Source organism: Salvelinus alpinus, chromosome 32 (assembly GCF_045679555.1).
Source record: "Salvelinus alpinus chromosome 32, SLU_Salpinus.1, whole genome shotgun sequence".
Taxonomy (NCBI): domain Eukaryota; kingdom Metazoa; phylum Chordata; class Actinopteri; order Salmoniformes; family Salmonidae; genus Salvelinus; species Salvelinus alpinus.
The window spans coordinates 30,043,275-30,115,363 of record NC_092117.1 but is presented as its reverse complement, the minus strand read 5'-3'; the positions used below and the strand labels follow the sequence as shown (position 1 = coordinate 30,115,363).

The following is a 72,089-nucleotide window of genomic DNA, read 5'->3' as shown; positions in this document are numbered from 1 at the left end:
ACTCAGTTACACCAGCTCTGTCAGGAGGAATGGGCCAAAATTCACCCAACTTATTGTGGGAAGCTTGTGGAAGGCAACCCGAAACACTTGACCCAAGTTAAACAATTCAAAGGCAATGCTACCAAATACTAATTGAGTGTAGGTAAACTTCTGACCCACTGGGAGTGTGATGAAAGACAAAAGCTGAAATAAATCATTCTCTCTACTATTATTCTGTCATTTCACTTTCTTAAAATAAATTGGTGGTCCTTTATAACCTAAGACAAGGGATTTTTACTTGGATTAAATGTCAGTAATTGTGAAAAACTGAGTTTAAATGTATTTGGCTAAGGTGCACGTAAACTTCCGCCTTCAACTGTACGTATCAGATGCTCAACATGCTTTGCTCACACCTACTGTGATGATCCGGGCCTAAACCACTCAATAATGACCCTAGGCACTATGGAACATAAAGCTTTAACTATCTCATCCTGGAATATACAAGGTCTGAGGTCATCTGGCTTTGGCCTAATGAGCAGGAACCTAGACTTCAAAGAAATTGGAAATATAGACATTGTCATCCTACAAGAAACATGGTATAAAGGAGACGGACCCACTGGTTGCCCTCTAAGCTACAGAGAGCTGGTAGTCACATCCACCAAACTACCAGGTGTCAAACAGGGAAGAGACTCAGGGGGTATGCTAATTTCGTATAGAGCAGACCTAACCCACTCCATCTGTCAAGAAACTAATAATGAAATGATCTCAACAGAGAAGAATGTCCTCGTGTGTGATACCTATATCCCCCCAATAGAATCCCTATGCTTTAACGATGACAGATTATCCATCCTAGAGGGGGAGATCAACAATTTCAGGTCTCAGGGATGTGTACTAGTCTGAAGCGGCCTAAATGCCAGAACTGGACAAGAACCTGACACCCTCAGAACACAGGGGGACAAACACCTACCTGGAGGTGACCGTATTCACTCCCCCATATGCCTCCCTAGACACAACTACGACAACATTACCAACAAAAATGCATCACAACTCCTGCAGGTCTGTCTAACGCTGGGTATGTACATAGTCAGTGGTTGGCTTCGAGGGGACTCCTATGGTAGGTACATCTATAGCTCATCTCTTAGCAGTAGTACTGTAGACCACTGACATCAACCCAGAGTCTCTTAGATTGTTCACAGTCAGTCCACTGAGAACCCTATCAGATCACAGCAAAATCACACTCCACTTGAACAGAGCTATGCTCAATCTTGAGGCATCAAAGCCAAAGGAACGGAATAATATTAAATGCTATAGATAGAAGGAACGTAGTGTGGAAATCTAACAAAAAACAATTAGTCAACAACAAATTCAATCCCTTCTAGACAATTTCCTGGACAAAATGTTTCACTGTAATAGTGAAGGTGTGAACTTGGCAGTAGAAAACCTAAACAGTATATTTGACCTTTCAGCTTCCCTATCAAATATAAAAATGTCAAGCAGACAACCTAAGAAAATTAACAACAATGACAAATGGTTTGATGAAGAATGCATAAACCTAAGACAGAAATTGAGATACCTATCCAACCAAAAACATAGAGACCCAGAAACCCTGAGCCTACGCCTTCGCTACGGTGAATCACTAAAACAATACAGACATACACTACGGAAAAAGAAGGAACAACACGTCAGAAATCAGCTCAATGTAATTGAAGAATCCATAGAATCTAACCAATTCTGGGAAAGTACTTCTTAAGATTTATTTTTGGTATCTGTACTTTTCAACATATATATCATTCAATTGGCGAGGGCACTGGAACAGTCTGCAGCACCCGGCATCACCCTACTAGACCAAGGAGGGCCTACAGCAGCACCTAGATCTTTTTCACGGATTCTGTCAGACCTGGGCTGTGATAGCAAATCTCATTTAGACAAAAAAGAATGGTCTTCCAAAAAAGGTCCAGTTGCCAGGACCAAAAAATACAAATTCAATCTAGACACCGTTGCCCTAGAGCACACAAACTATACATACCTCGGCCTAAACATCAGAGCCACAGGTAACTTCCAGAAAGCTGTGAATGATCTGAGAGACAAGGCAAGAAGAGCCTTCTATGCCATCAAAAGGAACATCACATTTTACATACCAATTTGGAGCTAGCTAAAAATACTTGAAACAGTTATAGAACCCATTGCCCTTTATGGTTGTGAGGTCTGGGGTCACCTCACCAACAAGAATTCACAAAATGGGACAACGCCAAATTGAGACTCTGCATGCAGAATTCTGCAAAAATATCCTCAGTGTACAATGTAAAACAACAAATAATGCATGCAGAGCAAAATTAGGCCGATACCCGCTAATGATCAAAATACAGAAAAGAACAACCACACAAAACGAAGCGATTCCCAAACCTTCCTAAACAAAGCCTACAGATACATTTTTTTCGAGAAGAGTCTCCTAAGCAAGCTAGTCCTGGAGCTCTGTTCACGAACACATAAGACCCCACAGAGCCCCAGGACAGCAACGAAATTAGACCCAACCAAATCATGAGAAAGCAAAAACATAATTACTTGACACATTGTTAAGAATTTACAAAAAAACTGAGCAAACTAGAATGCTATTTGGCCCTAGACAGAGAGTACACAGTGGCAGAATACCTGACCACTGTGACAGACCGAAAATTTTGGAAATCTTTAACTATGTATAGCCTTGCTATTGAGAAAAGCTGCCGGAAGCAGACCTGGCTCTCAAGAGAAGACAGGCTATGTGCACACTGTCCACAAAATGAGGTGTGAACTGAGCTGCACTTCCTAACCTCCTGCCAAATGTATGACATATTAGAGACACATATTTCCCTCAGATTACACAGACCAACAAAGAATTCGAAAACAAATCCAATTTTGATAAACTCCCATATCTATTGGTTAAAATACCACAGTGTGTAATCACAGCAGCAAGATTTGTGAACTGTTGCCACAAGAAAAACCTATACAACCTATTTTTACGTATATTTATTTTCCCTTTTGTATTTTAACTCTCTGCACATCATTGCAACACTATATATAGACACAATATGACATTGGAAATGTATTTTGGAACTTTTGCGAGTGTGATGTTCACTGTAAATGTTGTATTGTTATTTCACTTTGTTTACTATCACTTTGTTCACTTTGTTTACCACTTGCTTTGGCAATGTAAACATATGTTTCCCATGCCAAAATAAACCCAAAATGTAGTTTAATTGAGTTAGGAGAGAGAGAGAGAGAGAGAGAGAGAGAGAGAGAGAGAGAGAGAGAGAGAGAGAGAGAGAGAGAGAGAGAGAGAGAGAGAGAGAGAGAGAGAGAGAGAGAGATCACATCCCAAGATCCCCACAGACCAAGACCAGTTTATTCAGTTTGTACCTGCTGTGCTGTTTCTCTGGTGTGGGTCACTGTGCTGTATGTAATGTCCTGCTCAGGGTCATCAGACTGCAAAGAAATAAATAGCAAAGAGAAACAGGCCTTGTTTATTTACCACCTCAACCACAGTTTGTTTCAGATGTATGTTTAGTGAACTGACAATTTCCTGTTATCTGTCTTTTTAACAGCATTTTTCAACATATTTTGCACTATAAGAGATTGGGTTCCATTAGAATATGGGACCTTTTATGTCAACTCATTGATGATCAACTGAAGAGGTAACGAGTCAAATGGTAGATGATCCCAAATCAAGAAAATAAATATAAAATAATAAAATAAAATAAGTGTATCCTACCACTGAGTTGTTAGTTGTCTGGTCCTTGGCCTTATTGTCCTCTGGAATAAAGAGGGAGATATCAACTACTTCTGAGATTGTTATAGTACAATAATACCTGTGAATGGATTTCTTAAAGACAATTCCTCCAAATATTTTCTGTCATTCAAGATAAATCACAGGCAAGAAATATACTGTTGGTCACAATATTAATACATTTAGTATTTTCTAAACTATTCTCCTTTTTTATATTCACATAAAATGACTACTTACTATGTTTTCTACACATCTTCCATGTTACTAGGATACCAGCTGTCACCACCACCAACATGCCCAGAGAGATGAGTAGGACTTTCACAGACCTGATGGATTACATATAAGAACTTGAAATAATAATAAAATTAAAATAGATCATTATAAATTGATCATTTGTGAAAATGTAATACCATGTTGTATGCACTGTTGGGATAAATGGAACAATTATTTATCTATTCACATGTGTAGAATTTGAACATGCAAATGAAGAGATATGATTATTATTGAGATTATGACTATTTTTTAAGTGTGCAACTTGCACATGAGTGAGAATAAGACCAACATTGCTGCTACTTCTCACAAGGCAACCAAAGAGATGTTCCACCCAAGAGGAAGTGATAACAGTCTCTAGATGCATTTAGGGAGGGTGTTAGGTTATCATTAACTGTTGTAGTGTATGATGGAATTGTAATGTTTCTCTGTGTTCATATTATCTAACAATATGTGGGATAATACAGCTGAAGGAGTGATAATAACCTCTGGTGGACTTCCTCCATGTTCCCCTCAGCTCCTTGACTTGTGTTGTCAGTCTGAACAGACTCAGCAGTTGGAGAGGCAGAGGGTTGTTGAGGGGTTGGATCTTGGGTTGCTGTGAGGTTAAACAACAATAGCATCAATGAAGTTAATGGTAAACCAGATAGTCAGGTTGTATAGCAACATCACATTCATAGTTAATATTACAATCAGTTCCAGATGATACCAGTGGATAAAACAAAGTGAATCATATTGATCATAAAGTATGTGATTGATCTACTAACATGAGGACATCTTAGAGGTTCTCTGTGTTGCAGTTTGTTGACTGACAGTGATGTGAACAGGCATCTCTAGTTCTCCCACTCTACACCAATACCAGTCAGTGTTCTCCATCTTCAGTCCACTCATAGTCACTGTTAAGACTGTTCTGTTGTTGGCTTCACTAGTCCGCTTTAATGTCACTGATGTTCCATTTAAAGTCCCAGAATACCCACTCACACCATCACCACCCATCCTGCACCACTTCATATCTCCAGAGTTACTATAGTAACAATGAACAGTGACACTCCCTCCTTCTACTCCAGTCACTTCCTGTTGGTCCACATAGAGTTCTGGAGTACCTGAACACAGAGGTACAGACACCATAGAAAGAACTCAGCAGCAGACCTTTATATCTAGTAGGTTTATGACCTTTATTCTCCAAGTACATTTACACATTGTGTTACTTGGTGATATGGTGCTGCTTGTGGTAGACAACGTTGAAAGACACAATGCAGACAGTGGACTTTAAACAAAGTTTACACCAACATCTACATATAGAAAACATAAAATAGACATATACCTACATTCCTCAGGTCAACTTGAACAATAATGTTAATACCAGTTACCAGACAAGGAACTAGTTACAAGGAAATGAAACGAGATCACCAGTCATGTAGTTTGTGGAAGCTGGCATTTTCTGAGTGTCTCATCATTACTGAGAACTACCTATTCTACTTTACTGATTTGTAAGAGTTGCAGGGATCTTACCTGGAGTGACAGATAGGTAGAACCATTGTATCATGCTATCTATTCCTCCATTGATCTCCACAACACACCTGTAGGTATTAGAATCCTCTGGCTCAAGATCAGTCATTATCACAGTGAAGACTCTCTGGGCGATGTAATCAGAGATTGAGGCCCTATCAGTGCTCTTAGGATGGTCAGTGCGTACTACAGAGGAGCAACGATTCCAATCATACCCTTTACACCAGTATTTCACATGGTTTATGTAATACTGATCATAGCTACATGGGATGGTGATGGAGCCTCCTGCCTGCACAGACACATGCCTCCCTGTGGACATATCAACACAAAACACATTTAGGTTTGAATACAATAGAATCTGCTCTGCAGAAAACAAAACCCCATTGCTTATAAACTATAAAACAGCTTGTTAATGATTGAGATTTATTACAGTGTTTACGGTGAATTGACCCACTGGACTTCAGACCTTCATAGAAACATGTTTCACATACCTGCTGAGACTCTGTAGAAGATGAGGAAGAGGAGGAGGAAGGAGAGATGGTTATCCATGTGAGGGTTTGAGTCTGCCTGTATTATTAAATGTTACCTGAGCATAAATGTGTGTCAAGGAACAAGGCACCAGCCAGAATGACTCTACTTCCTAATGTTAACAGACTTCACTGTCTGTAACTCTCTTCCTGCTTCTGTTTGTGTGTACATTCCCCCCTCAGTGGCAGACATTAACTATTGCATAAAATGGACTAATTTAACCCCATAATCATAGTCACTAAAATATATTTCAGCTTTCTCTAATGGTTTTGGGAACAAGAGTCACTACTACCCTCTTACTTTCTACTGGAACATAGGTCACTAATGATTACAAAGATTTGGTAATTGGGCAACATGCACCATATTTCCATTGGCAAAATTCTATATTTCACTATATAAGAAACTATATGATAAATGTCCTGTATATGCTGAACATTGATAGATGTGAGGGGTCATGTGCTACAGAGATGTAGTGATGGGTACTAGACCAAGACCTCCACAGACTCTCACTTTAAACCAGGTTCAAGGTCCTCCGGGACCACAACTTAGTCTGATGTGGTTTTACGTTCAACAAGAACACTCTCTGTCTCTCTCCCCCTTCTATACAGGAAGTGAACCCTGGTCATGTACAGCTCATAACCACAGATGTCCTCCAGGGGAAAGTGCTAAATTTAGCTCAGGAAGCTGCATTAACTCTCAAACTCACAGAGCACAGAGCTCACATCATGTTTCATCATTTTTTTTTTTATTGCTTTCATGCTATTTTCACACATCTGTGTTAACATTTCACAACTTTTAGTACAAAACTTAAAACAAATGCTGTTTTAACAAAACTTTAAGCACATTTTCTATTGACTAAATACAACACACAAAATCACACAGTAACTTTTTCACCAAACCTAATCAGTTTCATCTAGAAATATCTTTCATATAAAGTAATTGCCTTTCACAATACAATGCACACAATACTTTTCATATTTTTATCTTCTAATTTGTTTAAATACATTTGACCATCACTTAACCTTCCTGTTGTGTTCGTTTCATGTTAATTAATTGTGTTCCCGGTCCAAAATGACTTCCCCATTATAGCTGATTATAAATCCATAATAATACATATATATCACCTAATGTTGTGTTAGATCTTTTTATCAGCTTAAGTTCTTGTGAACATTACACGTTTTGAACTTATATTTGCTATTTATGGCCTGTAGGCCTCATACAACTCGTTTTTGAGTAAAAAAAAAAGCATAATGTATGGATTATTTTGACTATAACAAATACTCAGATGAAACATATTGTGCTATTTATCACAGACTACTTTGTGTCAAAGTTTAACAAGGACTCTCTCCTCCTCAACAGTGTCACGATCAAAGATATGATCAAGAGCCTCACATACAGTATATAGTTTGGTCATTGTGCTGCCACAGAATGAATTGTGAGCAAGGCCTGTGTGTGCCTGCTCCTCGCACTTGCCCTGAAGTGCGTGTCACCAGTCCGGTGCCACCTGTGCCGGCTCCACGCACCAGGCTTCCGGCGACGGTCCCCAGTCCAGAGCTTCCGGCGACGGTCCCCAGTCCAGAGCTTCCGGCGACGGTCCCCAGTCCAGAGCTTCCGGCGACGGTCCCCAGTCCAGAGCTTCCGGCGACGGTCCCCAGTCCAGAGCTTCCGGCGACGGTCCCCAGTCCAGAGCTTCCGGCGACGGTCCCCAGTCCAGAGCTTCCGGCGACGGTCCCCAGTCCGGAACCTCCTGCGACGGTCCACAGTACGGAACCTCCTGGGACGTTCCACAGTCCGGAACCTCTTGCGACGGTCCCCAGTACGGAACCTCCTGTGACGGTCCACAGTCCGGAACCTCCTGCGACACAATTTCAGCGTGATATATCAATGTTTTAAATTAACAAAATTACTTCAGTTGGATTCTGTGAATTTGAAAAACTAATTCAATTTTTGGTTATAACTGGTCTCTCATTACTTACTAATGATGGTGTCAGTCTGTGTTGTGGTCAGTTGATTGACAGTGGAGATGATGATGGTGGAAGAGGGGGTAGGGGGGGTGGTGGAGGCAGTTGTGGTACTCTGTGTTGTGGTCAGTTGATTGACAGTGATGTCAACAGGCATCTGTAGGTCTCCTCTGGAACACCAGTACCAGCCAGTATCTCCCATATTCAATCCATTCAGAGTCACTGTTAAAATGTGTCTGTTGTTGTGATCAATGGTCTGCTGTGATGTCACTGATGTTCCATCTAAAATCCCTGAATATCTCCCCACCAAGGGGACATAGTAGATACCCATCTTACACCACAACCACTTTTTAACCACAGTGTTACTATGGTAACAGCGGACAGTGACACTCCCTCATTCTACTCCAGTCACTTCCTGTTGGTCCGCATAGAGTTCTGGTGTACCTGAACACAGAAGTACAGTCACAAATTCACCAAAGGAGAAGAAACGCATGTCATATCATAGGCAATGATGTACACTGAGTGTACAAAACATTAAGAACACCTGCTCTTTCTATGACATAGACTGACCAGGTGAATCCAGGTAAAAGATACAATCCTTTATTGATGTCACTTGTTAAATCCACTTCAATCAGTGTAGATGAAGAAGAGGAGACAGGTTAAAGAATACTTTTTAAGCCTTGAGACATTTGAGACATGGATTGTGTATGGGGAAGACAAAAGATTAGTGCTTTTGAACAGGGTATGGTAGTAGGTGCCAGGCGCACCGGTTTGAGTGTGTCAAGAACTGCAACTTAGTTTAGTTTTTCACAATCAAAAGTTTCCCGTGTGTATCAAGAAAGGTCCACTACCAAAAGTTTATCCAGCCAACTTGACACACTGTGGAAAACGTTAGAGTCAACATCAAATCAAATCAAATCAAATTTTTATTAGTCACATACACATGGTTAGCAGATGTTAATGCGAGTGTAGCGAAATGCTTGTGCTTCTAGTTCCGACAATGCAGTAATAACCAACAAGTAATCTAACCTAACAATTCCACAACTACTACCTTACACACACACACAAGTGTAAAGGGATAAAGAATATGTACATAAAGATATATGAATGAGTGGTGGTACAGAACGGCATGGCAGATGCAGTAGATGGTATAGAGTACGGTATATACATATGAGATGAGTACTGTAGGGTATGTAAACATAAAGTGGCATAGTTTAAAGTGGCTAGTGGTACATGTATTACATAAAGATGGCAAGATGCAGTAGATGATATAGAGTACAGTATATACATATGAGATGGGTAATGTAGGGTATGTAAACATTATATTAAGTGGCATTGTTTAAAGTGGCTAGTGGTACATTTTTACATAATTTCCATCAATTCCCATTTTTAAAGTGGCTGGAGTTGAGTCAGTATGTTGGCAGCGGCCGCTAAATGTTAGTGGTGGCTGTTTAACAGTCTGATGGCCTTGAGATAGAAGCTGTTTTTCAGTCTCTCGGTCCCTGCTTTGATGCACCTGTACTGACCTCGCCTTCTGGATGATAGCGGGGTGAACAGGCAGTGGCTTGGGTGGTTGTTGTCCTTGATGATCTTTATGGCCTTCCTGTGACATCGGGTGGTGTAGGTGTCCTGGAGGGCAGGTAGTTTGCCCCCGGTGATGCGTTCTGCAGACCTCACTACCCTCTGGAGAGCCTTACGGTTGTGGGCGGAGCAGTTGCCGTACCAGGCGGTGATACAGCCCGACAGGATGCTCTCGATTGTGCATCTGTAGAAGTTTGTGAGTGCTTTTGGTGACAAGCCGAATTTCTTCAGCCTCCTGAGGTTGAAGAGGCGCTGCTGCGCCTTCTTCACAACGCTGTCTGTGTGGGTGGACCAATTCAGTTTGTCCGTGATGTGTACACCGAGGAACTTAAAACTTTCCACCTTCTCCACTACTGACCCGTCGATGTGGATAGGGGGGTGCTCCCTCTGCTGTTTCCTGAAGTCCACAATCATCTCCTTTGTTTTGTTGACGTTGAGTGTGAGGTTATTTTCCTGACACCACACTCCGAGGGCCCTCACCTCCTCCCTGTAGGCCGTCTCGTCGTTGTTGGTAATCAAGCCTACCACTGTAGTGTCATCCGCAAACTTGATGATTGAGTTGGAGGCGTGCATGGCCACGCAGTCGTGGGTGAACAGGGAGTACAGGAGAGGGCTCAGAACGCACCCTTGTGGGGCCCCAGTGTTGAGGATCAGCGGGGTGGAGATGTTGTTACCTACCCTCACCACCTGGGGGCGGCCCGTCAGGAAGTCCAGGACCCAGTTGCACAGGGCGGGGTCGAGACCCAGGGTCTCGAGCTTGATGACGAGTTTGGAGGGTACTATGGTGTTGAATGCTGAGCTGTAATCGATGAACAGCATTCTCACATGGGTATTCCTCTTGTCCAGATGGGTTAGGGCAGTGTGCAGTGTGGTTGCGATTGCGTCGTCTGTGGACCTATTGGGTCGGTAAGCAAATTGGAGTGGGTCTAGGGTGTCCGGTAGGGTGGAGGTGATATGGTCCTTGACTAGTCTCTCAAAGCACTTCATGATGACGGAAGTGAGTGCTACGGGGCGGTAGTCGTTTAGCTCAGTTACCTTAGCTTTCTTGGGAACAGGAACAATGGTGGCCCTCTTGAAGCATGTGGGAACAGCAGACTGGGATAAGGATTGATTGAATATGTCCGTAAACACACCAGCCAGCTGGTCTGCGCATGCTCTGAGGACGCGGCTGGGAATGCCGTCTGGGCCTGCAGCCTTGCGAGGGTTAACACGTTTAAATGTTTTACTCACCTCGGCTGCAGTGAAGGAGAGCCCGCAGGTTTTGGTAGGGGGCCGTGTCAGTGGCACTGTATTGTCCTCAAAGCGAGCAAAAAAGTTGTTTAGCCTGTCTGGGAGCAAGACATCCTGGTCCGCGACGGGGCTGGTTTTCTTTTTGTAATCCGTGATTGACTGTAGACCCTGCCACATACCTCTTGTGTCTGAGCTGTTGAATTGCGACTCGATTTTGTCTCTGTACTGAGACTTAGCCTGTTTGATTGCCTTGCGGAGAGAATAGCTACACTGTTTGTATTCGGTCATGCTTCCGGTCACCTTGCCCTGGTTAAAAGCAGTGGTTCGCGCTTTCAGTTTCACGCGAATGCTGCCGTCAATCCACGGTTTCTGGTTTGGGAATGTTTTAATCGTTGCTGTGGGTACGACATCGTCAATGCACTTCCTAATGAACTCGCTCACCGAATCAGCATATTCGTCAATATTGTTGTTGGACGCGATGCGGAACATATTCCAATCCGCGTGATCGAAGCAGTCTTGAAGCGTGGATTCAGATTGGTCGGACCAGCGTTGAACAGACCTGAGCGCGGGAGCTTCTTGTTTGAGTTTCTGTTTGTAGGCTGGAATCAACAAAATGGAGTCGTGGTCAGCTTTTCCGAAAGGGGGGCGGGGGAGGGCCTTATATGCGTCGCGGAAATTAGTATAACAATGATCTAGGGTTTTTCCAGCCCTGGTAGCACAATCGATATGCTGATAGAATTTAGGGAGTTTTGTTTTTAGATTAGCCTTGTTAAAATCCCCAGCTACGATGAATGCAGCCTCAGGGTGTGTGGTTTCCAGTTTACAAAGAGTCAGATAAAGTTCGTTCAGGGCCATCGATGTGTCTGCTTGGGGGGGAATATATACGGCTGTGATTATGATTGAAGAGAATTCCCTTGGTAGATAATGCGGTCGACATTTGATTGTGAGGAGTTCTAGATCAGTTGAACAGAATGACTTGAGTTCCTGTGTGTTGTTATGATGATCACACCACTTCTCGTTAATCATAAGGCATACCCCCCGCCCCTCTTCTTACCGGAAAGATGTTTGTTTCTGTCGGCGCGATGCATGAAGAAACCAGCTGGCTGCACCGACTCCGTTAGCGTCCCTTGAGTTAGCCATGTTTCCGTGAAGCAGAGCACGTTGCAATCCCTGATGTCTCTCTGGAATGCTACCCGTGCTCGGATTTCATCAACCTTATTGTCAAGAGACTGGACATTGGCGAGTAGTATGCTAGGGAGTGGAGCGCGATGTGCCCGTCTCCGAAGCCTGACCACGAGACCGCCTCGTTTTCCCCTTTTTCGGCGTCGCACAGGGTCGCCGGCTGGGATCAGATCCATTGTATTGGGTGGAAGGCAAAACACTGGATCCGTTTCGGGAAAGTCATATTCCTGGTAGGAACGATGATGAGTTGACGTTAATCGTATATTCAGTAGTTCCTCCCGACTGTATGTAATGAAACCTAAGATTACCTGGGGTACCGATGTAAGAAATAACACATAAAAGAACAAAATACTGCATATTTTCCAAGGAACGCGAAGCGAGGCGGCCATCTCTTTTCGGCGCCGGAAGTTCCATGAGCCAGCATCTCTGTGGAATGCAACTCAACATTAGGAAGGTGTTCGTAATGTTTTGTACCCTCAGTGTATACAAACCCTAGATTGCTGAAGCTATGTATTGGCCAATGAGAGGCTTTGAAGCACCTGTCTGCCATATTGGTACTCCTCAGAAGGAGCGGTCTTCAACAGGAATGAATGGAATTCCACAGTATTTCTGTGTTACTGAGATGAAGAGTTTATCAGAGGAGGATGGTGGCAGGAGCTATAGAAGGTTGGTCTCATTGTAATGGCTGGAATGGAATAAATGGAATGGAGCCAAACATGTGGTTTCCATTTGTTTGATACTGTTCCATTTATAACATTGTCCTCCTATAGCTCCTTCCTCCAGCCTCCTTTGGTGTTTATATATAACAGGATATAGGAGGATAGCAGCAGTGCACTGAACCATGAGACTTTATGACTTCATAAAAACATTGTACGCTTATCTGAGAGTCTAGTGAAGATGAGGAGGAGGAGGGAGAGATGAGGAGCCATGTGTAGTTTGTGTTTCTGTGTGGTACAAACTGTACACAAATGTATGTGTCAAGGGCCGAGGCACCGACGACAATGACTCCTATACACATCACTGTCTGTACCCCTCTTTCTGCTTCTGTTTAAGTGAACATGCCCCTGATTGGCTGGTAACAATACATTCTGTGGATCAGTCAATACAATTGATAGGATTTTATTTATTCAAATAAATTAATTGAATTTTTTTTATTTATGTACTTTTTCCAAATTAAGTTAGACCAATATCTCCACAGACCAGACCAAAAATCTGATTCAAAGTAAACAAATGATTAGACCTACCACGATCCAGTGTATGTGATTTTAAGGTGGTTAGACAAAATCCAGATATGAAGCCTCTCTGTCTTAAAAGACTAAAAAGGAATAGAAAAATAAACAATAAACGTTGTCTGTGTCGAGGAAATAAACCCTGGTCATAGACACATCTCAAAACCACATTGTCCTGTAAGGTAGCTCATCAGCAGTAGCTCAGGAAGCTGCTGTACCACAAGACTACAGGTTTCAGGTTAACTCATTACATTACATGTTGATAAAAGACAGTTTAGCTAAACTGTAGGGTTGGATGGCCCTGCAGTACTAGAGCGGAGGCAGCGGCTGGAATGGAGTTACTATTGGTTTATTGGGGAGGCAGGGTAGCCTAGTGGTTAGAGCGTTGGACTAGTAACCAGAAGGTTGCAAGTTCGATTCCCTGAGCTAACAAGGTACAAATCTGTCGTTCTGCCCCTAAACATGGCAGTTCCTAGGCTGTCATTGAAAATAAGAATTTGTTCTTAACTTCTTATGGCTGCAGGCGCAGTATTGAGTAGCTTGGATGAAGGTGCACAGAGGTGCCCATATTAAACGGCCTGCTTTTCAGTCCCAGTTGCTAATATATCTATATTATTATTAATATTGGATAGAAAACACTCTGAAGTTTCTAAAACTGTTTGAATTATGTCTGTGAGTATAACAGAACTCATATGGCAGGCAAAAACCTGAGACGTTCCACTTCCTGTTTGAATTTTTTCTGAGGTGGCAGATTTTCAACCAAGCTCTTAATGAAATTACAGCGAGATATGGATGAGTTTTCACTTCCTACGGCTTCCACTAGATGTCAACAGTCAACAGAACTTTGTCTGATGACTCTAATGTGAAGGGGGGCCGAAGGAGACAGGAATGAGTAATCACTGCCACGAGCTGATCACGCATTCACCATGCGCCTTCACATGAGGAGGACGTCCGTTCCACCGCTCTTCTGAAGTCAATCTAAGTCTACGGTTATTCAAGACGTATGTTAACAAGATTCTAAAGATTGATTGAGTACATCGTTTGACATGTTTCTACTGACTGTTACGGAACCTTTGGACATTTCGTCACGTTATAGTGGAGGCGCTTTGTAACTTTGGAATTGTTTACCAAAGGCGCTAACCAAAGTAGCTAATTGGACATAAATAACGGACATTATCGAACAAATCAAGCATTTTTTGTGGACCTGGGATTCCTAGGACTGCATTCTGATAAAGTTCATCAAAGGTAAGGAAACATTTATCATGTATTTTCTGGTTTCTGTTGACCCCAACATGGCGGCTAATTTGGCTATTGTTCTAAGCTCCGTCTCAGATTATTGCATGATTTACTTTTTCCGTAAAGTGTTTTTGAAATCTGACACAGCGGTTGCATTAAGGAGAGGTATATCTATAATTCCATGTATATAACTTGTATTATCATCTACATTTATGATGAGTATTTCTGTTGAAACGATGTGGCTATGCAAAATCACTTGAGGTTTTTGGAACTAGTGAATGTAACGCGCCAATGTAAACTCTGATTTTTTGTTATAAATATGAACTTTATCAAACAAAACATGCATGTATTGTGTAACATGAAGTCCTATGAGTGTCATCTGATGAAGATAATCAAAGGTTAGTGATTAATTTTATCTCTATTTCTGCTTTTTCTGACCGCTATCATTCGCTGGAAAAATGGCTGTGCTTATTGTGGTTTGATGGTGACCTAACATAATCGTTTGTAGTGCTTTCGCTGAAAAGCATATTTGAAATCGGACACTTTGGTGGGATTAACAACAAGAATACCTTTGAAATGATATAAGACACATGTATGTTTGAGGAATTAAAAATTATGAGATTTCTGTTGTTTGAATTTGGCACCCTGCACTTTCTCTGGCTGCTGTCATATCGATCCCGGTAGCAGGATGCAGCCATAAGAAGTTTTAGCTGACTTGCCTAGTTAAATAAAGGTTAAAAAAAAATTGACAAAAAGTTAGTTTTAGACGATACCCATATGTCTTGGGCCCTAAACGCTACATGCTTCTGCATTAATGGTTCATTGCTGCATTCACGTGCTATCGAAGGTCTATGGTATTCCTAGTTCCGGAATTACAATGGTAACTGAGAAAAAGTTGCTACCCGAGTTGTGACGTTTCACCGCTGACCTTTGAACCTTTTCAACCAAAAGATGACAACAAATCCGTTTTTGACCAATACAGCCTCATCAGTATGTATAATGTAGCTAGTTTGACCATATTGTCAATGTTAAGTAAGCTAGCTAAACTCTTATTGGCTGAAGAATTGTTCCGAACAAATCAGCAAAAAGCACATGAATGAAACAAAGTCATATTTCCAACACCACAATTTTGGTCACATTAGATGTCGAGAGTCTATATACCAGTATTCCCCGTACGGGGGCTGGCAGCCCTAGCTCACTATTTGAGAGACAGAGATACTAACGAATAGCCACCAACAAACTTTATTCTAGAGCTGGCTGAATATGTTTTGACGTATAGCTATTTCAGGTTTGATGATGAATACTACCTCCAAACAAATGGAACGTCGATGGGCTTCACATTCGCTCTGAGATATGCTAACCTTTATGTGGGTCTTTTTGAAGAACGTTTTGTTAATAATGAAAACAAAAATCCATTTTTGAATAAAGTCCTGAAGTGGTATCGAGATATTGACAACATTTTTTGCATATGGGGAGGAACGGGAAAAGAGCTGTCAGACTTTATGACATTACTCAATGATATTGACCCCAATCTCAAATTCACTATTGAATGTGACACTAAACGTGTTCATTACCTCGATATGTGGATTGAGAAATCAAATGGAACCCTGTTTACCACTCTGTATAAAAAAGAAACGGACAGAAATAATATATTACAGGGGACAGTTTCCAACCTGAGCCATTAAAAAGAGGACTTCCAAGAAGCCAGTTTTTCGGACTGCGCCATATATGCCACTCCATAGAGGACGATCTGAAAAAGCAGCAGATATGCGCAATAGGTTTCTAAGAAGAGGCTATTCTCCACAATGTGTGGATGAAGCTCTTAATTTGGCTTTGGGGAAAACATGAGATTAACTGCTACAAAAGACCCACTAGAGCTAAAGAACACTCTGGAATGTTCACAACCACATATACTTTGAACTCGCGAAAAATGGTTGATGCTGTCAAGAAATGTTTTATCATCTGACCCAGCTTTGCCAGCTGAATTTAAGAATCCATCACTTATTGTGTACAGGGGAGGTCGCAATTTACGCGAGAAATTGGTCCATGCCAACTGCCAGCCACAAAAGAAAATGAGCCAGGTTCTTTTACGCCCTCTTCCGAATGGTAGCTATAAATGCAGAGGTTGCGCACCGTGCAACAATATGATGAAGTGTGAATATTTCTGCCACCACCATGTAGGAAAACGGTTCCAAATAAATGACATTATTACGTGCTCCACCACCCATGTTATCTACATTATTAAATGTCCATGTGGGCTGTGCTATGTAGGTAAAACCTCTCGTTCTTTCAAACAGAGAATCTGTGAACATAAAAATTCAATTAGGAGAAACGACAGGGATTATCGCAGTACATTTTAAAGACCTAAAACATGACATTTCTACCTTTATATTTTGTGGCAGAGAGAAAGTTAAGATATCAGACAGGGGAGGTGATATAAATAATACTCTGAGCAAACATTATTTCCTAAAGGTCTTATTGATGAAATACCTATGTATGTTATGTTGTAAATGTGAACATGAATTATGAAAATTTGCTTGGTAGGTCGATGTCCTCATTGTGGTTATACAGACGTGTTTAATACATTTCATGTACACACTTTATTAGAATATTTATTCAATGCATATTGTTATATTTGGTAGCACTTATTTGTTACCCCTAGACTCCAACCCCATTCGATGTGTGGAATGGATGTGGGTGCATAAGTGTGCTAATTTAAAAAAAACACAAAAGCTCTGACGAAGGCTGTGAGGCCAATACGTAAAGATTATTAAAGAGCAGTGATACTATCAAGGGCAGTGTTACCATGCACCTGCAAAAAAGATAGCTCAGATGTGCGAGTGCCTTTTGAATTTTCAAATTAGGAAATAGGAAGTTCTGACGAGCACGTAATTGCAGCATTTGATGGTTGTCACTGGCTTCCATAGCCACAAAGTTATAAAGCCCACCCATTTCTACAATTCATCTTCTTAAAATGTTATTTTACACCTAACTTTAACCCTAACCTAACCCCGCTGTTAACCTTATCTCTAACCTTAAATAAAATGTTGATTTTGTGGCTGTGGAATCTGACTCTGTGGCTATGGAAGCTAGTGGAATCTGCTTATCATGGTCTGCCCACGACTCCGGGTCCGGGACGAGATCTACCCCAGCCTTTATATTGCCATAGCCCCTCCTACGGAAACAATGCATTTCAATTAAAAAAACAATACATTCAAAATTACAAATAATATTCTAAATAACATAATAAAAGGTGCCATAAATTAATCAACGTAAATGTTGATGGATACCAACTTAGGGTACTTAAACAGTAACATATGATAAATGCCCCACTGTTAATAACTCCCCTCCCTCATACTTTAACAGATTTGGTTTGAACCGCGGGAACCCCTTTACATGTGTCCTTCAACTCTCCACTTGGGTTAATCATTTATTTTGGGCAGACAGAGACCAGGACATGTGAGTTTTCAATGGCGACCACAAACAGTTCTGATTTTGTATATAGGTTTATAACTTTTATGAAACAGCACAGTTGGAAAATATATGGCAAATATATCAACACTGAGATAGATGGGAGGTGTTGAGGGGAGCCGAAGGACTAAAAACAAACAAAATTCAACTAATGTAAAATATACTGTGTCAGTAAAATGTATATAGTATATAAAACCTGGATATAGAAGCCTAAGTGTTGTTGTCCATGTGTATATATATATACACAGTACTGTATATATTTACAAAATAATATATGGGGGATTGGAAATGATGCAGACTATTACCCCATACCTAAAAAAAAAAAAGTTAAATGATTCCCAATAAATATAACATGATTTGCAAAAAGAAAATGTTTGTGTAATTCCTACAAATAGTTGCTATAAATAGATGTAACAATTGCATTAAACAATCAATGTCCATTGTTTAATATACGGTGGGGAGAACAAGTATTTGATACACTGCCGATTTTGCAGGTTTTCCTACTTACAAAGCATGTAGAGGTCTGTAATTTTTATCATAAGTACACTTCAACTGTGAGGGACGGAATCTAAAACAAAATCCTGAAAATCACATTGTATGATTTTTAAGTAATTAATTTGCATTTTATTGCATGACATAACTACTTGATACATCAGAAAAGCAGAACTTAATATTTGGTACAGAAACCTTTGTTTGCAATTACAGAGATCATATGTTTCCTGTAGTTCTTGACCAGGTTTGCACACACTGCAGCAGGGATTTTGGCCCACTCCTCCATACAGACCTTCTCCAGAACCTTCAGGTTTCGGGGCTGTCGCTGGGCAATACGGACTTTCAGCTCCTTTCAGCTCCGTAAGAAGCATCTCAAGGTCCTGGACTGGCTAGGCCACTCCAGGACCTTGAGATGCTTCTTACGGAGCCACTCCTTAGTTGCCCTGGCTGTGTGTTTCGGGTCGTTGTCATGCTGGAAGACCCAGCCACGACCCATCTTCAATGCTCTTACTGAGGGAAGGAGGTTGTTGGCCAAGATCTCGCGATACATGGCCACATCCATCCTCCCCTCAATACGGTGCAGTCGCCCTGTCCCCTTTGCAGAAAAGCATCCCCAAAGAATGATGTTTCCACCTCCATGCTTCACGGTTGGGATGGTGTTCTTGGGGTTGTACTCATCCTTCTTCTTCCTCCAAACACGGCGAGTGTAGTTTAGACCAAAAATATAAATTTTTGTCTCATCAGACCACATGACCTTCTCCCATTCCTCCTCTGGATCAACCAGATGGTCATTGGCAAACTTCAGACGGGCCTGGACATGCGCTGGCTTGAGCAGGGGGACCTTGCGTGCGCTGCAGGATTTAAATCCATGACGGCGTAGTGTGTTGCTAATGGTTTTCTTTGAGACTGTGGTCCCAACTCTCTTCAGGTCATTGACCAGGTCCTGCCGTGCAGTTCTGGGCTGATCCCTCACATTCCTTATGATCATTGATGCCCCACGAGGTGAGATCTTGCATGGAGCCCCAGACCGAGGGTGATTGACCGTCATCTTGAACTTATTCCATTTTCTAATAATTGCGCCAAGAGTTGTTGCCTCCTAAGCAAGCTGCTTGCCTATTGTCCTGTAGCCCATCCCAGCCTTGTGCAGGTCTACAATTTTATTCCTGATGTCCTTACACAGCTCTCTGGTCTTGGCCATTGTGGAGAGGTTGGAGTCTGTTTGAGTGTGTGGACAGGTGTCTTTTATACAAGTAACGAGTTCAAACAGGTGCAGTTAATACAGGTAATGGTGGAGAACAGGAGGGCTTCTTAAAGAAAAACAGGTCTGTGAGAGCCAGAATTCTTACTGGTTGGTAGGTGATCAAAAACTTATGTCATGCAATAAAATGCAAATTAATTACTTAAAAATCATACAATGTGATTTTCTGGATTTTTGTTGAAGTTGAAGTGTACCTATGATAAAAATTACAGACCTTTACATGCTTTGTAAGTAGGAAAACCTGCAAAATCGGCAGTGTATCAAATACTTGTTCTCCCCACTGTATATAGTACATTTTATTATTGCAGTACAGTAGTTATTATAGAGAGTAGCTATTAATACTAAGATCTTAATACACGATTAGTGATTAGTTACAGGCATAGGACATTTAACTAGATGAGATCAATAAGATCATGATGTAAGAAACAAGACAGAAAGGTGGATGGAACAACTAATGACAGAAATGTGTTGATAATCAGAACAAACACAGCAGACTGTTTTCAGTAGTTTATTACACTAAAGGATAGAGGGGTCTTTCTGGGGTGGGTTAAGAGGTATGACAGAATCATATTGTAGGCAGATAGATGTAACACAGGAGAGGGGAGTGTTCTGTCCTTCCAGTGAAAGGACTCAACCAAGGTCTTCTCAGTCAGTCACTATTGTGCTGCTGCCCTCTGCTGGAGAGGAAGTGAAACATTCAGTCACATTCTCCATTGTGACGTTTCCACTAGATACAGATCTAGGATCAGTTTCCCCTCCTCCTACCCTATACTTAACCTTTGGTGGGGGAAAAAATGAAATCTGACCCAAGATCAGCATCTAAACCCAGGCACAGTCCACACTGTAATGTTATGGACACACTGATAACAGTTAGGTTAGCTGGTCACAATTTGATAACAACATTTTACATGCAGCAAAACAAATACACTGATAAAGATGTGTGTGGTTAAAGAGTGATGTTTACTACACATAGTAATGTGGTGTTGTCTGTATCTTTGTTGACAGATCAGCATCATCTGGTACAACAGACAGAGGAGACACCAACACTGACCTGTGTGGTCACCTGTAGAGCTAGTGAGCTGTAGACCACATTATCATCTGGTTCTGCTGACTACAGAGGAGGAACAGGGAGAGAGGTGAACAGGGACACTTCTGTCATGATGGAGAGTACACTATAAAACACAGTTCACAGTGAATTTAAAAGTGTAGACAGTTATAATTGTGATATGTAACAAAGGTGATATATTAGGCCTACAGCTATAATGGTGACATAACCATGACTATATCAACACTGAGGAAACAATTCCCTACTGTTGTTTCTGAAAACATAATACTAGCTGTGGATAATCAGTAGAACAGCTTTACCTTGGTCTGTCCTTTTAGTTGTCCCTTGTGCTGGGGGATAACAGTGCTGTATGTGACATCATCAGCTTCAAGAAATGGATCCTGCTGATAGAGACACAAATAACAAAAATGTATTGTTATATTGATATAGTGTACATTTACCTATTGCTTGTTCCAAGACAGAAAATGATACTGTAAATACAATTCTTTTCTAAACAGATGTACATTTGCTAAAGCTATGACGTTTTATGAGTAAAAGCCATAATGTTGTCTAAAAGTTGAGCTGCTTGTAGCCATATGCTGACATTCTCTTATGTCCTGAACTGATCAGGCATCACAGTGCTGTACATCACGATTTAGAGAGAGAGAGAAGCCCAGCTCACACTGCAGAGATGGAGGAGAAAGAGAGAGAGAGAGAGATCCCCAGCTCACACTGCAGAGATGCCAAAAATACTTTCACCCTGCCACCAAACAGCAGTTGATTGTAAGCATTTCACGAGACTGTGCCTCAAAAGCTAATGTCTACCTGGCCACTATTCAAACCTGGATTTGAACAGCGTTTATGACCAGGTCCACCTCTACAAAGCAGCAATCTAAACTTTTGCCAGGACCCTGAAGGACTTCACCCTCAACCGTACCCCCAGCAACTCACACAGGAGCAACAGAGCAACGGACACCCCGCCCAGACCAGCAAGACACCCTCCCAGACCTACAAGACCCCCTCCTGAAAGACCTGCACTTAGAGAATCCATGCCAAGATGACCTACACCCAGACCACAGCATCACCAGCCACACCCCAACCAGCTAAGACCACCCCAAGCAAAACCTGGCCACACCGTTTATAGGTAGCCCCCATTTCAGACCTATGCCCCTTCTGCCCACCCCATGCCCCCCACCCCTGCGGCTAGGACCTCAACATGACAGCAGAACATAAGCCCAGGCCGTCAGCAGAGCAACAGCCCAAACCACCACTATTACACCCGCCCAAGCAACATCCTGCGACCTAAGAGGTACAGTTGAAGTTGGAAGTTTACATACACTTAGGTTGGAGTCATTAAAAATCGTTTTTCTACCTCTCCACAAATTTCTTGTTAACAAACTATAGTTTTGGCAAGTCGGTTAGGACATCTACTTTGTGCATGACACAAGTCATTTTTCCAACAATTGTTTACAGAGAGATTATTTCACTTATAAATCACTCTATTACAATTCCAGTGGGTCAGAAGTTTACATACACTAAGTTGATTGTGCCTTTAAACAGCTTGGAAAATTCCAGAAAATGATGTGATGACTTTATAAGTTTCTGATAGGCTAATTGACATCATTTGAGTCAATTGGAGGTGTCCCTGTGGATGTATTTCAAGGCCTACCTTCAAACTCAGTGTCTCTTTGCTTGACATCATGGGAAAATCAAAAGAAATCAGCCAGACCTCAGAAAAAAATTGTGGACCTCCACAAGTCTGGTTCAACCTTGGGAGCAATTTCCAAATGCCTGAAGGTACCATGTTCATCTGTGCAAACAATAGTACGCATGTATAAACACCATGGGACCACGCATACCGCTCAGGAAGGAGACGCGTTCTGTCTCCTAGAGATGAACGTACTTGGTGCGAAAAGTTTAAATCAATCCCAGAACAACAGCAAAGGACTTTGTGAAGATGCTGGAGGAAACAGGTACACAAGTATCTATATCCACAGTAAAACAAGTCCTATATCGACATAACATGAAAGGCCCCTCAGCAATGTAGAAGCCACTGCTCCAAAACCGCCATAAAAAAACTACGGTTTGGAACTGCACATGGGGACAAAGATTGTACTTTTTGGAGAAATGTCCTCTGGTCTGATGAAACAAAAATAGAACTGTTTGGCCATAATGACCATCGTTATGTTTTGGAGGAAAAAGGGGGTAGCTTGCAAGCCGAAGAACACCATCCCAACCGTGAAGTACGGGGGTGGCAGCATCATGTTGTGGGGGTGATTTGCTGCAGGAGGGACTGGTGCACTTCAAACAATAGATGGCATCATGAGGAATGAAAATTATGTGGATATATTGAAGCAACATCTGAAGACGTCAGTCAGGAAGTTAAAGCTTGGTCTCAAATGGGTCTTCCAAATGGACAATGAGCCCAAGCATACTTCTAAAGTTGTGGCAAAATGGCTTAAGAACAACACAGTCAAGGTATTGGAGTGGCCATCACAAAGCCCTGACCTCAACCATATAGAACATTTATTTGTGGGCAGATCTGAAAAAGCGTGTGCGAGCAAGTAGGCCTACAAACCTGACTCAGTTACACCAGCTCTGTCAGGAGGAATGGGCCTGTAATGGTCGTCGTAGTCGTTCTCCTCCTCAGACGAGGAGGAGCATGGATCGGACCAACACGCAGCGAGGTATGTAGACATAATGAATTTAATAACAAGACGAAACACGAAGAACACTTGAACAATTTACAAAACAACAAACGACGTTAAACAGACCTGAACATGAGAACTACAAATTAACGAAGAACGCACGAACAGGAAAAAACGAATGAACGAACGAGACAGTACCGTGTGGTGCAACAAAACACAGACACAGCAACAATCACCCACAAACAAACAGTGAGAACAGCCTACCTTAATATGGTTCTCAATCAGAGGAAACGTCAAACACCTGCCTCTAATTGAGAACCATATCAGGCAACACCTTTAACCCAACATAGAAACACATAACATAGAATGCCCACCCCAACTCACGCCCTGACCAACTAAACACATACAAAAACAACAGAAAACAGGTCAGGAACGTGACAGGGCCAAAATTCACCCAACTTATTGTGGGAAGCTTGTGGAAGGCAACCCGAAACACTTGACCTAAGTTAAACAATTCAAAGGCAATGCAACCAAATACTAATTGAGTGTAGGTAAACTTCTGACCCACTGGGAATGTGATGAAAGACAAAAGCTGAAATGAATCATTCTCTCTACTATTATTCTGTCATTTCACTTTCTTAAAGTAAATTGGTGATCCTTTATAACCTAAGACAGGGAATTTTTACTTGGATTAAATGTCAGGAATTGTGAAAAACTGAGTTTAAATGTATTTGGCTAAGGTGCACGTAAACTTCCGACTTCAACTGTACGTATCAGATGCTCAACATGCTCTGCTCACACCTACTGTGATGATCCGGGCCTAAACCACTCAAAAATGACCCTAGGCACTATGGAACACAAAGCTTTAACTATCTCATCCTGGAATATACATAGGTCTGAGGTCATCTGGCTTTGGCCTAATGAGTAGGAACCCAGACTTCATCAAAGAACTTGGAAATATAGACATTGTCATCCTACAAGAAACATGGTATGAAGGAGACGGACCCACTGGTTGCCCTCTAAGCTACAGAGATCTGGTAGTCACATCCACCAAACTACCAGGTGTCAAACAGGGAAGAGACTCAGGGGGTATGCTAATTTGGTATAGAGCAGACCAAACCCACTATATTAGTCAAAACAGGAACATTTTACATTTGGCAAGAATCTAATAATGAAATGATCTCAACAGAGAAGAATGTCCTCATGTATGATACCTATATCAACTTCTCCATCCTAGAGGGGGAGATCAACAATTTCCAGTCTCAGGGACATGTACTAGTCTGTGGCGGCCTAAATGCCAGAACTCGACAAGAACCTGACACCCTCAGAACACAGGGGGACAAACACCTACCTGGAGGTGACCGCATTCCCTCCCCCATATGCCTCCCTAGACACAACTACGACAACATAACCAACAAAAATGCGTCACAACTCCTGCAGGTCTGTCGGACGCTGGGTATGTACATAGTCAGTGGTAGGCTTCGAGGGGACTCCTACGGTAGGTACATCTATAGCTCATCTCTTAGCAGTAGTACCGTAGACCACTGACCTCAACCCAGAGTCTCTTAGATTGTTCACAGTCAGTCCACTGAGAACCCTATCAGATCACAGCAAAACTTGAACAGAGCTATGCTCAATCTTGAGGCATCAAAGCCAAAGGAACGAAATAATATTAAGAAATGCTATAGATAGAAGGAACATAGTGTGGAAATCTAACAAAAAACAATTAGTCAACAACAAATTCAATCCCTTCTAGACAATTTCCTGGACAAAATGTTTCACTGTAATAGTGAAGGTGTGAACTTGGCAGTAGAAAACCTAAACAGTATATTTGACCTTTCATCTTCCCTATCAAATATAAAAATGTCAAGCAGACAACCTAAGAAAATTAACAACAATGACAAATGGTTTGATGAAGAATGCATAAACCTAAGAAAGAAATTGAGATACCTATCCAACCAAAAACAGAGACCCAGAAAACCTGAGCATACGCCTTCGCTACGGTGAATCACGGTGAATCACTAAAACAATACAGACATACACTGAGGAAAAAGAAGGAACAGCACGTCAGAAATCAGCTCAATGTAATTGAAGAATCCATAGAATCTAACCAATTCTGGGAAAATTGGGAAACTCTGAACAAACAACAACACGAAGAGTTATCTATCCAAAACTGAAATGTATGGATAAACCACAACGAACAAACAGCAAAAACATATACATGATCAAATACAAATCTTAGAATCCACTATCAAAGACTTCCAGAACCCACTGGATTCTCCAATTAAATTGAATGAACTACAGGACAAAATACAAACCCTCCAACCCAAAAAGACCTGTGGGGCTGATGGTATCCTAAAAGAAATAATAAAATATACAGACCACAAATTCCAATTGGCTATTCTTAAACTCTATAACATAATCCAGAGCTCTGGCACATTCCCCAATATTTGGAAACAAGGACCAGTGGTGTAAAGTACTCAAGTAAAAATACATTAAAGTACTTCTTAAGAATTTATTTTGGTATCTGTACTTTTCAACATATATATCATTCAATTGGCGGGGGCACTGAAACAGTCTGCAGCACCCGGCATCACCTTACTAGAATCTGAAGTCAAATGTCAACCGTTTCCTCTTGATCTGGTGCTTCTGTCCCTAACCAAGGAGAGTCTACAGCAGCACTTAGATCTTCTGCACAGATTCTGTCAGACCTGGGCCGTGATAGCAAATCTCATTTAGACAAAAAATAACGGTCTTCCAAAAAAGGTCCAGTTGCCAGGACCACGAATACCAATTCTATCAAGACACCGTTGCCCTAGATCACACAAAAAACTATACATACCTCGGCCTAAACATCACAGGTAACTTCCAGCACCACAGGTAACTTCCACAAAGCTGTGAACGATCTGAGAGACAAGGCAAGAAGAGCCTTCTATGCCATCAAAAGGAACATAAAATTTGACATACCAATTTGGATTCAGCTAAAAATACTTGAAACAGTTATAGAACCCATTGCCCTTTATGGTTGTGAGGTCTGGGGTCACCTCACCAACAAGAATTCACAAAATGGGACAACACCAAATTGAGACTCTGCATGCAGAATTCTGAAAAAATATCCCCACTGTACAATGTAAAACAACAAATAATGCATGCAGAGCAGAATTAGGCCGATACCCGCTAATTATCAAAATCCAGAAAAGAGCCGATAAATTCTACAACCACCTGAAAGGAAGTGATTCCCAAACCTTCCATGACAAAGCCATCCCTGACAGATAAATTAACTTGGAGAGTCCCCTCAGCAAGCTGGTCCCGGGGCTCTGTTCACAAACACATACAGACCCCACAGAGCCCCAGAACAGCAACACAATTAGACCCAACCAAATCATGAGAAAACAAAAGATAATTACTTGACACATTGGAAAGAATTTACAAAAAACTGAGCAAACTAGAATGCTATTTGGCCCTAAACAGAGAGTACAATGTGGCAGAATACCTGACCACTGTGACAGACCCAAAATTAAGGACATCTTTGACGATGTATAGCCTTGCTATTGAGAAAGGCCGCCGAAAGCAGACTTGGCTCTCAAGAGAAGACAGGCTATGTGCACACTGTCCACAAAATGAGGTAGAAACTGAGCTGCACTTCCTAACCTCCTGCCAAATGTTTGACCATATTAGAGACACATATTTCTCTCAGATTACACAGACCAAAAAAGAATTCGAAACAAATCCAATTTTGATAAACTCCCATATCTATTGGTTAAAATACCACAGTGTGTAATCACAGCAGCAAGATTTGTGACCTGTTGCCAAAGGAAAAACCTATACAACCTAAATGTATGTATATTTATTTTCCCTTTTGTACTTTAACTATTTGCACATCATTGCAACACTATGTATATAGACATAATATGACATTAGAAATGTCTTTATTATTTTGGAACTATTGTGAGTGTAATGTTTACAGTAAATGTTGTATTGTTTATTTCACTTTTGTTTACTATCTATTTCACTTGCTTTGGCAATGTAAACATATGTTTCCCATGCCAAAAAAGCCCTTAAATTTAATCGAGAGAGAGAGAGAGAACCCCAGCTCACTGCAGAGATGGAGTGATTGGTTCTAGTCCAAGATCTCCACAGACCAAAACCAGGTTTATTCAGTTTGTACCTGCTGTGCTGTTTCTCTGGTGTGGGTCACTGTGCTGTTTGTAATGTCCTCCTCATGGTCAACAAATAAATAGCAAAGAGGAACATGACTTGTCACTTTACCACCTAAACCACAGTTTGTTTCCACTGATATGATGCAGTCAGATGTATATTTAGTGAACGGACAATTTCCTGTTCTCTGTCTTTTTAACAGCGTTTTTCAACATATTTTGCACTGTAAAAGCTTGGGTTCAGATAGAATATGGGACCTTTTATGTCAACTCATTGATGATCAACTGAAGAGGTAACGCTAGAGTCAAATGGTAGATGATCCCAAATCAAGAACAGAAAAGCAGATGGTTGAAAAGAATAGAATAAAATAAGTGTATCCTACCACTGAGTTGTTAGTTGTCTGGTCCTTGGCCTTATTGTCCTCTGGAATAAAGAGGGAGATGTCAAATACTTCTGAGTTTGTTAAAGTACAATAATACCTCTGAATGGATTTCTTAAAGACAATTCCTCCAAATACTTTCTGTCATTCAAGATGAATCACAGGCAAGAAATATACTGTTGGTCACATTATTAATACATTTAGTATGTTCTAAACTATTCTCCTTTTTTATATTCACATAAAATGACTACTTACTATGTTTTCTCCACATCTTCCATGTTACTAGGATACCAGCTGTCAGCACCACCAACAAGCCCAGAGAGATGAGTAGGACTTTCACAGACCTGATGGATTACATATAAAATATTAAATTAAAAATACAGTTAAAATAGATCATTATTAATTGATCATTTGCTGTATGCACTTGTTGTGATGAATGGAACATGTATTTATCTATTCACATGTGTGGAAGTTGACCATGCAAATGAAGAGATATGATTATTTTTGAGATTATGACTATTTTTTAAGTGTGCAACTTGTTCTTGCAAATGAGTGAGAATAAGACCAACATTGCTGCTACTTCTCACAACCACAGAGATGTTGTACCCAAGAGGAAGTGAAAACAGTCTCTATATGCATTTAGGGAGGGTGTTTTGTCATCTTTAACTGTTGTAGTGTATGATGGAATTGTAATGTTTCTCTGTGTTCATATTATCTAACAATATGTGGGATAATACAGCTGAAGGAGTGATAATAACCTCTGGTGAACATCCTCCATGTTCCCCTCAGCTCCTTGACTTGTGTTGTCAGTCTGAACAGGCTCAGCAGTTGGAGAGGCAGAGGGTTGTTGAGGGGTTGGATCTTGGGTTGCTGTGAGGTAAAACAACAATAGCATCAATGAAGTTAATGGTAAAGCAGATAGTCAGGTTGTATAGCAACATCACATTCATAGTTAATATTACAGTCAGTTCCAGATGATACCAGTGGATAAAACAAAGTGAATCATATTGATCATAAAGTATGTGATTGATCTACTAACATGAGGACATCTTAGAGGTTCTCTGTGTTGCAGTTTGTTGACTGACAGTGATGTGAACAGGCATCTCTAGTTCTCCCACTCTACACCAATACCAGTCAGTGTTCTTCATCTTCAGTCCACTCATAGTCACTGTTAAGACTGTTCTGTTGTTGGCTTCACTAGTCCGCTTTAATGTCACTGATGTTCCATGTAAAGTCCCAGAATACCACATCACACAATCACCACTCATCCTGCACCACTTCATATCTCCAGAGTTACTATAGTAACAATGGACAGTGACACTCCCTCCTTCTACTCCAGTCACTTCCTGTTGTTCCACATAGAGTTCTGAAGTACCTGAACACAGAGGTAAGAAACAAGAATTCAGAGAAGAAGAAAGTGCTTTTACAACAGGCTCCTTCCAAATTCCTTCAAGCTGCAGTCTGTGATTGATACATCTATTTTTGGTCTTTTAAATTCATAATAATTATATATTGCCATTGATTCTTGAAGAATGTAACTTTCCTCACAAGCTTAGTTCTGTCACTCCATCATGACCCAAAATAAACTCAGCAAAAAAAGAAATGTCCTCTCACTGTTGTTAGGATCTTATTTTTCAGAGTAAATAACTCAAGGACACTAGAGAAGCTTTAACCAAGTTTCATTCTTTCCCAAAGGTTCTGTACAGCTGTAATCAGACAACTCAACAGTTCTTCAATCCAGATATATATATCCCACTTAAGACACTCCTCCTTCTCTCCAATCCTTACATCTTATAGTTTAACAGGAAAATAGTAACAAGATACCAAACCCTTATTACTCCCTTCAGGGAGTTTGTCCTGACCTTCTGACCTCAACCTAATCCACAGATGTCCATCTGTCTTTCCTGTATCAACACGGTGCTCTCCTCTTGTCCCCCAACACATTCCACAGCTATCTGTCTTTCTACAGAGACCCAGTCTATTTCACTCCTTAATATTCTATGCTTCTTCTCTATCATTTATTTAATATCTCAATGTTCAAAATGTCGAATCCAACACTGTCAACTGTGTTTATTTTCAGCAAACTTGCCGGTGATGTCTGGTGAGGACCTGTCTTACAACAGGCCTACAAGCCCTCAGTCCAGCCTCTCTCAGCCTATTGCGGACAGTCTAAGCACTGATGGAGGGATTGTGAGCTCCTGGTGTAACTCGGGCAGTTGTTGTTGCCATCCTGTACCTGTCCTTGCAGGTGTGATGTTCGGATGTACCGATCCTGTGCAGGTGTTGTTACACATGGTCTGCCACTGTGAGGACAATCATCTGTCCGTCCTGTCTCCCTGTAGCGCTGTCTTAGGCATCTCACAGTACGGGCATTGCAATTTATTGCCCTGGCCACATCTGCAGTCCTTATGCCTCCTTGCAGCATGCCTAAGGCACGTTCACTCAGATGAGCAGGGACCCAGGGCACCTTTCTTTTGGTGTTTTTCAGAGTCAGTAGAAAGGCCTCTTTAGTGTCCTAAGTTTTCATAACTGTGACCTTAATTGCCTACCGTCTGTAAGCTGTTAGTGTCTTAATGACCGTTCCACAGGTGCATGTTCATTAATTGCTTTTGGTTCATTGAACAAGCATGGGAAACGGTGTTTAAACCCTTTACATTGAATATCTGTGAAGTTATTTGAATTTTAACTAATTATCTTTGAAAGACGGGGTCCTGAAAAAGGGACGTTTCTTTTTTGGCTGAGTTTATAATCTTGTTTTACCTACATGTACAGTATAGCTCTGTCTATGAATTTCAGAGTGGTTACATATTTCTCATTTCATTTGTTGTAAATGGCTATGTATAATTGGGTCATTATTTAGTATTTGACATTGCAGGTTTACTGGACACTCCATAGGACATTGCTGAGCACTATTCATTCTACATTACTAGATACGAGCAGTGAAGGGGTCTTACCTGGAGTGACAGATAGGTAGAACCATTGTATCCTGATATCTGGTCCTCTATTGATCTCCACAACACACCTGTAATTCCCATAGTCCCATGACGTCAGGTCAGTCATGGTCACAGTGAAGACTCTCTGGGTGATGTCATCAGAGATTGAGGTCTTACCACTGCTCTTAGGATGGTCAGTACGTATTACATAATAACATACAGCCCAACCTAATCCTTTACACCAGTATTTCACATGGTTGATGTGATTCAGATCATAGCGACATGGGAAGGTGATGGAGCCTCCTGTCTGCACAGACACATACCCCACTGTGGACACATCAACACAAAACACATTTAAATTAGAGTTAACATTTAATAGAATCTTTATAGAGGGATTATTAAAAATCACATTGCTCCAACACTTTTAAACAGCTTGTTCATGATTGAGATTGATTATACAGTGTTTAAAGTGAATTGACTCAGGTGACTTTGCCCTTAATTCATAGAAATGTAACCCTTACCTGCTGAGAGCCTGTAGAAGATGAGAAGGAGGAGGGAGCGATGAAGAGCCATTTAAAGTTTAGAGTGCCTGTTATGTGAAATGGTACCTGAGCACAAATGTGTGTCAAGGACCAAGGCACCAGCGAGAATTACTACTTCCTAATGTTCACAGACCTCACTTTAACTCTCTTCCTGCTTCTGTTTGTGTGTACATGCCCCCCTCAGTGGCAGAGATCAACTATTGCATTATATAGACTAGTTTAACCCCAAAATCATAGCCACTACAATGTATTTCTGCTTTGTCTAAGGGCCCTTTGGGACCAATAGTCACTACTATCCTGTTACTCTCTACTGGAACATAGTCCACTAATGATTATAAATATTACATAATTGGGTGACATGCACCACATTCCCATTGGCAAAAATCAATATTTTGGTATTTAACAGACAGTTCCTTCAGAAATTATTCAGACCCCTTGACTTCTCCCTTGACTTCCATATTTTGTTACAGCCTTATTGTAAAATTGATTGTATATTAAAAAAAAAAATCTGCACCAATCTACACACAATACCCAATAATGAAAAAGCAGAAAAAGATTTGTAGGAATGTTTGCAAATGTATTACAAATAAAAACTGAAAAATCCCATTTACATAAGTATTCAGACCCTTTACTCAGTACTTTGTTGAAGCACATTTTGTCAGCGATTACAGCATTGAGTCTTCTTGGGAATGACGCTACAAACATGGCACACCTGTATTTGGTGATTTTCTCCCATTCTTCTCTGCAGATCCTCTAAAGCTCTTTCAGGTTGGATGGAGAGCGTTGCTGCACAGCTTTTTTTTCTCTCCAGAGATGTTCGATCGGGTTCAAGTCCAGGCTCTGGATGGGCCACGCAAGGACATTCAGAGACTTGTCTTTAAGCCACTCCTGTGTTGTCTTGCCTGTGTGCTTAGATTCATTGTCCTGTTGGAAGGTGAACCTTTGCCCCAGTCTGAGGTCCTGAGCGCTCTGGAGCAGGTTTTCATCAAGGATCTCTCTGTACTTTTTTCCGTTCATCTTTGCCTCGATCCTGACTAGTCTCCCAGTCTCTGCCGCTGAAAAACACCCCATTAGCATGATGCTACCACCACCATGCTTCACCGTAGGGATGGTGCCATGTTTCCTCCAGACGTGACGCTGGGCATTCTGGAAGTTTCTCCCATCTCCACAGAGGAACTCAAGAGCTCTGTCAGAGTGACCATCAGGTTCTTGGTCACCTCTCTGACCAAGGCCCTTCTCCCCCTATTGCTGAGTTTGGACGGGCGGCCAGCTATAGGAAGAGCCTTGGTGGTTCTAAACTTCTTACATGTAAGAATGATGGAGGCCACTCTGTTCTTGGGGACCTTCAATGCTGCAGACATTTTTTGGTACCCTTCCCCAGATCTGTGCCTCGACACAATCCTGTCTCGTTGCTCTATGGACAATTCCTTCGACCTCATGGCTTGGCTCTGACATGCACTGTCAACTGTGGGACCTAATATAGACAGGTGTGAGCCTTTCAAAATCATGTCCAATCAATTGAATTGACCAGTGGACAACTAAGGTGGACTCTAAACCAGTTGTAGAAACATCTTACTGATGATCAATGGAAAGGATGCACAGGATGCACCTGGGTTCAATGTTGAGTCTCATAACAAAGGGTCTGAAAACTTATGTAATTAATTTTTTTTTTTTTTTTTTTTATACATTTACTAATGTTTTCACTTCGTCATTATGGGGTATTGTGTGTAGATTGCTGAGAATTGTTTTTTTATTTAATCCATTTTAGAATCAGGCTGTAACATAACAAAATGTGGAACAAGTCAAGGGATCTGAATACTTTCCAAAGGTACTATATATCATAAATGTACATGCTAGAAGTTGATAGATTTGAGGAGTTGTGTACTACAGAGATGTAGTGATGGGTACTAGACCAAGAACTCCACAGATTCTCACTTTAAACCAGGTTCAAGGTTCAGGGTCCTCTGGACGACAACCCAGTCTGATGTGGTTTTACGCTCAACAAGAACTCTCTCTGTCTCTCCCCTTTCTATACAGGAAATGAACCCTGGTCATGTACAGCTCATAACCACAGATGTCCTCCAAGGGAAAGTGTTAAATTTAGCTCAGGAAGCTGCATTATCTCTCAAACTCACAGAGCTGTTACGAATCCCGCCGAGGATGGTGCCTCTTCCCGTTCGGGCGGCGCTCGACGGTCGTCGTCTCCAGCCTACTAGCTGCCACCGATCCCCTTTTCTGTTTTCATTTAGTTTTGTCTATTGGTTGCACCTGTTTTGTGTTTAGGGTTAGTGAGTTATTTAAACCAAGTTGGCCCGCCGACTTTTGTGCGGGCTTGTTATTCTGTTTGTGGTGTTTGTTATTGTGTGGATTTTGTCCTAGTTAATTGTGGACTGGATTTTGACGCGCCCTTTTGTTGTGTGGCGTAGCCATCTCATTTATATTCTGTTTGGAATATTAAAGTATATCCACTTGCTCGAAGCTACCCTGCTCTCTGCGCCTGACTCCTTCATTCACCATTGGAATCGTAACAGAAGCACGCACCTACCATGGAGTCAGCAGAAGCAGCGACCACCCCTCTTCCATCGATGGAGGAGCGTGTTCTCCATCACACCGCCGTTCTCCATAGGATTGGTTCGGCGATGGACATGATGATGGAGGGGATGGAGCGATGGGAGAGGAGTGGTTTCCCGACGTCTACCCCAGCTCCTTCACAGACGTCGCAACCTACTCCTTCCACGTCAGCGTCTGGTTCCGGCGCGTTGCGTCTCGCGCTCCCGAGGGAGTACGACGGCGCGGTGGCTGGGTGCCAGGGGTTTTTGCTCCAGTTGGAGCTCTACTTGGCTACCGTTCATCCGACTCCCTCGGGAGAGGAGAGTGTTAGCCTCCTCATCTCCTGTCTGACGGGTAGAGCCCTGGAATGGGCCAACGCGGTCTGGAACGGCCCAGACTCGGTTCGGGACCACTACCCAGAGTTCACCCGCCGCTTTCGGGCCGTATTTGACCACCCTCAGGAGGGCCGTGCGGTGGGTGAGCGACTGTTCCACCTCAGACAGGAGACGAGGAGTGCGCAGGACTTCGCGTTGGAGTTCCGGACCTTGGCTGCTGGTGCGGGGTGGAATTACAGGGCCCTGATGGACCATTACAGATGTAGCCTTCGGGAGGACGTCCGTCGGGAGCTAGCTTGTCGGGACACTACACTCTCCCTCGATGAGCTCATTGACATGTCAATACGACTGGACAACCTGCTAGCTGCCCGCGGGCGTTCAGAGGGGGTCCTGTCAGTTCCACCTCCCAGCCCTCCCGCTCCAACTCCGATGGAGTTGGGAGGAGCTGCATCTAGGGGGACCGGAGGAGGTGGCTCCTCTTGCACCTACTGTGGCCGGAGAGGACACACTTCGGACCGGTGCTGGAGGAGTCCATCTGGGAGTCGAGATGGCAGGCGGAATACTTCTCGGCCACCCCAGGTGAGTAGGCACAAGACTCACCCAGAGCTCCCTGTTGGTCACATGTTTTTGGTTATTTTTTTCCCTGCGTTTTTCCCCTCTCTCCAGCATAAGGCGCTAGTCGACTCAGGCGCAGCTGGGAGTTTTATGGATCGCGGACTCGCCCGTAAGTTGGGTATTCCGCTGGTGCAGATAGACCCACCTTTCCCCGTGCACTCCTTAGATAGCCGACCGTTAGGGTCAGGGCTGATCAGGGAGGCCACGATTCCGCTGGACATGGTAACGCAGGGGGATCATAGGGAGCAGATCAGTTTCTACCTTATTGATTCACCTGGGTTTCCAGTGGTGTTGGGGGTTCCCTGGCTAGCCATTCCCAATCCCCTCATTTCCTGGAGACAGGGAGCTCTTCAGGGGTGGTCAGAGGAGTGTTCAGGTAGGTGTGTGGGAGTTTCCATCGGTGCCACGTCGGTGGAGAGTCCAGACCAGGTTTCCACTGTGCGCATTCCCCCAGAATATGCCAATTTGGCTATCGCTTTTAGTAAGAAGAAAGCGACTAAATTACCACCTCATCGACGGTGGGATTGCGTGATAAACCTCCAGGAGAACGCTGCACTTCCCAGGAGTCACGTGTCCCCATTGTCACAGGAGGAGACGTTGGCTATGGAGACATATGTCACGGAAGCTCTGAGACAAGGGTTCATTCGACCCTCCATGTCACCCGCCTCCTCGAGTTTCTTTTTTGTGAGAAAAAAGGAGGGAGGACTGCGTCCGTGCATTGATTATCGAGGTCTCAATTCAATCACAGTGGGATTTAGTTATCCGCTACCTCTCATCGCTACGGCGGTGGAATCATTCCACGGAGCGCGTTTTTTCACAAAACTGGACCTCAGGAGCGCGTATAATCTGGTCTATTCTGCCACACGCGCCGCACATGTCTCCCTGGTGCGCAGGGTCCTTGGGCAACTGCTGGAGCATGACCTATACGCCAAGGCTGAGAAATGTGTGTTCTCCAAACAAGCCGTTTCCTTCCTGGGTTATCGCATTTCCACCTCGGGGGTGGTGATGGAGTTTGACGGCGTTAACGCCGTGCGTAATTGGCCGACTCCGACCACGGTAAAGGAGGTGCAGCGGTTTTTAGGGTTTGCCAATTACTACCGGAGGTTTATCCGGGGTTTAGGCCAAGTGGCGGCGCCCATTACCTCACTGCTGAAGGGGGGGCCGGTGCGTCTACGGTGGTCGGCCGAGGCAGATGGAGCCTTCAACCAGTTGAAGGCACGGTTTACTGAGGCTCCCGTGTTGGCGCATCCGGACCCTTCATTAGCGTTCATAGTGGAGGTGGATGCGTCCGAGGCTGGTGTTGGAGCCGTGCTATCACAGCGCTCGGGCACGCCACCGAAGCTCCGTCCCTGTGCTTTCTTTTCTAAGAAGCTGGGTCCGGCGGAGCGGAACTATGATGTGGGGGACCGGGAGTTACTAGCTATGGTAAAAGCCCTGAAGGTGTGGAGACTCTGGCTTGAGGGGGCTAAATACCCTTTCCTCATCTGGACTGACCACCGCAATCTGGAGTATATCCGAGCGGCGAAGAGACTGAATCCGCGTCAGGCTAGGTGGGCCATGTTCTTTACACGCTTTAGATTTACGATCTCTTATAGACCAGGTTCCCTCAACACTAGGGCCGACGCGCTGTCCCGTCTCTATGACACCGAGGACCGGCCCATCGATCCGACTGCAGTGTCCATGTCCTTGATGGTGGGGATGTTGTACAGGATGCTGAAAACATTGCTGTGCTCTTCAAGATGCGTAAAGCGCTCGTTGACGGACTGGATAGCAGAATCAAGAATCTGATTAACTTCTTAGCGCTTGGGGTCAGAATATACAGTATATATTACTTTTAAATAACGTGCCCAACGTAAACGGATATTTTCTCTTGCCCAGATCGTAGAATATGCATATAATTTACAGATTAGGATAGAAAACACTCCAAAGTTTCCAAAACTGTCAAGATATTGTCTGTGAGTATAACAATAGTTATTCTGCAAACGAAAACCTGAGAAAATGTAACCCGGAAGTGAGATATAAAAAAAACGGTTTTTCTTGGCCCGTCTAACCTCCATTTAAAGGGGTATCAACCAGATTACTTTTCCAATGGCTTCCTCAGACTGTGACCAGGCTTTAGACATAGTTTCAGGCTTTTATTTTGAAAAATTAACATGTTTTTTCAAAACTAGTCAAGTGTCCTCCGAATATTTCCTGCGCGCGTGGGAGGAGCTCACCATTTTTCGTTTGTCTCTTATTGAATAGGGTATGCTCCGACGGAAATATTATCGATTATGTTTGTTAAAGACAACCTGAGGATTGATTATAAAAAACATTTGACATGTTTCTACGACCATTACGGATACTTTTTGGAATTTGACGAACGGAACACGGCTTTGATTTTCTGAGCATAATGCGCAACACAAATGGCATATTTATCAGACAAAAAGAAAATGTGTTGTGTAACTGGGAGTCTCGTGAGTGGAAACGTCCGAAGATTATCTAAGGTAAGCGATTAAATTTATTGCTTTTCTGACTTTCGTGACCATGCTAATTTGGGGCTAGCTGTTGTAGCATTGAAAGCTACACTCACAAAAGCTTGGATTTGTTTCGCTGTAAAATATATTTTCAAAATCTGACACGATAGGTGGATTAACAACAAGATAAGCTGTGTTTTGGTATATTTCACTTGTGATTGCATGATTATAAATATTTTTTGTAATATTTATGCATTTGGCGCCCTGCAATTCTAGTGGTTGTTTAGGAAAGTGATCCCGTAACAGGGATGCGTAGCGCAGAGAAGTTAAAGAAATGTACTTTGAATTTCTGCTGAGGGTCAGTCACAGGCTCATCGTATCCCTGATAGCCAAACAGACTCATTTTCTTCCTGGGACGGACCGTGGGCTGCACTGGGAAACAGGGCTCAAACCCCATCTCTTCTGCCAACTCTTTTGCGCTTACTAATGCGCCAACAAAAGCTGCATCGGAGTGGTAGTCTTAGAGGAGTAGCCTGGTTTGAGTTCAATTGAGCCACTGCTAGAAAAGGTTAAAACTCACCACCGCAAACTTCATGATTCCATCAAAGATACCCAGCATTTCCACAAACTTCAGAAAGTTCCCATTATTTGGCTCGTTCAGCCTACCTAACGCAATGTTCTGGGTGGCCATTACGCGTATCAGGGCTATGAGCCTCTGCAGCACCTGCTGCCACTGGAGAGTCTCTCGGTCAATAGCCCGTTGGGCTTGGGCATCGAAACTATCTAGGTGGTCATGTGACTTCTCATTCGAGCTGAGGAGGTGGCACAGATTCTTCCAGTCCCTGGTTCCATCTTTGACCAGTGCAGATTTGCACTCGTGTGAAAAAAGTTTGCATCAAAAAACAGAAGGCTGCATCGTTGTGATTGGAATAGACAAGCCATGGTCTCTCCACTCTCTGCCCCTCTTGCCCCTCATCTCTTGGGAAATTCCCCTCCTTATCCTGATGTGGCCCAGCCTGCACTAACATCCCGTAAAGATCCATTCATATATTTTGGCCACTCACCGGGATCTTTCATGTTTTTTGTCTGGGAGTCGGATTTAGCAGCAGCACAGCCACTGTCATCAGGACGGGGAGCGACGGACTGAGTCCGGGTCCAGGATAGTAGGGTCTTCGCCGGCATTGTTTGGAGGTGTGGCTAGCCCTGGTGCAACCACCTGTTCTTTTCCAGCCAGAGAGCTGTCATCATTGGTGGAAGTGCATGGCTCGGACTCCTCTGGTTTACCCTCTTCGCTGCAATAATTTACGAACGGGGGCTCGTTGTTCTCTGCCAATTAATGGCCTGTCCTCGGAGGCTTGTCATTCTCCACACCGGCTGATGGACATTGCTGCACACTGATACATTTCAGCATGAATTTCTTTGGTTTAGAGATTTTGCCTCTTTTCACATTCTTGTTAATATATATATTCACTTCCTGATAGTTTTGTCTTTTAGACATGGTAGCAAATTGATTCATATCTCCATAGTTTACTTTTAGCTAAAATTATATCCACTAGTAGTAGCTAGCTAATGTTAACAGGCTAGGTTAGGTTACTGCCTTAATCACTAATCGTGTTCGTCACACACAAATATAAAAAACAATACAATCATTTAATTGGCAGATTCATTTTTATTAATGTTTCACAATTGGATAATCCCATATAAACACACACATCACCATAGCTAGCAAGCATAGTGGCAGTGAATTTCGGGAGAAGCGGGAACGAGGTGATGGCGGGAACTGCAGCAACGCCATGAGCTGGTGGCTGGGGTGCTGCTGGCAGTGCAGTAGCCGATCAGGGGCACCGGAGGGCGGCAGCCAAATGTCATAATGCCACCCCAAATTCAATTCAAGTCTTGCCTAATGGCCCTGAACACATACTTGTGAAAATAGTACCAAAGCGATAAAAAAAACGAACATAGCATTTTTATATTCCATTAAATCTGGAGAAGGTGAAGACAGAATATTATTCCAAGGCTCTGATTCAACAAGGAGAGGATTTGTTAAAGAAAACCAGACAACCAAATATCAACTATGAAACAAAAAGTACTGTTTAGAAAACGTTGGTCATTGTGACACCAGGATTCATAAATTAAACTAATAACAAAACCGCCAAACGTATAGGTGTGTGTGTGTGTGTGTGTATGTATGTCTGTGTGTGTGTGTGTGTGTGTGCGTGTGTACGTGCGTGCGTGCGTGCGTGCGTGCGAGCGTGCGTTTTATCCCCCCAAAAGCAGAAAACATTTACAAATCTGTAAAAAAAGATATAGGACAGACACTTCTAAACATCGTTATTCAATGTGTTTCCAATTTGGTCATCTAATTTACTGTAACAAATCCTCTCCTTGTTGGTCTTACTAATAGCAGTAAGGCCAAATTCAATGTTTTATCAAATAATTGAATTATACTTTTTTTATACTTGCCATTTCTAAATCAAATAGCAAAATTATCCTTGGTATGATCCTATGATCATATAATAATTACATATGTTAGCTTAGTAGAAACCAAGACCCAGAACTAAAAAATGTTTTTTTCTTTTTTTTATAAATAAAAATGATAATAATAATAATAATAATAATAAAATAAAAGAAACCAAGACTCGGGACCTCCTGATTAAACTTTTGTAAAATACATAAGAATAAAATCATTTTGAGACTCCGCAAACTGCAATCAGATAGACATGTATGAAGGGTGATACAGAAGAGCAAGTGATTTAATCAGTTTAGATACAAAATTAATTACATTGCTTATTAAGTGCTAATCATCATTGTGTACACTTACCCCTGGGACCGTGGTGTGTTGTTGACTGGGGCCTGAGAGGTGGAAGAGGAGACAGTAGGATCTCCAGTCCGAACATCAAAGCTGTCTTGGATGGTTGGTATCTTCGTTGCTATATCAGATTATGTTTTTCACATACTAGCATCTACGTGAGGAATTAAAGCATGGACTAAATACATATTATCAGGCTGATACTATTGTAAGAAAATTACTGAATTTAGATGTGAAGTAACTATGCATATTAAATAGTTTATCGGGACCCAACCAGACTTAACTAAAGGGTTCTCTGTGTTGCAGTTGGTTGACTGACAGTGATGTGAACAGGCATCTCTAGTTCTCCCACTCTACACCAATACCAGTCAGTGTTTTCCATCATCAGTCTACTCATAGTCACTGTTAAAGGGGCAGTGCAGTCAAAAACGTGATAAACCAGTTTTTCTATGATCGTTGCACACTATGAAGTTGAAATAACACTAATGCACTTTTGATAAATAAATCTGGAATTTCAGCCTGTTCAAGTGAGATTGGGTTGTTGGAGCACAGCATGAACTCTGCTCTTATTATTCTGACCAATGACCAGTCATATTTTATTTGCAGATGTATCCTCCTACTTTGACTGGGTAAGGGGTGGCAGGGTAGCCTAGTGATTAGAGTGTTGGACTAGTAACCGTAAGGTTGCAAGTTCAAATCCCAAGGTAAAAATCTGTTGTTCTGTTCCTAGGCTGTCATTGAAGATAAGAATTTGTTTGTAATTGACTTGCCTAGTAAAATAACATTAAACATAAAAATAAACTGTGGAGTCTGATCCCTTGTAGCAATCAGGGCTGTGTTTATAAATAGATTTATATTTCTATCAACACACACACTTGATCAGACTGAGGAGTTCAATACTAAAAGGAGAATCAGGGAAAGAAATTATAAAACATATGTTGGAAGGTATTTTCATGAAATAAACAGTAATTTATTATACAGATGGTCATAATTTAACATTTGTATTATAAATATTGCATAAGGGCTTTAAGATTTGTCTTTTGGCAGCATCAGTGGTCTGCTTAAAGTCATTGATCTTACATTTACATTTAAGTCATTTAGCAGACGCTCTTATCCAGAGCGACTTACAAATTGGAAAGTTCATACATATTCATCCTGGTCCCCCGGTGGGGAAGGAACCCACAACCCTGGCGTTGCAAGCGCCATGCTCTACCAACTGAGCCACACGGGACCATGTAGCTTAGATCTTCAATCTAAGCTACAGAAATACTCAGACATGAGCCACTACCACCCAGCCTGCACCACCTCATACCACCAGGGTTAGTGTAGTAACAGTCTTCTTTTGATTTACATGTGGTTGAGTTGTCAACTAACGTCAATTCAACATGAAGTTAACAAATAAACATCCTAATGGTCACAGACCTCACTGTCTTTAACTCTCTTTCTGATCAAGTTTCAAATCAAATCAAGTTTATTTTATATAGCCCTTCGTACATCAGCTAATATCTCGAAGTGCTGTACAGAAACCCAGCCTAAAACCCCAAACAGCAAGCAATGCAGGTGTAGAAGCATGGTGGCTAGGAAAAACTCCCTAGAAAGGCCAAAACCTAGGAAGAAACCTAGAGAGGAACCAGGCTATGAGGGGTGGCCAGTCCTCTTCTGGCTGTGCTGGGTGGAGATTATAATAGAACTATGCCAAGATGTTCAAAATGTTCATAAGTGACAAGCATGGTCAAATAATAATCATGAATAATTTTCAGTTGGCTTTTCATAGCCGATCATCAAGAGTTGAAAATAGCAGGTCCGGGACAGGTGGCGGTTCCATAACCGCAGGCAGAACAGCTGAAACTGGAATAGCAGCAAGGCCAGGTGGACTGGGGACAGCAAGGAGCCATCACGCCCGGCAGCCCCGACGCACGGTCCCAGGGCTCAGGTCCTCCGAGAGAGAGAAAGAGAGAGAGAAGGAGAGAATTAGAGAGAGCCAAGATTTTCAAAATGTTCATAAATGACAAGCATGGTCAAATAATAATCAGGAATAAATGTCAGTTGGCTTTTCATAGCCGATCATTAAGAATTGAAAACAGCAGGTCTGGGACAGGTAGGGGTTCCATAACCGCAGGCAGAACAGTTGAAACTGGAATAGCAGCAGGGCCAGGCGGACTGGGGACAGCAAGGAGTCATCATGCCCGGTAGTCCTGACGTATGGTCCTAGGGCTCCGGTCCTCCGAGAGAGAGAAAGAAAGAGAGAAGGAGTGAATTAGAGAGAGCCAAGATTTTCAAAATGTTCATAAATGACAAGCATGGTCAAATAATAATCAGGAATAAAAGTCAGTTGGCTTTTCATAGCCGATCATTAAGAGTTGAACAGGTAGGGGTTCCATAACAGCAGGCAGAACAGTTGAAACTGGAACAGCAGCAAGGCCAGGTGGACTGGGGACAGCAAGGAGTCATCATGCCCGGTTTGCCGTGACGTATGGTCCTAGGGCTCAGGTTCTCCGAGAGAGAGAAAGAAAGAGAGAACGAGAGAATTAGAGAGAGCATACTTAAATTCACACAGGACACTGGATAAGATAGGAGAAGTACTCCAGGTATAACCAACTGACCCTAGCCCCCCGACACATAAACTACTGCAGCATAAATACTGGAGGCTGAGACAGGAGGGGTCAGGAGACACTGTGGCCCCATCCGATGATACCCCCGGACAGGGCCAAACAGGAAGGATATAACCCCACCCACTCTGCCAAAGCACAGCCCCCACACCACTAGAGGGATATCTTCAACCACCAACTTACAATCCTGAGACAAGGCCGAGTATAGCCCACAAAGATCTCCACCACAGCACAAACCAAGGGGGGGCGCCAACCCAGACAGGAAGATCACGTCAGTAACTCAACCCACTCAAGTGACGCACCCCTCCTAGGGACGGCATGAAAGAGCACCAGTAAGCCAGTGACTCAGCCCCTGTAATAGGGTTAGGGGCAGAGAATCCCAGTGGAGAGAGGGGAACCGGCCAGGCAGAGACAGCAAGGGCGGTTCGTTGCTCCAGAGCCTTTCCGTTCACCTTCACACTCCTGGGCCAGACTACACTCAATCATATGACCTACTGAAGAGATAAGACTTCAGTAAAGACTTAAAGGTTGAGACCGAGTCTGCGTCTCTCACATGGGTAGGCAGACTATTCCATAAAAATGGAGATCTATAGGAGAAAGCCCTGCCTCCCGCTGTTTGCTTAGAAATTCTAGGGACAATTAGGAGGCCTGCGTCTTGTGACCGTAGCGTACGTGTAGGTATGTACGGCAGGACCAACTCGGAAAGATAGGTAGGAGCAAGCCCATGTAACGCTTTATAGGTTAACAGTAAAACCTTGAAATCAGCCCTTGCCTTAACAGGAAGCCAGTGTAGGGAGGCTAGCACTGGAGTAATATGATCAAATTTCTTGGTTCTAGTCAGGATTCTAGCAGCCGTATTTAGCACTAACTGAAGTTTATTTAGTGCTTTATCCGGGTAGCCGGAAAGTAGAGCATTGCAGTAGTCTAACCTAGAAGTAACAAATGCATGGATAAATTTTTCTGCATCATTTTTGGACAGAAAATTTCTGATTTTTGCAATGTTACGTAGATGGAAAAAAGCTGTCCTTGAAACAGTCTTGATATGTTCGTCAAAAGAGAGATCAGGGTCAAGAGTAACGCCGAGGTCCTTCACAGTTTTATTTGAGACGACATTACAACCATCAAGATTAATTGTCAGATTTAACAGAAGATCTCTTTGTTTTTTGGGACCTAGAACAAGCATCTCTGTTTTGTCAGAGTTTAAAAGTAGAAAGTTTGCAGCCATCCACTTCCTTATGTCTGAAACACAGGCTTCTAGCGAGGGCAATTTTGAGGCTTCACCATGTTTCATTGAAATGTACAGCTGTGTGTCATCCGCATAGCAGTGAAAGTTAACATTATGTTTTCGAATAACATCCCCAAGAGGTAAAATATATAGTGAAAACAATAGTGGTCCTAAAACGGAACCTTGAGGAACACCGAAATGTACAGTTGATTTGTCAGAGGACAAACCATTCACAGAGACAAACTGATATCTTTCCGACAGGTAAGATCTAAACCAGGCCAGAACTTGTCCGTGTAGACCAATTTGGGTTTCCAGTCTCTCCAAAAGAATGTGGTGATCGATGGTGTCAAAGGCAGCACTAAGGTCTAGTAGCACGAGGACAGATGCAGAGCCTCGGTCTGACGCCATTAAAAGGTCATTTACCACCTTCACAAGTGCAGTCTCAGTGCTATGATGGGGTCTAAAACCAGACTGAAGCATTTCGTATACATTGTTGTTTTTTTTTGAGAGGAATGGAAGATTCGATATAGGCCGATAGTTTTTTATATTTTCCGGGTCAAGGTTTGGCTTTTTCAAGAGAGGCTTTATTACTGCCACTTTTAGTGAGTTTGGTACACATCCGGTGGATAGAGAGCCGTTTATTATGTTCAACATATGAGGGCCAAGCACAGGAAGCAGCTCTTTCAGTAGTTTAGTAGGAATAGGATCCAGTATGCAGCTAGAAGGTTTAGAGGCCATGATTATTTTCATCATTGTGTCAAGAGATATAGTACTAAAACACTTGAGTGTCTCCCTTGATCCTAGGTCCTGGCAGAGTTGTGCAGACTCAGGACAATTGAGCTTTGGAGGAATACGCAGATTTAAAGAGGAGTCCATAATTTGCTTTCTAATGATCATGATCTTTTCCTCAAAGAAGTTCATGAATTTATTACTGCTGAAGTGAAAGCCATCCTCTCTTGGGGAATGCTGCTTTTTAGTTAGCTTTGCAACAGTATCCCTCTTTCTTATTTTAAAGAAACTAGAGATTGTTTTCTATCCAATAGTAATAATAATATGCATATTGTACGAGAACGAATTGAGTACGAGGCAGTTTAATTTGGGAACGATAAATGTCCAAGTTGAAACAGCACCCCCTATAGTGACAAGAGGTTATTAATACCCAAAAACCTCCGTTTTGTTCGCGCGTTTTCTTCAGTAATCTACAGGCTCAAACGCAGTCAAAACAGGAAGACAAAAAAATCATAATTGTATCCGTAAAGTTCATAGAAACATGTCAAACGATGTTTATATTCAAACCTTGACCGACAACTTCCGGTTCTCTAAATCGTGCGACTTGTAGCTGCGATTGTCTTCTGTTGTGCGGCCATTATGGATGAAAACTATCTCCGTCTCAAAGTTTGTTTGATACATGTGACCAGATCATCGTAATGTATGTTTTTTCAATATAGTTTAATCAGATTATTTGAATTTTTTCGGGAGTTTTGTGGTGTTCCGTTGTCTGATTTTATTTACGTTTGAGAGATCCGTGCCACTCGACCAGTACCTGTGCTAAATGGAGTGGGAAAGGAACAATTCTGAACGGAATCAACAACTCATCTTGACAAAGGACACTTTGATCAACATTCTGATGAAAGATCAGCCATAGTAAGACCCAATTTACGATGTTATATCATATCTGTTGTGCATGTGAACTGGCCGTGGGCGCCTAGCCGAATCTGCCTGGTATAGCTATGCTAATTTAGCGCTACATTTTGTTTTCGTTATAAAACATTTAATAAATCTGAAATATTGTTTGGATTCACCAGATGTTGGGCTTTCAATATCTGTACGCTGTGTATTTTTCTGAAATGTTTTAAAATGAGTAATTCGTTATATGACGTTGGTCTCTGTAATTGTTCTGGCTGGGTCAGCACTATTTCAGATTGCAGCTGCAATGTAGAACTGTGATTTATACCTGAACAATGCACATTTTTCCCAAAAAAAACTATGCTATACCATAAATATGTTATCAGACTGTCATCTTATGAAGTTGTTTCTTGGTTAGTGGCTATATATATTTTTATTTAGTCGAATTAGTGATAGCTACTGACGCAGGAAAAAACTATTGGGAGTAAAAAAATCGTGTCCTTTGCTAACGTGGTTAGCTAATAGATTTACATATTGTGTCTTCCCTGTAAAACATTTAAAAAATCTGAAATGGTGGCTTTATTCACAAGACCTGTATCTTTCATCTGGTGTCTTGGACTTGTGATTTAATGATATTTAGATGCTACAAGTTACTTGTGACGCTATGCTAGCTATGCTACTCAGTGGGGGGGGGGGGGGGGGGGGGGGGGGTGCTACCGGATCAGGGTTGGTGACTCGTGAGAAGTTAAACTCACAGACACTATTTTAACAGTTTTGGAAACTTGAGAGTGTTTTCTATCCAAATCTACCCGTTATATGCATATCATATCTTCTGGGCCCGAGAAACAGGACGTTTAATTTGGGCATGCATTTCATCCAAAATTCCAAATGCTGCCCCCTACCCTAGAGAAGTTAACGATCTTAGAGACAAGGCAAGAAGGGCTTTCTATGCCATCAAAAGAATTAGACATTAGACATACAAATAATAAAATTAGAAATACCAACTAGGATCTAGCTAAAAGTACTTGAATCAGTTATAGAACCCATTGCCCTTCATGGTTGTAAATTATGGGGTCTGCTCACCAACCAATAATTCACACAATGGGACTAACATCAGATTGAGACTGCATGCAGAATTCTGCAAAAATATCTTCTGTGTACAACGTAAAACACCAAATAATGCATGCTGAGCAGAATTAGGCCGATACCTGCTAATTATCAAAATCCAGAAAAGAGACGTTAAATTCTACAACTACCTAAACGGAAGTGATTCCCAAACCTTCCATAACAAAGCCATCATCGAAATAAATCTTTGACTATGTACAGACTCAGTGAGCAAAGCCTTGCTATTGAGAAATGCAGCTAAAGGCAGACCTGCCTCTCAAGACAAGACGGGCTATGTGCATACTGCCCACAAAATGAGATGGAAACTGAGCTGCATTTCCTTTCCAAATGTATGACAATATTAGAGACACATATTTCACTCAGGTTACACAGATCCACAAAGGATTTATTTTGTTTGTTTTGTTTGATAAGCTGCCATATCTACTGGGTGAAATACCAGTGTGCCATCACAGAGGCAACATTTGTGACCTGTTGCCACAAGAAAAGCTCAACTTGTGAAGAACAAACACCATTGTAAATACAACCCATAATTTATGTCTATTTATTTTCCATTTTGTACCTTAACTATTTGCACATCGTTACAACACTGTATATAGCCACCACATGACATCTGAAATGTCTTTATTCTTTTGGAACTTCTGTTAATGTAACATTTACTGTTAATTTACATTGTTTATTTCACTTTTGTTTATTATCTACTTCATTTACTTTGGCAATGCTAACATATGTTTCCCATGCCAATAAAGCGCTTGAATTGAATTGAGAGAGAGAGAGAACCCCAGCTCACACTTCAGAGGTGGAGGAGAAAGAGAGAGATAGAGAGAGAAAGAGAGAGAGGGAACCCCAGCTCGCTGCAGAGATGGAGTGATTGGTACTCGTCCAAGATCTCCACAGACCAAAACCAAGTTTATTCAGTTTGTACCTGCTGTGCTGTTTTTCTGGTGTGGGTCATGTAGGAGTAAATGAGACACATAGATAACACATAGACGTATAGGACAGCTGAACATTAAAAACAGACCACACGAAGAGAAGGCGACACATAGGCGCCTAGGACAACTGGACACACTAATGATAGAGGAGACACATAGTCTGCTGATCCTAATAAGGGCACACATACCAGAGAACACACTGAGACACTGAGCTAAATACAGGGCCAAGACATAGGCCTATAGGATAGATGGACATATATTATTTTTAGGACAAGCAAGGGTCTTGCCACCATTATAATCTAACTGAAAGCAGATATGGGCGTTATTGGGCGTGAACAAGCAGGAAGCCTGAACTAAAAGATAATGGTGGCAGGAGAATTAGGGGAATAATGGTTATTTGCATATGGGTTGGACCCATATGCTATATGTGGATAAATACAGGAGCCGGGGCTCTGGAAAGCGGTGTGTGTTCCGCGGACCATTCCAGGCTTGCTATGCTCTGTATTAAAAGCCTATTTGATTTCACAAGTTCTTGTAAGCGTTATATTTGAACCGATTTTCCACGACATAACTTGGCGAGCTTAGCCAGGAGGGACGGGGACTGCGGAATGGCGTTCAGGGCTGGAGATAGTTTCTTTGGACAATCTTGCAAACAATATGGCCACAACTATAAAAAGGTAAGCCTGTTCTTACATAGTTGAAATGTTTGTATGGATTGCTTCAGAGATCCTGTCTCAGCGAGAGGGGCGCCACGTAAGTCTCTCTTTCAAATTTCCTAAAAAGAAACCAGTAAATACTAAAGAACTTTTGAATTCAATGAATTTGCATTTATGTGTAATTTGGGGAATTGTATTAAATATAAATGTATGCACATGTATAGAGACTGAGTGAATAGGCGCTGTGAACTTTGCTTGTGTTAGGTGTTTAGCGGGGCATGCGCTCGTTCTGATCAAACCGTTCGAATGTGTAGCTTAAATGATGCGGTTGTTTGCGCCATCTGGCTGAGATGGCTGGCTATAATGTGGGACAGCCCATACGGTCAAAACAGATAATGTAGGTAGAAAATCCTGTGATACCTCTTCAATAAAATTAGTAGAAGGAATGCTTGGACAGGTTACTTATGAATAACGGCTCTAAAAATAATAGAGAACTGCATAAATAAGTAGTTAAATAAATATTCATGGCTACCGCTCCAAAAAGGGAGGACTGAACGGGTGAATATTTAGGACGCAGAAGAACGTTGGCCCGATTGTGCGGCGTTCAACTGCAAAAAGCAGCTTATACAGTTAAAACGTAAATAAGTAGTTAAATAAATATTCATGGCTACCGCTCCAAAAAGGGAGGACTGAACGGGTGAATATTTAGGACGCAGGAAGAACGTTGGCCCGATTGTGCGGCGTTCAACTGCAAAAGCAGCTTATACGGTTAAAACGTAAATAAGTAGTTAAATAAATATTCATGGCTACCGCTCCAAAAAGGGAGGACTGAACGGGTGAATATTTAGGACGCAGGAAGAACGTTGGCCCGATTGTGCGGCGTTCAACTGCAAAAGCAGCTTATACGGTTAAAACGTAAATAAGTAGTTAAATAAATATTCATGGCTACCGCTCCAAAAAGGGAGGACTGAACGGGTGAATATTTAGGACGCAGGAAGAACGCTGGCCTGATTGTGCTGCGTTCAAATGCAAAAGAAATCCTGCGGATAAGGAACGCTCCGTCTAGGTAACGGGGGTTTGTAATTCAGTAGGTCACGCCACAATACTACTCTAATAATAGAAGAAAAGAACAGTATTGGGGGGTGAATAGGATATGAAGACAAGCTGATCCGATTAGACAGTAGTCTCGTCATATCGTAGAAATCCTATCAGTCTAGGCTTATGTTGAGGAAGTGGATTAAGTCAATAAAGAAAGACTGTAAGTTGTTTTTAGGTAAAAACAAAGGGATTGAATGAACGAATGAAAAATAACCGAATGAATGAGAATACTGTAAGAAAATGAGTGTATCTGTGTAAAGATAGAACATTAGGAATAAGGAAGGACAGGTTGTGTGTGTTTAGGCAGAGCGTCCAGAAGAGGGAGCGCGCAGCCTTCCTGTGACAGAGTATAGAGTTGAGGAAGGGTGCCTCAAACTACTGTTAGGCAGAGGGAACGAAATTAAGGAACATCGAAGTAAAATAAGTTATAATCAAGGATAAAAACACTGACGTGATAAAGTAGTAAGCGACCATAGTAAAATTACTAAAAAGGTGTCAAAATAAATAATAAATAAAAATAATTAAAGAGGCGTTAACCGAATAGTATAATACGAATAGAACAGTGTGTAACAAAACAGAAAGTAGAATCGATGATAAATTGAAATTGTACTATAAAGTTAAAAACGAATCTAGGTTAGTTAAGATAAATAGTGATAAATAGTGAAATCCAGGACACATTAAGAATTCACGAACGGTGTAACAAAGTAAGAGGAAGAAACAGCAAGAGAGCAGCCGATCTGTACCCACAGAGACTGCGGTCTAAAAATAGCCTGAATGACAGAGACCAGAATAAGGGAGGCACAGTCGCATGGGACCAAAATGTGAAGCTCGATTTGCAGGCGTTCTGATGTCAACATTCTATCATCAGAAAATACATTACGATGAAGTACAAATGTGGTTCCTCTAGTCCTCGCAGACGTGCGGGTGATTAGCAGAACTATTGACAATATCTAAGAACCAATAAGAAAATAGCTCTCTGTTTTGGATATGGGTATATCGGGTATGGGGAAAATTAGTGTAAGGTGACACTAGAACTTAGTGCAATAGCAGGAAATGCCGCTATACAAGAGTTTGTATCCTTGTCAAAATAACAAACAACTAATCGGTTTGAGGTTAGTGAGAATGGAACTTTTACTTGGCGGTGTATAGTCTCTGAGAGAACAATGAGTGTTTCATAGAGATTACAGTTTATATGTGGTCAAGAAGAAGTATTAGATCACGTTTGACTTGACATCTAGTAGAGTACAGATGGAATTTTAATTGTTAGACATTCTATACCGTCATTCTCTGAAAACTGTTAAGACGCTTATAGAATAAAAACTATTTGCTGATTAAAAGGTAACATTGTGAATATTAACGATATGTATACTTTCTTTTCCAGAAAAAAAAGGGTTTAATCTTCTCTGGTCAAAATGTCATTGGAGACTGCATTACTGTGGAAAGCAGTTAGTTAAAGTCAGCCGCTTTAAAAATAAAAATATCTGGATAAGGCTAAAAGAAAAAAATGGAGTTCTGGATAAGTGAGTCCAGTCCCTTTGTGTTATTGGCCTATGGTTCACTAGTAAGTACACCATGTACCGGGAATTAATATGCATTAGTAGATTTATTGGAAGGGTTTTTTCCAATTCAGTTTCAAATTGGGTATGCAGAAGGATGGAAATGTTTTTTGAAAAATGTATTTAAGTTGTTCCTAAAGAAAGGGGAGTGGAAACATATTAATGGTGTCAAAATGCCCTGAATCCTAAGAATTTCCTGTGAAAGACTGATCACCTTCACTAGAAATTGTTGGAACAGGTGGGATTTAATTATAAAATGATTAAAAGACACCAGACTCTATTCAAAATGTATAATTACTTTGAAAATCTATTATGTCCCTGGGAAAATTATGAAGAGTTGTACCCTTAAATTGAATAAGTTATTCAAATAGTTTTTTTTTTAAATTTTATTTTGATATAACATGGGTTCATAGGTAAAATTATCAGTTCCCTGGGGTTATGGTCTTTGGGTAAATACACAAATGTGCTTTGTTCATTCTGCATATAAAAAGTGATGAAAGTTACTCCAAAGGGTTTATTGGAGTGTGGGTCTCTGTGAGGGTTATGTTGATAAATACATCATCTGTAATTCGTCTGAGAGATCACCAGTAGAATAAGAGAGTTATCATGGAAGGTGACGTCAGAATGCTTTAAGGCATGGGAGAGAATATCACCACAAGTGGGTGTGGAGCTCAAACCCACCCTAACCGACTGAATAGTGAGGGACAACTGTGTCTGATGACCTGTGAGCTGTATCTAAAAATAGACATGCTGAAATGATATGGGCCAGGGAGAATAATGACTTAAAGGAATTGGGGTACTGACCTTTTATTACCAGGCCACTCATGAGAGAAAAACTGAGAAAAAAGGGCTATTGGGAAAATAGATAATACTGGTAATAAAAGTGTTTAGTATAAATGTTAATTATTAAAGGGATGATGTGTATTGAATAAATAAGGTCAAATTTGAGTTAAAGTAAACACTAAGGACTGTTATCCTGAATATTGGGTTGGAAAAAGTATTTAAAAAAGAACTGTTTAGTTATTTGGATATAGAACTGTTTAAAGTTAATAGGCCTAGGGAAGCTCTGGAAACTAATCCTGAGACAAGGTGGTTGACAAAGCTTACAGAATATTAGATTAAAGGTTTTTTGTTTCTTTTGTTTTATGTCATTGGAATTGTAATGATAAAATGTAATAATATAATTGAATAAAAAGGTAGTCTGTTGTGCGATGATACCCAAGGATGAAGAAGAAAGAGACCAACAATAACATTGGCATAGACTGAAACGGATGGACGTTTTCCCCAGGTTTAACTACATTACAAATAGTGGTAAATATTGCAAATGTGCAATTATTATAATTTTTCTCTTTTTCTCGTTTGGTCAATTTATTTTTGTTTTGAGGAACATAAGGTTGTGAATATGTTCCTAAGGAGGGAATGATATAAAATTGATTAAAATTGATTTGAGAATGTTTTAAGTATGTATCAAACAATGTTAGAAAAACTGTGACTACATTGGGGATATGAAGGGGCTCATAAATTAAGGTAATGGTAGTGAAGGGGTGTTATTTCTAGAAACTATGTATAAAAATAGAGATAATTCACAGAAAAGGAAAGACAGCTGGCTGTGTAAAATATAGGGACAATTCTAAAGTAAATAGAACAATTCACATACCTAAATTATGGTAAAAATAATAAGTGGTGGCATTTTGAACACTAGAGCAAACGTTTAAGAAACTTATGACTTAGTTTTGTTAGGATTGGATATTCTTCCAACTGGAAGACACTTGACTGATTACATGTTATTTTACAGCAGTTGCTGTAGGGACCATCATTTGACTATCATTATGAATATTTCTGTGGCAGGAGGCCAGGTATTGAGGCAGAATGTTTACATAAGGCTGTTATTTAAAAATTAAGATTTAGTGATCTTGCTATAAGAAGAAAGTCTGTTGTCAGGAAATAACCCATGTGTTAGTGTGTATGTCCTCAGGAAAAAAACAGCCAGAAATGGAAGGGCTTGGGCTGCATTCTGGAGACTGAGTGTACATCAAGATACACCAGGCTGGTGGTATACTTCTTACAACACTGCAGTGGTAAAGATCTTCATGTCTCTCTTTGGTGGGTGCATAAGTCTCACGAGAAGTGAGGTCCAGCTGAATAATGGGTGAGCTTGAAAACACCATGACAGAGGACGTAGAATCAGAGAGAGAGAGAGAGAGAGAGACTAGATTCCACTATAGACATACTGGGTTGAGTTTGGGGGCTACTTGTTTCATTTTTTAATGCATCATGTGAAAAAGAATAGATGATAGGATATTATACTCTAAACAAACATGTTAAAGGAATTGATGTGAAAGCATATACAGTGTTGAATACGTCAAGAAGAGATAATGTTGATTAAGGTTATGCACATGATTATCAGTTGAAATGGAGCAGATGGGAAACTAAGTAAAAAATGACATGATTTGGGAACACCTCTCAGAACCTGGGGCCAAAAGGGGAAGACTGGGTGGAAGCATGAGGAAGCTTTTTAGGGCTTTTATTTTTGTGGAGTCCAGCAGAACAGTATCCTGGAGGCATAGAGTCAGGTGAAGAGAAAGTGGGAATTGTCATGGTCTCAGATTTCAGTTTTCATGAATATATTTATGCATAACACATAACATTGTCAATGCTGTTATGTTTTGTCTGTTGTTTTCCAAGTCTTATGTTTAGGAAACCAGAAGGAGAGGGGTTCGCCAGCTTCAGCTGGAATGTCAGTTTGTTGTGTGATGAGTGATGGAAGTAAGAGGATGTATGGTGCAATCATAGAACAGAGGCCATAAGTCTCTATGTCTGAATGCCTCACAGAAAGAAGGCAGAAACCTGAACCAGGACGAGAGGTTCCGCGTCTGATGATCCAAGGGGACCAGAAGGACCTCTCCCAGTGATACCAGGAGATCTAGTCCACGTTCGAGTGTTCCGGAGGAAGTGGGATCAACCGAGGAGAGAAGGACCCTATGAGGTGGCCAAAGCAACAAGAACGGCCGTCCAAGTGAAAGGAAGCCAGACGTGGTACCATCTGAACCACTGCACCTGAATCCCAACAGAGAGAAGGACACAACCATATAGAGATGAGGACACAGAGGATGCTGATTCACCAGGAGGGAGCCCGGAGGGAGCCGGAGCAGCGGCAACGATTGAGACGCCAGGGAGGAGCCAAGAAAACAGCAAATCAAGTGAAAGCCAAAATGTGACAGGTGCACCGACTAATGCACCCAGAAGAGGAGGAGAGGCCTCACAAGGAACAGAATGAGAACATCTCTTCCCTAAAAATTGAAACCCTTCCAGATGGAAGCTAAGTCCTGCCTGAGGAGGGAGCCTCAGGTGAAGAAAGTGGAGGAAAAGTCCCGCATGCTGAAGAAAATGGGGATTTCCCCACAATTGACTTTTCAACTCTTGAATGGTCTCCTTTACAGACAATTGAAGTTAGAACAACAAAAGAATAATGACATTGACATAACAGAAGTAACAGTGAATGCTAGTATAGAAACAACAGACTCATGCACAATCAAGACGTATGGTGGAAGCAGGAAGAGAAGAAAGGAATCAGCCGAACAATCCAAAAAGACTGACAAGGTTAGAATCTCTGTTCCACCTCAACTTATAACAGAAGCAGGAGAACTGAAGTCTATCTCAATCATAAGGATCAAACCCTTACCGGAGATGGCACTCTGTGGATGGACACATCACCAAACAAAGGGACAAGTCGTTTGGGATCCGAAAAGATGTGACCTGACATTAATCAAAGAAAAAGACGAGAGGGTGCTCATCATGAATCAGATTGAACCAGTTGAAGGTGAAGAATTAATAGTTGAAATAACAAAAACAACAGTGACCGAAGGGAGTAGCACCACGGTCATTAAGATTGATCCTACCCCTGCACCTGAACAGGAAGAACCTGGGACAACAACAAGGGTGGCGGCTGCTGTGACGACCACAGTAGCTACCACTAAGATGACATCGACCTCCCTTACCAAGCAGACCACCGTACCCACAAAGCAACCTGAGACATCAGAGTCAGGAGAGTTTTTTACTGACATTTGGAACTTTCTGATAAACTCTAATGATCTACCTCAAGATAAGAACATTGTAAAAGCGACAGAATTAGATATATCAGAATCAGAACCACTCAAGGACACCACACGAGAAGAAGGAGTGAAGAAGGAGTGATACGAACGAGACTACGTTGGGAGACAATGATTGTGCTGCCTATGACATTAGAACTGAATTAAATGGACCCCAATTAGACAGAAGTACTGGGGTTAAAGGAAAATATGAATGTTTTTACAGGCATAACACCGAAGGAATTGATGTAGGAAACACCACTGTAGAATGTGATACTATTTGGGTGCTAGAGACTGCGGGAGTTCGTAGAAATAATGATAAAGGGTTGATAATGAATAGAAAAGGGATGTGTGGAAAAAACAAATTGTTGAAGTATTGCCTAATGAATGGATTGGTCTTTGTGCCTTAGTTAGAGCAATTCAACAGGTTACCATCATTAAATCACCCCACGATGACTATGTTAATCCTAGAGTTAAAAGGGAGTATGAGAAAGACCCTGAGGTATGCCTTGATGTAATTGGACAGCCTAGAGGTGTACCTCGGGAGTTCAAGGCAAGAGATGAAGTTAAATCAGGATTTGAATCTATATTTTTGTGGATAACACCAAATAAAAACTTAGAGTGGATTAATTATATATACTATAACCAACAGAGATTCATTAAATATACTGACTCGGCCCTAACAGCGTTGGGGGAACAGGTACAGGCTACCAGTAAAATGACTTGGCAAAATAGACAGGCTCTCAAGTGGCTCTTAGCGGAGAAGGGTGGAGTTTGTGTTATGTTTGGGGATGATTGTTGCACCTTTATTCCCAATAACACTGCGCCTAATGGATCCTTTGCAATCGCTATGGCTAAACTTAAAGGTTTACGAGCAGAGGTTAAGGCAAATGCTGGGTTTGACTCTCATGTTTGGGATTGGTTGGATCTAGCATTAGGAAAGTGGGGAGCTATGTTTGCTAGGATGGCTATTATGCTGGGAGGAGGGTTATTGGCTCTGGGTATTGTTTGTTGTGTTTTACCCTTGGTAAAATCACTTGTGGTCCAGACAACGGTTAAACAGATGTCTGAAAGGAGAGCTGACCCTCCTGTGATAATTAGTCCTGTTCCTGGGAGCCCAGGCCAGTATACCGACAAAAATGGACAGCCATGCAATGCGGTTGGTGGACCTCTTGACTGCCCCTTTGGAAATCCAAACTGTTTATATGGAGTGGTTCCTGGAGGTGGTTATGCTTGCCATGGTTTTCGTAAGGATGGTTTACCTGTATACGCTGTATTCCCAAATTCAGAGGAATGTCTACTTGTACATGTCCACAAAAAGTGTCATTTGCGCCGTAAGTGCAAGTGGTGCACAAAATTTAATGTGGAGGGCCATGACCATCATGGAGACCCCCTGTTTTGCGCAAAATGTCAAAGAGGAGATTGTAGTATCTGTAAGGATGAGGACTGTGCTCCTATGTAAGTATTTTAGTATATCTATTTTTGCTTAAGGCCTTGTGTTTTTGTATGATTGGTTGAATTTTTTGATATATACAGTGGGGAGAACAAGTATTTGATACACTGCCGATTTTGCAGGTTTTCCTACTTACAAAGCATGTAGAGGTCTGTAATTTTTATCATAGGTACACTTCAACTATGAGAGACGGAATCTAAAACAAAAATCCAGAAAATCACATTGTATGATTTTTAAGTAATTAATTTGCATTTTATTGCATGACATAAGTATTTGATACATCAGAAAAGCAGAACTTAATATTTGGTACAGAAACCTTTGTTTGCAATTACAGAGATCATACGTTTCCTGTAGTTCTTGACTAGGTTTGCACACACTGCAGCAGGGATTTTGGCCCACTCCTCCCTACAGATCTTCTCCAGATCCTTCAGGTTTCGGGGCTGTCGCTGGGCAATACGGACTTTCAGCTCCCTCCAAAGATTTTCTATTGGGTTCAGGTCTGGAGACTGGCTAGGCCACTCCAGGACCTTGAGATGCTTCTTACGGAGCCACTCCTTAGTTGCCATGGCTGTGTGCTTCGTGTCGTTGTCATGCTGGAAGACCCAGCCACGACCCATCTTCAATGCTCTTACTGAGGGAAGGAGGTTGTTGGCCAAGATCTCGCGATACATGGCCCCATCCATCCTCCCCTCAATACGGTGCAGTCGTCCTGTCCCCTTTGCAGAAAAGCATCCCCAAAGAATGATGTTTCCACCTCCATGCTTCACGGTTGGGATGGTGTTCTTGGGGTTGTACTCATACTTCTTCTTCCTCCAAACACGGCGAGTGGAGTTAGACCAAAAAGCTCTATTTTTGTCTCATCAGACCACATGACCTTCTCCCATTCCTCCTCTGGATCATCCAGATGGTCATTGGCAAACTTCAGACGGGCCTGGACATGCACTGGCTTAAGCAGGGGGACCTTGCGTGCGCTGCAGGATTTTAATCCATGACGGCGTAGTGTGTTACTAATGGTTTTCTTTGAGACTGTGGTCCCAGCTCTCTTCAGGTCATTGACCAGGTCCTGCCGTGTAGTTCTGGGCTGATCCCTCACCTTCCTCATGATCATTGATGCCCCACGAGGTGAAATCTTGCATGGAGCCCCAGACCGAGGGTGATTGACCGTCATCTTGAACTTCTTCCATTTTCTAATAATTGCGCCAACAGTTGTTTCCTTCTCACCAAGCTGCTTGCCTATTGTCCTGTAGCCCATCCCAGCCTTGTGCAGGTCTACAATTTTATCCCTGATGTCCTTACACAGCTCTCTGGTCTTGGCCATTGTGGAGAGGTTGGAATCTGTTTGATTGAGTGTGTGGACAGGTGTCTTTTATACAGGTAACGAGTTCAAACAGGTGCAGTTAATACAGGTAATGAGTGGAGAACAGGAGGGCTTCTTAAAGAAAAACAAACAGGTCTGTGAGAGCCGGAATTCTTACTGGTTGGTAGGTGATCAAATACTTATGTCATGCAATAAAATGCAAAGTAATTATTTAAAAATCATACAATGTGATTTTCTGGATTTTTGTTTTAGATTCCGTCTCTCACAGTTGAAGTGTACCTATGATAAAAATGACAGACCTCTACATGCTTTGTAAGTAGGAAAACCTGCAAAATCGGCAGTGTATCAAATACTTGTTCTCCCCACTGTATATCAATGAATATATATGTTTTCTTTTAATTAAGGTTAGTTTTGCATTCTAAAAACTGGGTTAATTTAAAAAAATGCTAGGTAACTGAGGGTATTCCGGTTACAAGTGACTACGGACCATGTCCTTAATCTTCTAACAAAGGTTGGTATCATTGATATCACTTTATTAGAGAGGTGTCTGCTGCGAGGGAGGATCATGTTGAAATGCTTAAATTTAGAATGATGTTGTGTCAATTTTCTTTTGTAACTGCATGTAGGTCTCTGATTTTATCATATTCAATTTATTATTATACTCATTGTATTATTTAATTTTAATTTTTAATTTTCTCATATTCAATATTTTTATTATACTCATTGTATTATTTTTATTTTTTATTTTTAATTTTCACATAACTGAGATAACCTCAGGCAAGGCTAGGTACCTACATGCTCATGCTTCATCAAAATTGTAATATATTAATCTTTCTAATTTTTATACCAAATTAGATCTTTTACTCTTATGAAAACTAGAGATGTTTGGTCTAGTTAGGTTTTCATTAATGTTTCTAATTGGATCTTTTACTCCTATTTACTATTAATAATTTGGAGATGTTTGGTCCAGTTGGTTTATATGCTTTACTCTGTTTTTGTATTTTCTTGTCCATCATAGGTATTCTCATTCACTATCCCAAAGTCATATTTGTATAATTTATGGGGCTAATTAGCCCCAGAGGAGGGATTTGTAGGAGTAAATGAGACACATAGATAACACATAGACGTATAGGACAGCTGAACATTAAAAACAGACCACACGAAGAGAAGGCGACACATAGGCGCCTAGGACAACTGGACACACTAATGATAGAGGAGACACATAGTCTGCTGATCCTAATAAGGGCACACATACCAGAGAACACACTGAGACACTGAGCTAAATACAGGGCCAAGACATAGGCCTATAGGATAGATGGACATATATTATTTTTAGGACAAGCAAGGGTCTTGCCACCATTATAATCTAACTGAAAGCAGATATGGGCGTTATTGGGCGTGAACAAGCAGGAAGCCTGAACTAAAAGATAATGGTGGCAGGAGAATTAGGGGAATAATGGTTATTTGCATATGGGTTGGACCCATATGCTATATGTGGATAAATACAGGAGCCGGGGCTCTGGAAAGCGGTGTGTGTTCCGCGGAACATTCCAGGCTTGCTATGCTCTATATTAAAAGCCTATTTGATTTCACAAGTTCTTGTAAGCATTATATTTGAACCGATTTTCCACGACAGTCACTGTGCTGTATGTAATGTCCTGCTCAGGGTCAGAAGACTGTAAAGAAATAAATAGCAAAGAGAAACAGGACTTGTCTATTTACCACCTAAACCACATTTTGTTTCCACTGATATGATTCAGTCAGGTGTATATTTAGTGAACTGACAGTATTAACATCATTTTTCAACATATTGAGGACTATAAGAGCTTGGGTTCAGTTAGAATATGGGACCTTTTATGTCAACTCATTGATAATCAACTAAAGAGGTAACGCTGGAGTCAAATGGTAGATGATCCCAAATCAAGAACAGAAAATCTGATGGATGAAAAGAATATAATAAAATAAGTGTATCCTACCACTGAGTTGTTAGTTGTCTGGTCCTTGGCCTTATTGTCCTCTGGAATAACGAGAGGGAGATATCAAATACTTCTGAGTTTGTTAAAGTACAATAATACCTGTGAATGGATTTCTTAAAGACAATTCCTCCAAATATTTTCTGTCATTCAAGATGAATCACAGGCAAGAAATATACTGTTGGTCACAATATTAATACATTTAGTATTTTCTAAACTATTCTCCTTTTTTATATTCACATAAAATGACTACTTACTATGCTTTCTCCACATCTTCCATGTTACTAGGATACCAGCTGTCACCACCACCAAGATGCCCAGAGAGATGAGTAGGACTTTCACAGACCTGATGGATTACATATAAGAACTTGAAATAATAATAAAATTCAAAAAGATTATTATAAATGGATCATTTGTGAAAAGATAACAACTTGGAACAATTATTTATCTATTCACATGTGTGGAAGTTGACCATGCAAATGAAGAGATGATATGACTATTATTGAGATTATTACTATACAAATAACGTTTTTTTTGTGTGTGCAACTTGTCCTTGCAAATGAGTGAGAATAACACAATAATGCTGCTACTTCTCACAAGATGTTCCACCCAGGAGGAAGTGATAACAGTCTCTAGATGCATTTAGGGAGGGTGTTTGGTCATCATTAACTGTTGTAGTGTATGATGTAATTGTAATGTTTCTCTGTGTTCATATTATCTAACAACATGTGGGATAATACAGCTGAAAGAGTGATAATAACCTCTGGTGAACTACCTCCATGTTCCCCTCAGCTCCTTGACTTGTGTTGTCAGTCTGAACAGGCTCAGCAGTTGGAGAGGCAGAGGGTTGTTGAGGGGTTGGATCTTGGGTTGCTGTGAGGTAAAACAACAATAGCATCAATGAAGTTAATGGTAAAGCAGATAGTCAGGTTGTATAGCAACATCACATTCATAGTTAATATTACAATCAGTTCCAGATGATGCCAGTGGATAAAACAAAGTGAATCATATTGATCATAAAGTATGTGATTGATCTACTAACTTGAGGACATCTTAGAGGTTCTCTGTGTTGCAGTTTGTTGACTGACAGTGATGTGAACAGGCATCTCTAGTTCTCCCACTCTACACCAATACCAGTCAGTGTTCTTCATCTTCAGTCCACTCATAGTCACTGTTAAGACTGTTCTGTTGTTGGCTTCACTAGTCCGCTTTAATGTCACTGATGTTCCATTTAAAGTCCCAGAATACCACATCACACAATCACCACCCATCCTGCACCACTTCATATCTCCAGAGTTACTATAGTAACAATGAACAGTGACACTCCCTCCTTCTACTCCAGTCACTTCCTGTTGGTCCACATAGAGTTCTGGAGTACCTGAACACAGAGGTACAGACACTAAAGACTGAACTCAGCAGCAGACCTTTATATCTAGTAGGTGTATGACCTTTATTCTCCAAGTACATTTACACATTGTGTTACTTGGTGATATGGTGCTGCTTGTGATAGACAACGTTGAAAGACACAATGCAGACAGTGGACTTTAAACAAAGTTTACACCAACATCTACATATAGAAAACATAAAATAGACATATACCTACATTCCTCAGGTCAACTTGAACAATAATGTTAATACCAGTTACCAGACAAGGAACTAGTTACAAAGAAATGAAACGAGATCACCAGTCATGTAGTTTGTGGAAGCCGCATTTTCTGAGTGTCTCATCATCACTGAGAACTACCTATTCTACTTTACTGATTTGTAAGAGTTGCAGGGATCTTACCTGGAGTGACAGATAGGTAGAACCATTGTATCATGCTATCTATTCCTCCATTGATCTCCACAACACACCTGTAGGTATTAGAATCCTCTGGCTCAAGATCAGTCATTATCACAGTGAAGACTCTCTGGGCGATGTAATCAGAGATTGAGGCCCTATCAGTGCTCTTAGGATGGTCAGTGCGTACTACAGAGGAGCAACGATTCCAATCATACCCTTTACACCAGTATTTCACATGGTTTATGTAATACTGATCATAGCTACATGGGATGGTGATGGAGCCTCCTGCCTGCACAGACACATGCCTCCCTGTGGACATATCAACACAAAACACATTTAGGTTTGAATACAATAGAATCTGCTCTGCAGAAAACAAAACCCCATTGCTTATGAACTATAAAACAGCTTGTTAATGATTGAGATTTATTACAGTGTTTACGGTGAATTGACCCACTGGACTTCAGACCTTCATAGAAACATGTTTCACATACCTGCTGAGACTCTGTAGAAGATGATGAAGAGGAGGAGGAAGGAGAGATGGTTATCCATGTGAGGGTTTCAGTCTGCCTGTAATATTAAATGTTATCTGAGCATAAATGTGTGTCAAGGAACAAGGCACCAGCCAGAATGACTCTACTTCCTAATGTAGAGACACTGTCTGTAACTCTCTTCCTGCTTCTGTTTGTGTGTACATTCCCCCCTCAGTGGCAGACATTAACTATTGCATAAAATAGACTAATTTAACCCCATAATCATAGTCACTAAAATATATTTCAGCTTTCTCTAAGGGTTTTGGGAACAAGAGTCACTACTACCCTCTTACTTTCTACTGGAACATAGGTCACTAATGATTACAAAGATTTGGTAATTGGGCAACATGCACCATATTTCCATTGGCAAAATTCTATATTTCACTATATAAGAAACTACATGATAAATGTCCTGTATATGCTGAACATTGATAGATGTGAGGGGTCATGTGCTACAGAGATGTAGTGATGGGTACTAGACCAAGACCTCCACGGACTCTCACATTAAACCAGGTTCATGGTTCAGGGTCCTCCGGACCACAACTTAGTCTGATGTGGTTTTACGTTCAACAAGAACACTCTCTGTCTCTCTCCCCCTTCTATACAGGAAGTGAACCCTGGTCATGTACAGCTCATAACCACAGATGTCCTCCAAGGGAAAGTGCTAAATTTATCTCAGGAAGCTGCATTAACTCTCAAACTCACAGAGCACAGAGCTCACATCATGTTTCATCATATTTCTTTTGTATTGCTTTCATGCTATTTTCACACATCTGTGTTAACATTTCACAACTTTTAGTACAAAACTTAAAACAAATGCTGTTTTAACAAAACTTTAAGCACATTTTCTATTGACTAAATACAACACACAAAATCACACAGTAACTTTTTCACCAAACCTAATCAGTTTCATCTAGAAATATCTTTCATATAAAGTAATTGCCTTTCACAATACAATGCGCACAATACTTTTCATATTTTTATCTTCTAATTTGTTTAAATACATTTGACCATCACTTAACCTTCCTGTTGTGTTCGTTTCATGTTAATTAATTGTGTTCCCGGTCCAAAATGACTTCCCCATTATAGCTGATTATAAATCCATAATAATACATATATATCACCTAATGTTGTGTTAGATCTTTTTATCAACTGAAGTTCTTGTGAACATTACAAGTTTTGAACTTATATTTGCTATTTATGGCCTGTAGGCCTCATACAACTCGTTTTTGAGTAAAAAAAAAGCATAATGTATGGATTATTTTGACTATAACAAATACTCAGATGAAACATATTGTGCTATTTATCACAGACTACTTTGTGTCAAAGTTTAACAAGGACTCTCTCCTCCTCAACAGTGTCACGATCAAAGATATGATCAAGAGCCTCACATACAGTATATAGTTTGGTCATTGTGCTGCCACAGAATGAATTGTGAGCAAGGCCTGTGTGTGCCTGCTCCTCGCACTTGCCCTGAAGTGCGTGTCACCAGTCCAGTGCCACCTGTGCCGGCTCCACGCACCAGGCTTCTGGCGACGGTCCCCAGTCCAGAGCTTCCGGCGACGGTCCCCAGTCCAGAGCTTCCGGCGACGGTCCCCATTCCAGAGCTTCTGGCGACAGCCCCCAGTCCAGAGCTTCCGGCGACGGTCCCCAGTCCAGAGCTTCTGGCGACGGTCCCCAGTCCAGAGCTTCTGGCGACAGTCCCCAGTCCAGAGCTTCCAGCGACGGTCCCCAGTCCGGAACCTCCTGTGACGGTCCACAGTCCGGAACCTCCTGTGACGGTCCACAGTCCGGAACCTCCTGCGACGGTCCACAGTCCGGAACCTCCTGTGACGGTCCACAGTCCGGAACCTCCTGCGACGGTCCACAGTCCGGAACCTCCTGTGACGGTCCACAGTCCGGAACCTCCTGCGACACAATTTCAGCGTGATCAATCAATGTTTTAAATTAACAAAATTACTTCAGTTGGATTCTGTGAATTTGAAAAACTCATTCCATTTTTGGTTATAACTGGTCTCTCATTACTTACTAATGATGGGGTCAGTCTGTGTTGTGGTCAGTTGATTAACAGTGGAGATGATGATGGTGGAAGAGGGGGTAGGGGTGGTGGTGGAGGCAGGTGTGGTACTCTGTGTTGTGGTCAGTTGATTAACAGTGGAGATGATGATGGTGGAAGAGGGGGTAGGGATGGTGGTGGAGGCAGGTGTGGTACTGTGTTGTGGTCAGTTGATTGACAGTGGAGATGATGATGGTGGAAGAGGGGGTAGGGGTGGTGGTGGAGGCAGTTGTGGTACTCTGTGTTGTGGTCAGTAGATTGACAGTGATGTCAACAGGCATCTGTAGGTCTCCTCTGGAACACCAGTACCAGCCAGTATCTCCCATATTCAATCCATTCAGAGTCACTGTTAAAATGTGTCTGTTGTTGTGATCAATGGTCTGCTGTGATGTCACTGATGTTCCATCTAAAATCCCTGAATATCCCCCCACCAAGGGGACATAGTAGATACCCATCTTACACCACAACCACTTCTTAACCACAGTGTTATTATAGTAACAACGGACAGTAACACTCCAACTCCAGTCATCTCCTGTTGGTCCACATAGAGTTCTGGAGTACCTGAACACAGAGGTACAGACACAAATTCACCAAAGGAGAAGAAACGCATGTCATATCATGTACACTGAGTGTACAAAACATTAAGAACACCTGCTCTTTCTATGACATAGACTGACCAGGTGAATCCAGGTGAAAGATACAATCATTTATTGATGTCACTTGTTAAATCCACTCCAATCAGTGTAGATGAAGAAGAGGAGACAGGTTAAAGGATTTTTAAGCCTTGAGACAATTGAGACATGGATTGTGTATGGGCAAGACAAAAGATTAGTCCTTTTGAACAGGGTATGGTAGTAGGTGCCAGGCGCACCGGTTTGAGCGTGTCAAGAACTGCAACGCTGCTTGGTTTTTCACAATAAAAGTTTCCCGTGTGTATCAAGAAAGGTCCACCACCCAAAGTTTATCCAGCCAACTTGACACACTGTGGAAACCGTTAGAGTCAACATGAGCCAGCATCTCTGTGGAATGCAACTCAACATTAGGAAGGTGTTCGTAATGTTTTGTACTCTCAGTGTATACGAACCCTAGATTGCTGAAGCTATGTATTGGCCAATGAGAGGCTTTGAAGCACCTGTCTGCCATATTGGTACTCCTCAGAAGGAGCGGTCTTCAACAGGAATGAACGGAATTCCACAGTATTTCAACTTAACGTCTCAAAGATAATTAATACATGTATTTAAAGACACACTCCAGCTATTTTTGAACATTTCCTGTTGAGTAATAAAATCCCACGTACACTTAAGGGTAAAAAAATAGGTTTTGAGCAAAATAGTGTTTTTAGTTTCAAGGTTATGGTCTGATGGGAATCTGTGACGTCATCGGCCTTACCCTTGTGGGAACAATAGAGGAACGATGGACAACAAAAGGGGAAAGGTCCATCCCCCACTTGTGCCATGTCATGAGGATACCTGGACCACCTATTGAGATGTGATAAATGAGGTGAAAAGGTGATTGGAACGAGACTTTACGTATTTCTCTGTTGTAGTGAGGACAGAAGTATTAGTACTCTCAAGAAATTTGATTTAAAATGTTTTAAAATGTTTTTTACTCCCATGTTTGTAAACATGCTTAAAACTATTATTGTGATAGCTTGGATGGTCACTCTTTGCATCCATAGCTCTGTCTATGAATTTTAGTGGTTACATTTATCCAGGCTCATCCCTCATTACCTGTTCCTGGTAGATAGCTTTTGAACTCTCTTTCTTATTGGACTTAAAGCAATAAGGCACAAGGGGGTGTGGTATATGGCCAATATACCACGGCTAAGGGATGTTCTTTGCACGACGCAACGCAGAGAGACTGGATACAGCCCTTAGCTGTAGTATATTGGCCATTGTGGTGGCATATTTCTGCTTTACCAAATGAGGAGAGTTACAAACTACACACCAGTCAGAGTTATACTTAAACTACATCTTTAATAATAATAAGCTTTGCAATAGTATTTGACTTTCAACAATTCACTATTTCTAATGAACCGTTGAGAAGTACCAACAGAAAAGTACAAAGATCTTTTATAGCCAAGATACACCCCTCTCAACTTACACTGACGAATCACAGATCTTAGGAAGAGTTCACAAAGAAAGACTGTGTAACATTCGCTATAACATTCGCTATAAATTATCGTTCAGTTTGGTCCCTCAGACGAGGTTCTAATCTCGTTCCTGGTACTTCATAGTACAAAAACACCAACTCATCCAATGGCATATATCAATTATCAACTCTAGATACTCCCATCTCAAGTAAACCCCCTCACCCCACTCCTGGACAAGCTCACTGAGGGGATTGAGCCTCTAGGTCACAGGTGTCAAACTCATTCCACGGGGGGCCGAGTGTCTGCGGGTTTTCGCTCCTCCCTTGTACTTGATTGATGAATTAACATCACTAATTAGTTAGGAACTCCCCACACCTGGTTGTCTAGGGCTTTATTGAAAGGAAAAACCAAAAACCTGCAGACACTAGGCCCTCCGTGGAATGAGTTTGACACCCCTGCTCTAGGTCATACACTATCCCAGGATAAGTGTAAGATTAGAGAGGACATACAATGTTTCCAGACACTGCCATACACCTCCCCCCAATGGGAAAAGGAGGGAGTGACTGGCGCACTGACATTGTGGAGACAAGTAATTGGTTCCCCATTAATCTCGCCATCCCTTCACATGGTTTAAGAATAGGTAAAGACACATTCACATATGAAGACAATGTTCCATTTTGTCCTCTTCCCTTTCTGATATTCTGCATAGCACCAGGGACATGTGAAAGACACGCCTGACGTATCCCGTCTCTGGGCCCCAAGTGACTGAGCCCCAGCTTAGGGAAAAGTGCAACTGCCAACACTATAGTCCAAAAGGATACATTCTAATGACAAGTATCTCACATAAGCATATTATGCAAATAAAACATCTTAATTATCTATGTTACCCAACTAATTCTGATTCATCCGCCACACCATATACCACAAACCCTTCAGGTGCCTTATTGCTATTTAAAACTGGTTACCAACGTATTTACAGCAGTAAAAATACATGTTTTGTCATACCCGTGGTATATGGTATGATATACCATGGCTGTCAGCCAATCAGCATTCAGGGTGGGAACATCCAAGTGTATATTAACTAATTTACAGCATGGTGATGGCACCATGGAATGCCACAACTCCGTCCCACCAAAACAGGCTGACATTTTAGGCTCTTTCCAAACAGCTCTTACACTAAAAAGGCATTAACATAATTTTCACAATTTCACAGTATTAGTCCAAAGTGTGGAAACACAGTGTATAAAACATAGGAAAATAACGATTTGGGCCTTTAAGGTGTCTGTAATAGAATATACTTGGCAAAAATGTTTGTAGACATTACTAAATGCATTTCTATATCTTCAGATAATGGCAGTGCAGCTGTTTCAAAACAGTGCCCCCTGTCAGTCATCTAGTGTTTATTCATCTCCTGTGGGCAGATTCCACCTTTTACTTCTGTGTTACTGAGATGAAGAGTTTATCAGAGGAGGATGGTGGCAGGAGCTATAGAAGGTTGGTCTCATTGTAATGGCTGGAATGCAATAAATGGAATGGAGCCAAACATGTGGTTTCCATTTGTTTGATACTGTTCCATTTATAACATTCCAGCCATTACAATAAACCTGTCCTTCTATAGCTCCTCCCTCCAGCCTCCTTTGGTGTTTATATATACCAGGATATAGGAGGATAGCAGCAGTGCACTGAACCATGAGACTTTATGACTTCATAAAAACATTTTACGCTTATCTGAGAGTCTAGCGAAGATGAGGAGGAGGAGGGAGAGATGAGGAGCCATGTGTGGTTTGTCTTTCTGTGTGGTACAAACTGTACACAAATGTATGTGTCAAGGGCCGAGGCACCGACGACAATGACTCCTATACACATCACTGTCTGTACCCCTCTTTCTGCTTCTGTTTAAGTGAACATGCCCCTGATTGGCTGGTAACAATACATTCTGTGGATCAGTCAATACAATTAATAGGATTTGATTTATTCAAATAAATACATTTACCTTTTTTATTTATGTACTTTTTTCCAAATGAAGTTTGACCAATATCTCCACAGACCAGACCAAAAATCAGATTCAAAGTATACCCATGATTAAATCTACCACAATCCAGTCTATGTGATTTTAAGGTGTTTTGACAAAATCCAGATATGAAGCCTCTCTGTCTTCAAAAACTAAAAAGGAATAGAAAAAGAAACAATAAACGTTGTCTGTGTCGAGGAAATAAACCCTGGTCATAGACACATCTCAAAACCACATTGTCCTGTAAGGTAGCTCATCAGCAGTAGCTCAGGAAGCTGCTGTACCACAAGACTACATGTTTCAGGTTAACTCATTACATTACATGTTGATAAAAGACAGCTTAGCTAAACTGTAGGGTTGGATGGCCCTGCAGTACTAGAGCGGAGGCAGCGGCTGGAATGGAGTTACTATTGGTTTATTGGGGCGGCAGGGTAGCCTAGTGGTTAGAGTGTTGGAACTTGTAACCGAATGGTTACAAGTTCGAACCCCTGAGCAAACAAGGTATAAGTCTGTTGTTCTGCCCCTAAACAAGGCAGTTCCTAGGCTGTCATTGAAAATAAGAATTTTTTCTTAACTGACTTGCCTAGTTAAATAAACGTTAGTTTTAGTTTTAGACTAAATAAAAAGTTAGTTTTAGACGATACCCATATGTCTTGGGCCCTAAACGCTACATGCTTCTGCATTAATGGTTCATTGCTGCATTCACGTGCTATCGAAGTTCTATGGTATTCCTAGTTCCGGAATTACAATGGAAACAGAGAAAAAGTTGCTGCCCGATTTGTGACGTTTCACCGCTGAGCTTTGAACCTTTTCAACCAAAAGATGACAACAAATCCGTTTTTGACCAATACAGCCTCATCAGTATGTATAATGTAGCTAGTTTGACCATATTGTCAATGTTAAGTAAGCTAGCTAAACTCTTATTGGCTGAAGAATTGTTCCGAACAAATCAGCAAAAAGCACATGAATGAAACAAAGTCATATTTCCAACACCACAATTTTGGTCACATTAGATGTCGAGAGTCTATATACCAGTGTTCCCCGTACGGGGGCTGGCAGCCCTAGCTCACTATTTGAGAGACAGATACTAACGAATAGCCACCAACAAACTTTATTCTAGAGCTGGCTGAATATGTTTTGACGTATAGCTATTTCAGGTTTGATGATGAATACTACCTCCAAACAAATGGAACGTCGATGGGCTTCACATTCGCTCTGAGATATGCTAACCTTTATGTGGGTCTTTTTGAAGAATGTCTAACCCTAATGAAAACAAAAATCCATTTTTGAATAAAGTCCTGAAGTGGTATCGAGATATTGACAACGGGAAAAGAGCTGTCAGACTTTATGACATTACTCAATGATATTGACCCCAATCTCAAATTCACTATTGAATGTGACACTAAACGTATTCATTACCTCGATATGTGGATTGAGAAATCAAATGGAACCCTGTTTACCACTCTGTATAAAAAAGAAACGGACAAAAATAATATATTACAGGGGACAGTTTCCAACCTGAGCCATTAAAAAGAGGACTTCCAAGAAGCCAGTTTTTCGGACTGCGCCATATATGCCACTCCACAGAGGACGATCTGAAAAAGCAGCAGATATGCGCAATAGGTTTCTAAGAAGAGGCTATTCTCCACAATGTGTGGATGAAGCTCTTAATTTGGCATTGGGGAAAACATGAGATTAACTGCTACAAAAGACCCACTAGAGCTAAAGAACACTCTGGAATGTTTACAACCACATATACTTTGAACTCGCGAAAAATGGTTGATGCTGTCAAGAAATGTTTTATCATCGGACCCAGCTTTGCCAGCTGAATTTAAGAATCCATCACTTATTGTGTATAGGAGAGGTCGCAATTTACGCGAGAAATTGGTCCATGCCAACTGCCAGCCACAAAAGAAAATGAGCCAGGCTCTTTTACGCCCTCTTCCGAATGGTAGCTATAAATGCAGAGGTTGCGCACCGTGCAACAATATGATGAAGTGTGAATATTTCTGCCACCACCATGTAGGAAAACGGTTCCAAATAAATGACATTATTACGTGCTCCACCACCCAAGTTATCTACATTATTAAATGTCCATGTGGGCTGTGTTATGTAGGTAAAACCTGTCGTTCTTTCAAACAGAGAAGCTGTGAACATAAAAATTAAATCAGGAGAAACGACAGGGATTATCCAGTCGCAGTACATTTTAATGACCTAAAACATGACATTTCTACCTTTATATTTTGTGGCAGAGAGAAAGTTAAGATATCAGACAGGGAAGGTGATATAAATAATACTCTGAGCAAACATTATTTCATAAAGGTCTTATTGATGAAATACCGATGTATGTTATGTTGTAAATGTGAACATGAATTATGAAAATTTGCTTGGTAGGTCGATGTCCTCATTGTGGTTATACAGACGTGTTTAATACATTTCATGTACACACGTTATTAGAATATTTATTCAATGCATATTGTTATATTTGGTATCACTTATTTGTTATCCCTCGACTCCAACCCCATTCGATGTGTGGAATGGATGTGGGTGGGGCTAGGTCTACATAAGTGTGCTAATTTAAAAAACCCACAAAAGCTCTGACGAAGGCTGTGAGGCCAATACGTAAAGATTATTAAAGAGCAGTGATACTATCAAGGGCAGTGTTACCATGCACCTGCAAAAAAGATAGCTCAGATGTGCGAGTGCCTTTTGAATTTTCAAATTAGGAAATAGGAAGTTCTGACGAGCACGTAATTGCAGCATTTGATGGTTGTCACTGGCTTCCATAGCCACAAAGTTATAAAGCCCACCCATTTCTACAATTAATCTTCTTAAAATGTTATTTTACACCTAACTTTAACCCTAACCTAACCACACTGTTAACCTTATCTCTAACCTTAAATAAAATGTTGATTTTGTGGCTGTGGAATCTGACTCTGTGGCTATGGAAGCTAGTGGAATCTGCTTATCATGGTCAGCCCACGACTCCGGGTCCGGGACGAGATCTACCCCAGCCTTTATATTGCCATAGCCCCTCCTACGGAAACAATGCATTTCAATTAAAAAAACAATACATTCAAAATTACAAATAATATTCAAAAAAAGATAATAAAAGGTGCCATAAATTAATCAAAGTAAATGTTGATGGATACCAACTGAGGGTACTTAAACAGTAACATATGATAAATGCCCCACTGTTAATAACCCCCCTCCCTCATACTTTAACAGATTTGGTTTGAACCGCGGGAACCCCTTTACATGTGTCCTTCAACTCTCCACTTGGGTTAATCATTTATTTTGGGCAGACAGAGACCAGGACATGTGAGTTTTCAATGGCGACCACAAACATTTCTGATTTTGTATATAGGTTTATAACTTTTATGAAACAGCACAGTTGGAAAATATATGGCAAATATAAATCAACACTGAGATAGATGGGAGGTGTTGAGGGGAGCCGAAGGACTAAAAACAAACAAAATTCAACTAATGTAAAATATACTGTGTCAGTAAAATGTATATAGTATATAAAACCTGGATATAGAAGCCTAAGTGTTGTTGTCCATGTGTATATATATATACACAGTACTGTATATATTTACAAAATAATATATGGGGGATTGGAAATGATGCAGACTATTACCCCATACATAAAAAAAAAAAGTTAAATGATTCCCAATAAATATAACATGATTTGCAAAAAGAAAATGTTTGTCTAATTCCTACAAATAGTTGCTATAAATAGATGTAACAATTGCATTAAACAATCAATGTCCATTGTTTAATATACAGTGGGGAGAACAAGTAT

General features: G+C 41.4%; 3 protein-coding genes and 1 long non-coding RNA gene across 9 annotated transcripts in view; 1 reads left to right on the top strand and 3 right to left on the bottom strand.

Annotated features, from left to right (window-relative positions):
* The window catches only part of LOC139562205 (CMRF35-like molecule 5), a 14,462-nt gene extending 8,297 nt beyond the window's left edge, over nt 1-6,165 (bottom strand). For 3 of the 4 annotated variants that reach the window (XM_071379666.1, XM_071379667.1, XM_071379668.1), the window contains exons 1-7: nt 6,010-6,155; nt 5,522-5,827; nt 4,777-5,112; nt 4,496-4,607; nt 3,977-4,065; nt 3,725-3,765; nt 3,373-3,438 (exon numbers count right to left, since the gene is read on the bottom strand). In XM_071379666.1, coding sequence (XP_071235767.1) covers nt 3,373-3,438; nt 3,725-3,765; nt 3,977-4,065; nt 4,496-4,607; nt 4,777-5,112; nt 5,522-5,827; nt 6,010-6,067 — 1,008 coding nt within the window. In that variant the 5' untranslated portion in view covers nt 6,068-6,155. Of the gene's footprint in view, nt 1-3,372; nt 3,439-3,724; nt 3,766-3,976; nt 4,066-4,495; nt 4,608-4,776; nt 5,113-5,521; nt 5,828-6,009 lie in introns of all 4 variants that reach the window. The other variant, XM_071379670.1, reaches the window with a different exon arrangement.
* A 14,036-nt stretch (nt 6,166-20,201) lies between these two features.
* On the bottom strand, nt 20,202-31,545 carry LOC139562437 (polymeric immunoglobulin receptor-like). 3 transcript variants are annotated; one of them, XM_071380153.1, is made up of 9 exons: nt 31,371-31,545; nt 30,871-31,176; nt 28,956-29,291; nt 28,675-28,786; nt 28,172-28,260; nt 27,920-27,960; nt 21,052-21,135; nt 20,738-20,797; nt 20,202-20,363 (listed from the first exon to the last, which is right to left on the bottom strand). In XM_071380153.1, exons 1-9 carry the CDS (start codon nt 31,420-31,422, stop codon nt 20,343-20,345), a joined length of 1,101 nt encoding a protein of 366 aa, XP_071236254.1. In that variant the 5' UTR covers nt 31,423-31,545; the 3' UTR covers nt 20,202-20,342. The 3 variants fall into 3 exon arrangements, with proteins under 3 accessions (XP_071236254.1, XP_071236255.1, XP_071236253.1); XM_071380154.1 differs by having other exon boundaries at nt 20,202-20,360; XM_071380152.1 differs by having other exon boundaries at nt 20,202-20,797.
* Nucleotides 31,546-50,923: 19,378 nt separating this feature from the next.
* LOC139562483 (uncharacterized) lies at nt 50,924-54,254 on the top strand. The gene is made up of 2 exons (XR_011672369.1): nt 50,924-53,129; nt 53,813-54,254. It is a non-coding gene; the product is annotated as an uncharacterized lncRNA (long non-coding RNA).
* A 5,174-nt stretch (nt 54,255-59,428) lies between these two features.
* LOC139562525 (polymeric immunoglobulin receptor-like) lies at nt 59,429-62,203 on the bottom strand. The gene is made up of 7 exons (XM_071380273.1): nt 62,087-62,203; nt 61,599-61,904; nt 60,855-61,190; nt 60,574-60,685; nt 60,070-60,158; nt 59,816-59,856; nt 59,429-59,515 (listed from the first exon to the last, which is right to left on the bottom strand). Exons 1-7 carry the CDS (start codon nt 62,142-62,144, stop codon nt 59,429-59,431), a joined length of 1,029 nt encoding a protein of 342 aa, XP_071236374.1. The 5' UTR covers nt 62,145-62,203.
* Nucleotides 62,204-72,089: the final 9,886 nt, after the last annotated feature.

Excerpts from the sequence above, each read along its gene's own strand:
- LOC139562437 (XM_071380152.1), bottom strand. The coding sequence starts at position 31,422 with ATGGCTCTTCATCGCTCCCTCCTCCTTCTCATCTTCTACAGGCTCTCA. Across the intron at positions 28,261-28,674 it reads ATGGAGGATGTTCACCAGAG|GTCTGTGAAAGTCCTACTCA; the intron begins GTTATTATCACT and ends GTAATCCATCAG. Across the intron at positions 21,136-27,919 it reads AGACAACTAACAACTCAGTG|CAGGATCCATTTCTTGAAGC; the intron begins GTAGGATACACT and ends TGTCTCTATCAG.
- LOC139562525 (XM_071380273.1), bottom strand. The coding sequence starts at position 62,144 with ATGGATAACCATCTCTCCTTCCTCCTCCTCTTCATCATCTTCTACAGA. Across the intron at positions 61,905-62,086 it reads CTTCTACAGAGTCTCAGCAG|GGAGGCATGTGTCTGTGCAG; the intron begins GTATGTGAAACA and ends ATATGTCCACAG. Across the intron at positions 60,686-60,854 it reads AACCTCTAAGATGTCCTCAA|CAACCCAAGATCCAACCCCT; the intron begins GTTAGTAGATCA and ends TTTACCTCACAG.